Source organism: Hippoglossus hippoglossus, chromosome 9 (assembly GCF_009819705.1).
Source record: "Hippoglossus hippoglossus isolate fHipHip1 chromosome 9, fHipHip1.pri, whole genome shotgun sequence".
NCBI classification, from domain to species: domain Eukaryota; kingdom Metazoa; phylum Chordata; class Actinopteri; order Pleuronectiformes; family Pleuronectidae; genus Hippoglossus; species Hippoglossus hippoglossus.
In genome coordinates this window covers 16,230,052-16,294,040 of record NC_047159.1, presented here as the reverse complement: position 1 = coordinate 16,294,040, position 63,989 = coordinate 16,230,052, and the positions used below count along the sequence as shown (strand labels likewise).

The 63,989-nt window shown below is 43.2% G+C and overlaps 2 protein-coding genes across 6 annotated transcripts; both read right to left on the bottom strand.

Moving 5' to 3' along the window:
• Positions 1–3,272: 3,272 nt before the first annotated feature.
• On the bottom strand, positions 3,273–46,815 carry rhobtb4 (Rho related BTB domain containing 4). Of its 5 annotated transcripts, none has more exons than XM_034595055.1 (12): positions 46,679–46,815; positions 45,701–45,862; positions 22,936–23,137; positions 22,499–22,602; positions 17,863–18,048; positions 16,749–17,568; positions 16,388–16,607; positions 14,763–14,881; positions 9,695–9,845; positions 9,383–9,471; positions 9,137–9,242; positions 8,504–8,682 (listed from the first exon to the last, which is right to left on the bottom strand). In XM_034595055.1, the coding sequence occupies exons 3-12, from the start codon at positions 23,125–23,127 to the stop codon at positions 8,504–8,506; spliced, it is 2,166 nt and encodes a 721-aa protein (XP_034450946.1). In that variant the 5' UTR covers positions 23,128–23,137; positions 45,701–45,862; positions 46,679–46,815. The 5 variants fall into 5 exon arrangements, with proteins under 5 accessions (XP_034450944.1, XP_034450946.1, XP_034450945.1 ...); XM_034595054.1 differs by having other exon boundaries at positions 46,570–46,704; XM_034595053.1 differs by lacking the exons at positions 45,701–45,862; positions 46,679–46,815 and adding an exon at positions 29,356–29,799 and having other exon boundaries at positions 3,273–8,682.
• A 13,456-nt stretch (positions 46,816–60,271) lies between these two features.
• On the bottom strand, positions 60,272–63,874 carry wdr54 (WD repeat domain 54). Its single transcript, XM_034595326.1, has 9 exons — positions 63,619–63,874; positions 62,585–62,647; positions 62,362–62,428; positions 61,967–62,023; positions 61,745–61,872; positions 61,494–61,594; positions 61,008–61,170; positions 60,758–60,832; positions 60,272–60,663 (listed from the first exon to the last, which is right to left on the bottom strand). The coding sequence occupies exons 1-9, from the start codon at positions 63,841–63,843 to the stop codon at positions 60,532–60,534; spliced, it is 1,011 nt and encodes a 336-aa protein (XP_034451217.1). The 5' UTR covers positions 63,844–63,874; the 3' UTR covers positions 60,272–60,531.
• Between the last annotated feature and the right edge of the window lie 115 nt (positions 63,875–63,989).

Below are 63,989 nucleotides of genomic sequence, written 5' to 3'. Positions count from 1 at the left end.
GCAGTTTTTGTGTCATTATGCTGACTATCAGACGAACAAACACAGATTAAAACATAACCCTGTTGTCTGAGGTAAATCTGTTTTGCGGCAGATTGTATGTGTTAAGCTTGAAACAGAAGACAAAACTCCATGTTTGCAATGTCGCATTTTATCTAAGATGATATTCTCTTCTCTGACAACTAAAAGTGTGTCTTCAGTGTCTTATAAGTTCACGTGGGCTGAACAAGCACACCTAAGTAAATCTCTTTCAATCCTGTGTACTGGATGGCAGCTTGACGACACCACTGCCTCCTCCTCCTGTCATTGTAATACTTAGTGTGGCTCGTGGAGGAGTGATGTTATTACTGGAGGTAGAAAATGAGGCAGATGCTGGGGAGGCTCTCTCGTGACGATGATACGACTCATTGGAAGTTAGACTCAAGTGATACGCCAGCAGTGTACAAACATTCAACAGACAGAAGGACCCACAAACATACCAACAGCTGGAGCCAACCGAGAAACAAAACACAGAGAGGGCACATGTGCATGTCATGGTCAAACATACCATTAGTCTGAGTCTGTGATTGTTTGTGTGTGCATGTGTGTGTGCGTGCGTGTGTGTGTGTGTGTGTGTGTGTGTGTGTGTGTGTGTGTGTGTGTGTGTGTGTGTGGGTGTGAGAGACAAACAGAGAGAGTGAGAGGGGTCAACACACAGTAAATCTTTCTCACCAGGCTTCCAGGTGAGGTCACTGCTCAGATATGCAGCTTCACAACAACCCTGAGCTATTTCTTCTACTTCAGCCTCAGCATGTGTGAGTCTGTGTGCCTGCGTGTGCTGTGTGCGATTTTCACTTTTGTAAACACAAACAGAAGCAGAAAAAAACCGGATCTTTCCAAATCGACACAGCTTTTTCTCCTCACTTTGTTGGTATTGCTTGAAGCTGAGCGTTTGATCTCCTCGTGCTCCTCCTTGCTCCTGTGAATTATTGCTTGACATAAACAAATGGCAGAGTAATGCAGAAATAAAAAGAGGCCACAAATCTCTGTTTTGAAAAAAAAAAGGAGGTCCTCGTCTGCTTTCCTACACAAAGTAGCCCTTAAATTAGACCACGGTGTCAGGATAATAGAGTACTCATAAACTTTGCTTTGAGAGGCCCTGATTTAGAGTTGTGTGTGTGTGTGTGTGTGTGTGTGTGTGTGTATTGGGGGGGCAGACAGTTTTGTTTATGCAACAGGCCTTGGGGAGGTCTGGACCGACAACATGTAGATGAGACAAGCTCGGAGGAGGGTGAAGTGCCCAAAGGAATGTGCTGTCACTCCTCAACCCGTGGACCTTTCTTTGTATTTCTAGTTGGTCCACTTCATTATAAAATAACCATGGCATGTGCCGTCCTGCCTGTGTGTGTGTGTGTGTGTGAGTGTGTTGTTGTTTAAGGCGGTGAAAATACTATCAGCTCATCCCGCGAGCAATAAAAAGTGCTGTCCCAGGTTTGATGAAGTTATAAAACCATTTCAAATCTTCCTCCCACTCCTCATTCGTTTACCTCAAGGCCTCAGCAAGAGGCAGGATTCATAAGCAGCGTCTCCATGGTCCATAAAGAGCCCCGACACATTCACATTGTACCAACTGTTGGACAGTGTTTAGGCGTTGGGTCTCATATTCAGACCCTCTTATCTGCTCCTGAGGGAGCCCTGGGAAATGAGAGCCAGATGTGGTGATGTCAGCACGTGACTCATGTGCGTGTTCTACGAGGCTGCGGTGCGAGAGCAGGGGCAAGGTCGGTGGGAAATCCGAAACACAGCCCACGGATCAAACAGCTGAAGCAGCGTAAAGGTCTGTAATCAGTGTTCCAACCCAAAGCTTGTGACCATGGAAGATGCTGTAGGTCACTGCTACGAACGCACACTAGTGAATTTACTAGAGAATGAAAGAAAAACTGGTGAACTCAGAGTTTGATGGAAGGCAACTTTAATTGTATACTAGTTGAGACACACACACGTCAATAAGGCATATGGATGTAAATATCCCACTGCCCGCAACCGCCACCTTCCCTCGTCACTTTCCAAAAGTTACCGATCAGCCGCCACATCACTAACCATCACCATGGCAACACTTCCCATTCATCTGTGGCTTTCTGTGATCCCTCACCAGATTCACTCTATTTACAGTCTCAGCTCACAGTGTGTTGATCTCTATGATGCATGTGTTCAGGGATCTTACTCCATTCATCTCAACCAAAGTTATGAGGAAGCATAAAAAGACATATACAAGGATATATGTTTGTAAAAGGGCAAACACAGGGGATAGATTTTATTGTTATGTTTGAGCTTTGAGTTTCATTGGAATTTTAATCACGAACAGTTAAGGATGAAGAGAAAAAAACATGGTGTTGCTTTGTGGCTTTGATCCCTGTTTTGCATGATATATGTTTTGTTCAGTTTAATTTTCATCATGGGAACAAAGAAAATAAATGATTCGTGGGTAGATATTTGGAAGACACTGAAAGTGGTACCACAACAGCTTTAATTCAAACTAGAAAAGACCCACATGGCACATCTAAGGCATAAAGCGTTGTCCCCATTAGACTTCAATAACAAGTTTCATTTATGTTTCACACAGTAAAGTTGTGCATATTTTATTTTGTCCACTAGGTGGCACAATTGCATCAAATGAACAAAGTGCGAGAGTTGCATTCAGCCTGTGGGACAAAAATTGATGTTGTGCAAGAGAGAGTATTTATGCATAGTATAGATTTTCAATGTTTTTTCCATGCAGAACTATCAGTGAATATTTTATCTTTCATTTTATAAACTGAGTTACGTGTCATCGTTTCAGCTGTCAACCCAAAACCAAACCTCTTGAATAATAATACAATCAGATTATATGTTGTTGTTGAGTATAGTGTGAGGTAAGTCTAATACAATGCCTGAATAAAATAAATTAATAGAAAATCAATTGAATAAAACTGTAATTTGAATCTAGATGTTAAAGGCAATTTCACCAGGCAGCTAAAATCATGGTGTCATATTTTTCCAGGTCTATTTCAGTATCACTATCTATTGTTAACTAGCATTTTGTCTATTTAAAGTGTTTTAAATAGACAAAACTACTTTTAGTAAACTATCTATTCTTGCTTTTTACAAACTTAGAGGAGGCTGGAGACAGAAGCTGCATCCTTCTTCCTATTTTAGAAACCTATTGTCTGACAGTGTATTTTTAAACTGAGTAACGGTAAATGGAACAAATAACACACTCACACATAACACACAATAACAGATGTGAGACAAGTTCAAAAGATTAACAGTTTTAATAAAATCCATGTCAAACATCAAAATACTGAAATGGCAAAAAAAGAAAAAAAGTTTTCTTTTTGAAAGTTTGTACAAATCACAGTGGTTCAAAAATATTACAAATTTTTTAGTTTCAAAACTTTTTTTTGCGACAGCGGAGCAGCAAAACATTCTGATTGTTGTATATTTTCTTGAAAGCCCTTAATAGTTGTGTGAGTGTGGTGCGCTCTCTCTCTCTCTCTTGCCTTTTATTGTAATTAACACACAATAATTAACGTGAGCAGTAAATATTAATATTAAACTCATATGAGCCAATGGAAACAGAAGTGCATAACAATACTAAACAGTATGAACAACCCACTTCAACATTACAGTATAGACCAGGGGCTAATGTCACCGCGTCTGTCTATAGAAACACTCTCCCTGTCCTGGGCCTCTCCGTGCATAAGATCCTATGTATACACCAGCTCAGTAAATACATACAGTGTGGTGGTGAGCAGTTATAAGGTGAGAGGTTCAATCCAGCCGGGACTCGTTTAACATTTACAACACTGTACTGTACAACCATCTTCATTAAAGCATTATATACGTAGTTGTCACAGCTAATATCTGCCTTTAATCCAACTGGTACTTCACAGATGCTGTTCCCCAAATAGAAATACACTGACTTTATGCATGAACTCAACATATTAGAATGCAGCTAAATAGTGGAAGCAATCGGGTACACTGGTGAATTTGGCTTAAGAGAGAAAGAGAACATGAGAGAGTGGAAAAGATATTTTTAACTTTTGATCAAGAAAAGTGCTAAATATAAAGAATTGGCATACTTATCAAAAGAGTAGTATTAGGCTACATAATAGAAAGTGCAGGCACCAGAAAAGAGTGCGAATACATTGTTTTAAAATTGCTGGTTCACCGGGTTTCTTGGTCATATGTAATTTAAGTTGGGTAGCTTTAGAACAGGCGATATATTACAGACTGAACTTGTAAAGCTCCAAACCTCGGATGGATGTTATCACTATGACCCTAATTGCCAGTAACTGCTTTCTGCATCAAAACTATTAAAGAAATCTAATCTACACAAGCTTTAAGATACTGTACATTAAAGAAAGCTGCCCGCTTTTAGTTCTGTGCTCAGGAGGCTGCAGGTGAAAGTGCCATCAGCCTGCACGCAGCCCGAAAGAGTGAGATTTCACTGAAGGCACAGCAGAAAAGACCAAAAGACTAAAGAAAGGTGTTCTCTCAGTCACTAGGCCTCACATTTTAGATAAAGAAAAGGAAGATCAGGCCTGGAAGGAGGGAAGAAGAGCGCCACCTGAAGTAGTGGCGGAAAAAGAATGTGATGAGAATATCAATGTGGAGCAAATATTGTGGAATAAAGCTTATACAGTTTTGAATTCTGCGTTTCTTTTCCTCTCTGTGAGTCAGGGTTTCTTAACCTTTTTTAATCACTATTTTATTTCCCCATGACCCCATGACCATACCAAGTGACCCCAAATATGGTCAGAATCCCAAGGTCGAGAAGCTCTGCTGTATATACAGAAACCCAGCTAACACCAGAAACATGCATCATGCTTTTCCTAATACCTCTGTCATTTCATGCAGGCTAAGAACCCATAAACATTATACCCGGCTTTCAGCCATTCAGCATATTCTTAAAATACATGTGTTGTAATACTTGATTTCGTTTGAGAGTTTGCTCTTAATGTTTTTTCAGGTGTTCACCCTGTGCCCAGTATCACTAAAATCACAAGTGTGATTGATTGTATTAACTATAGTAAACAGGACAGCTATAACACTGCAAAACAGCTTGTCTGCACTTGTTTCTTTTAAGCGTCTGTGGTCGTCCCAGCAGTTTATTTTAAAGTGGTGTATTAAGTGATGCTACCTTAAGCTGAGCTGAAACTGACTTGTGCATAAAGCCACATAGCGAGAAGGAAGCTACCGTGGGGTTCAAGGTGGGAATATTTGAAAGACTCAAGTGGAAACATTGTGCTACAATCATCAGGTATTGAAACGATCGTACATAAGGAACAAGTCATGCTAAGCACAGAAAAGGTACAGTACAAAAAAAAGGGAAAGAAAAAGAAAGTGCATTCCAGCACAAAGTGTCATTATAATAACAACGTTAGGCCACCATGCAAATGAACCACATTCCAAGAAGTGGCTGCACCCTCCCCGCACACAGGCCAGCTATAGTGCTCATTTAAAAAAAGCTTTACTTTCCCAGAATCATCAGCGGTTGAGAAGTTACACCCGATTCATTGTAATCACTGCCTCTCCATCACCTGGTCAGTGGAGAATCCCAAACACTGTGAGTCCTTCCTCATGCAGACACCAAACTGGAAGGAGCAGACTAATCTAAGGCCATATGATTACACCCATCTACTGGACTACTTCCTTTTAAGAGATTGATTCAAGGCCATGTTCTCTGCAGTTTGACTTGTCACGGTAGAGAAGGAGCAGGTGCAACATTAAAGATGGCTCTGTCTTATTCAACAGTCCCAGTAATTCATGCACCTGTGTTTTTCCTACTGTCTCCCGGCAACATGTCTCCTGTGAGAAAAAGTGTATGGCTCTCGTTGGGTCTAAAATCAAGATGGATCATGGCTGAGAATGCATAGAGCCGAATGGCCTAATCCTTTTTACAGTTATAGCCGTTGTCTGCTGCATCCATCAAGTCAGCAGCTGCAGAACCTGTCTGCAGGTTTGAAATAAGATGTTCAATCCCAAGCTAGTTTTTTAAATTAAAATAAAAACAAATTTTAACTAAAAGGCACATGGACCGAGAGAAAAGTCTTCATGGATCAACCCAAATAAGACTAATCTTATTGCCCTCCTTTCTATCGGCGACAAAAAAGGAGGCCATGCAAGTCCATCACAAAACTGTCCCCCAACCTGCTCCTCTTTAGGTTATCATTTCTAAATTCCCATAATCCTGCCCTGGGATGAGATTAAATCCATGGAATAAATCAAAAATGTAGGTTCCATGTTATTCTTGCTGAGACTTGTGCACTAATACTCCACTTTCACTCTTTTCACAGCGGAATCACCTCAATTCTCACTCGGGTCTCATGAGATTCCATCTCGCACCTTTTTCAGGAGCCGACAATGACTTTAACACATGAACGGCATAACACGTCTTGCACATTCTATCTATCAGCCTTAGTTACCTGCGTAAAGCTGAGGGGCGCCGAACCCACAAATAGAACAAACGTGCTAATAGAAACTCATCAACACAAAGCCTGGTTTTTACATTCAGTCCTAAAGCCCAAAGAAATTAACACCCTTAGCAAGAAAATCTGATTTGCTCTCAAACGCAGTTGTAAATCAATCCATTTGTCGTCCGAGCCAACACTCACGATTGCAAGTCAAGCTAAAGTAACATTATTTTCCTGGTTAAGGTTGGGGAAGCAAAACAGATCATATTTTTTACAAGATAAAAGAAAGAACAAGTTTGTAACCACTGTGTGTGAAAGCAGAGATCTACACATTCTACATGATCTATTTTGATCTCTGAAGAAAAAAAACTGAAGGTTTAAAAATCCTCATGTGTCAAATTTGAATACCATTATTAACTCTGTGCACATTCATCACAGGTAAACACTAAACAACGAAGCAGACTGTTAAACTGTGAACATAAAAAAAAATCATGTGTGTGTCTGTGTGTTCTTGTGGACTTATTGTGTCTTAAGCACCATTTTCAAGAGGAATGGAAGGCAATGTCCAGCAAACGTTTCCACGAGGAGGGATTCTATCATCACGCTGCCCCCCTTCACCTTCGAGCCACGCCCTCGTCTCTCCTCCACCCCCTCTCCGCCAACAAAGGAAGCAGAAATGAATAAACGAGGAAGAGAGAGATTAAAAGAGCTTTGGCATTCGGAATTAGGTGAAAACCAAAAGTTAAGTATAGTTTTCAAATGCACCAATAACACTGTGAATGTGCTTTCACTTTCCTCTAACACTTTACGACTGAAGTTATACTTATGATCCTAATGATGGAAAGTAGGCTTTAACACACTGTTAGTGCCTGGGGGGGGGGGCCCTGAGCAGTGCTGCCCCTAGTGTTGTAGGGGTGTAAAGGCAGGCTGGCTGAGGTGCTCAAATGCAACCTAGTGGCCATGGACGTTACAAGCGCATTTGTTTATTACTGTATCCATCACTCCTCCGTGGTAGAGGTATCCAGTAAGGCTAGGCCCTCTTTACTCCCCCCTTCATTGCTATAGAGCGGTCACTTTGAATGTCTCTGAAGTGCAGTTTTGGTGAATCCGACTCGTCGAGGAGAGCTGACGTTTTGTTTTGTTGCAGGTGTGGTGTGCAAGAGGAGGAGGCGGAACGTGCACGGGGTGGATGATGAACGCCAGGGACCACAACATGACCAGACTGGAGGTTAATGGCTATGATTTGGACTCCTGATCGGAGCATCCTAACTTGCTCCCAGTTTTAAAGTTACCCTTACACCCATATCTGGGCTCTGGATTAACAGTCTCATCTTTGCGGGGCGCAATGGCAATCATCAAAGTCCTCAGCACTTCCTGGGAGTGGTGTGCACCCTTTCCCCTGATTGGAGTATCCTAGAAGGTGCAAGAATATATAGAAAAAGGTCAAATTATATCAAAACAATTGTCAGCATCCGTTCCTGGGAATCCAGTGCTGGTTTTAGAGGGGAGGAGCTTGGGCACGGGTATCTATGTGCAAGCTAACAGTCTGTGTAAAAGTGAAGGCAGAGGGACGCTCCCTGAGAGGAGCCGCCGCGGTTAGTGTGTAATAAGTCATTAAGGTCAATGTGAAGGGTGGAGACTGAGAGAGATAAGAGAGCCCTTTGCTCCCAGTCCAGTCACTCAGAGGCTGAGACCCAGTGAGTGCTGGTGGAGGGAAGGAGCTCTGGTGGAGGGGACAGGGGGCTGCACTGCAACGCCACAGGCCCTCATAGATCAGGAGGGCGTCTGGGAAGCACTCAACTCGGAAGCATCACTCAAACACACACACTCGCACACGTGCTAACCCTTCAGGTGAGTCCACACTGGTCACACAAGCATACCAAAATGCACTCATGAAGTCACCCACAGTTATAAAGAGGCACGTACATTCCCCCCAAAACACGCTGACATTCAGGCAGAGTAGCACTGAGAGTCAGTTCTCCACTGATAGAGGGTTCAGAGCCAAACTCCTCTGTAAGCTTTTGGGGGGGTTTGGTTTTCCTGGGTGTGATGAAAAAGTCAGTGGAGGACGTTTAGGAGACATGCGGAGAGGAGGACGGGTGTCTCCAGAAACACCAGCCGCGTTTGGTGTGTTGCTTGCGCAGGATCTCCTCCTCGCGCTCGCGCTCTTTCTGAGAGCGCAGGTAGCGGTCCTCCTCCTTCAGGAACCACACCGGAGGCCAGCGCTGCTTCTCAAAGTACCTCTGGTTTTCTACAGAGAAGGAAAAGACATGTTTGGATGTTTCAGGTGTAATTTCAGACATGCATGTTGCATTACAAAATGACACAAGGAAAAGAGGAAAAAGAGTCATGAAATATTATTTTACACATAAAACCCATGAGGAATGACAAGATTTTAAAATGATTAGCAGTGGTTTAGTTTCCCCTTTATAAAATGTGTGTATTAAGATGCACTTTCATTAAATGTGAGGATGGATTATAACCTTTGATGTACCTGGTTAAAGACCAAAATGTTTTTCTTTATTAACACAGCCCATGAGGGGCGTATGTGTGCTTTCTGTGAACAAGGCATGCTGCAATTCCTTGGTGATGGGCTTAAGAAAATTGGTTTTTGTTCACTCCAAAGAAAAAATCATCCAAGTTCTTGTGAGGGGAAAACTGCATTTATAAAAACGGCAGCTCAAGGTAAATAGAGGCGTCTGTACCTGGAAGCATGGCCTTCATGTCTTTGGGAAACTTGCGGCAGATGCTGTTATAGTTAGTGCAGATGTGATGGAGACACCAAGCTGAGAGCTGCTTGGCATTGTGGAACTGCAAAAGGCAAAACAGAGGAGTCATGAGGAGATAAAAGTAAAAAGGTTAAACACTAAACAGAATAACAGACTGAATCGTTTTTTAATTTATGAATCAATTGCTATTTAAAGAACAGTGATAGTGTAACAGGAACAGACCTGTGCAAGCTCGAGGTAAGACAACACCTGTCCATCTACGTCAACTCCTTTCCCCCCCAACTGGAGGAGCTCATCCACAGCGTGCTGCTCTGAAGACCCACAGAATGCACACGATTACATCAATATGTGCTGTTTACAGGCAACACGGATATGGGCCTACAAGTAATACTTTTTTTTAAGTTTTCTAGCAGTGTGAATTACTACATTTACTACAGCCATGGATAAAAAGTCATTTGTGCACAGATAAAACATGTAATGGCAGTATATAGGTAGTAAAATCGTTTTAAAATGTCAAAGAGAAAGAGCATTTACCTGTGAGGGCGACAAGGCGCGGCAAACAGAGGCGGTTGGCCAGCACTATCAGTTCCATGGGCTCTAGACCAGCACAGGGCGTCAGATGACCACAGTACAGAAACTCCAGCACCCCACGCATACAGGCTGTACCGGTGTTTGGAATGGATACCTGGGAAATTAAGATAAGAGGGGGATTAAGGACAGAAGGTCAACTAAGAAAATTGATTTATTCAAGCTTTATTTTTATCATTAAAATACATGAGTTTATACTGAGTCCACAAGCATCTTATGTCTCCTTTCCTGCATTTGCACTTTTGTGTGAAGATACAAAATGACATGTTGGTAAAGTCATAAACGGTGAATCAAGAGTAATTGCTGTAAATGAGTGGAGCCAGATGAAAACAGTGGTATCAAAGTAAGCGGACCTGTGGGTATTTGGAGGTAAAAGGGCAGAGGACATCCTGTTCTCGCCACATTCACTTTGATCTTGGCTCAGATGAAAAGCTCTGTGTGGGGGCTGGTGATGTGAGCAACATGGCTAAAGCTAAACATCCCAAAGCACAAACAGGAAACACTGAGCAGAGAGAGGAGCGAGCTCGGCCTTATCGTGCCTCAAAACTACATCCAGATTCAGACCCTTTCCACTCAGACACAGGTTATATCAATACTCTCCGAAGATATAGACAGTGTGGGGTATCATTCACATTTGTGATAAACAGGACATACCTACAGATGCACTCTACTGGTTTCAGTGATCATTGGTGGTGATTGAACCATTCCAGACATGCACATTTAAACGTGTTTAGCATTAGGGTAAAACAACATGCGAAGTGCATACTAATGAGCAGGACCTTTTAGTTGGCCTAATTACTGTAAGTCAGACCAACAGCAATCCATCAACAGTTTAAGCCCAGGAAGGGCAGAAGAAAGGTAAATGATGATGAGGGGGATGAAGTGACCCCTCCAGGAGCTCTCTGTGTGTAGCCGCTCTTTAACCTTTACTCCCTTAGCTAATTAGGAGAATGTCATCGTGGTGTGACCTCTCATTATGACGAAAAGAAATCAGAACGCCGAAGGCATATGTGGTCTGCAGAGCTTAAAGCCCCCGGCTGGGGCCAGGAAGCATTATTGAGTGGTCACAGTGACAAGAAACAACATGAGTTTATTGCTTTATGTACAGTCTATGGTTTATTGTCTTTTGCTCCCCCTAGTGGTCAATTATGAGTTGAGCATAAGTTAAGTTCATTTGCATAGACATGAAGCTTGGAGCGAAGAAAATTATGATGAAATTGAATATAAGAAGACAAACTGGGTGAGGAAAGAAAAGGAGAGGGAGGAAAAGAAAGATCAGGTAAGGAAAGGAAAAGTAAGCTAAGGTAAGGTAAGGGAAGGGAAAGGAAAGGTATGGTATGGTAAGGTAAGGTAAGGAAAGGAAAGGTAAGGTAAGGGAAGGTAAAGAAGGGAAGGGAAGGTGAGGTAAGGAAAGGAAAGGTAAGGAAGGGAAAAATAGCAAATTTATGCAAATGTGATGTCAGTCCCAAAGAGGCTTGAAAAATTCGCACATAAAACTGAAATTTAAACTTAAGTGTGCATTAAAATTAAATGTGCAGCGAGTCAAATAGCCACAACCACAGATAAGGAACAAAGTTTAGGAGAAGGAGTAAGACAATTCAGGTCACTCTTTCTCCACAGGGGAAAAAGTTGATCTTCTACTGATAACAACTTCCTGTTGACTTTCCTGTTTCCGTCCCCTCTTCTCGGGGGGGAGAGGAGAGGGGGGTGATGCACGCTCACGTTGTGAACATAAAACCACAATGGTACACCTAGAACATAATCCAAGGGTGTACCATGACACATGCAGGGGTCAGTTTTTAAATGCCTGACACAGAGAGCAAACCTCAAGAGAGTTTGCACTCAGGTTTTCTCATCACTACACCAAAGCTAAAACCTACTCAACTAGGTGTGTGTGTGCAAAAAGTGAATAATACCACGAATTATGATGATCATATTAAATCTGTGTCTGTATCATCATTTTGTTCTGCACACAGTTAGATTAGCCATGTTGTCTCAGAACAGCATGAACAGGGAAATGTGTGAGTCTAAAAATATTGAGGAGGAAGTGTGACTTGAGCATGAAAATAGAACGGCGCTGACTGATCACATGCTACTCTCGCTCCCTCTAACAGGGTTTCAGGTTCTATGAATGTTCATGTATGTAGTGGATTTATATAACACTCTTACCTCACAGAAAACAGCTGTAATATTAAAACATGATTGCGTTTTCTGTTGATTTCCATAACCCATTAACCATGTTTTTTCTATTGTTCATGTTGTTGTGTCCAAATTCCACTGTTTCAATATTTCAATGAATATTCCCATGTTTAAAATCTGAGTGACTGAGAGCTGCAGAAGTTGATAGTCTCTTAAATATGTGCATTGTATTTGATTTGATCTAGAAAAGGACAGAGTGAGACTTTCTTTCGGTTGCAACCATAGACTATATATAAAGATGGACGACGGGTCTCCACTTCCTCCTTCTATCTAAAATGAAGCCAAAATATTGCTGATACGAGCACCGCCATCTTGTGCATTTGGAGCCAGATTTGACCCCTGTCCCATCCACTAACATGGAGGAAGTGAGACTTATGACCTATACACTGCAGCCACTTACCAGGGGGTGATAGAGATACTTTGGCTTCACTTAGAGGAGCTGTTATGGCGGCCATTTTTATATACAGTCTATTGCTGTAACTCGATCACTCTGTGTTGTAAATATAATGTATAACCTTCACATAAGTGATGAACCTCTATGTCACTATAGATCATACTCCAATAGAAACTGATGAACAATAATATTAAACATCTTTAAATACAGTACTGATTCTTTTTATATAACTGAACAGAATGAGACAATCTGCTGTGGTAAGGTTGCGCAATTGTTACTGAATCCTACTATACAAACTCTGCTTCTGTTAAAGTACAAGATTAAACTGTTCTAGTAAGTATTTCTGCCCAGTTTGACATACACTATATATTTATTTGTACGTGTCTCCAAGTCAAAAGGATAAATAAGCAGCCAATGGCAATTCTGAAATTAGAGTCTGCACACAAGCAACACTTAGCAAGCATCTTTTCCTGTCAACTGAGGAAGGAAGCAACTTTCATAGCCTGTGTGCAGTCCAGTAACTGCAGCTTCCTGTTGATATATGTCAAATCCAATTCATTAATTTAGTATTGTTAAGATTTTCAGCTGCATAAAATACAGCTTCACTTATGTGCAAACACAAATACACTCTTTGACATACAGCATAAACACTGGGAGCTTCGCTGTCTCTGAGTCTTTGTCTCTTGTCTGGGCACCTGCCGTCTGTGCGCTGCCAGCTCCGTGGACTGTGTAGAGTAACCATAGACACCGGCAGCCCACCAGCTCCAAACACTGAGCCCCCTCACTGATGCTGATGTCCTGTTTTTACCCCTGGCCACAATAGGTGCAATGGCCTTTTCACACCCACTCACATGTTGTGTTCTGGAATAAAATCTAGGTTTATCCACATGGAAACACAAAAAGGTTCAGTTTCTTTCCAACTTCTAAATTTGCTTTCTTCTAACATGCCTTATAACTTGGAGCTTTGCCTCTAAAGGGAATATACAACATTTGCACTCCTTGTCTCACTCTCTCTACCTTATTTCTTCCCTACTTCTAATCCTTCTACGGGGCTGGATCTCTGTAAACTTACGCTGCTGACCTTGACAGTAACCATACCCCAGGGGATCTGGTTCTGCAGCACAGTCCAGGGAGCATCGACGTTAAGTGACGTGAACTTCCTCTCTGTGGTTATGGCCGGGTCCGGTGCACAGGCCCTAACAACCGGAGGAGTACTGAGCTGAGAAATCTGAAGTAACCAGACCCGGCACACCAGTAAGGCTGACCTCAAAAGAGCTCCTCTTCCGGGCTCATTCAAGGTACTGAGACGGGTTAGTGCACAACATCCTCATTCTGCCGTCACTAACCTAAACCCTCACACTAATGTTGAAATGCTTCTAACTATAGGCTGTTTTCCAACTGCTGGCTTGTCTTTAATGTAATAATATAATCTGTGAATTATATTCAATGAAAACAAGTGCTACCCGAAAAGCTACATAGGGATGGTAACTACTGATTAAATAATTAGAGCGCCCCGGTGTCTCTGTGGTGTTGCAACAAACTGAAAACTGTGGTTTGCATGGTGCAAAAAACATGGCCTTAAACAGCATCTGAAGGGTGTGTGTGTGTGTGTGTGTGTGTGTGTGTGTGTGTGTGTGTGTGTGTGTGTGTGTGTGTGTGTGTGTGTGTGTGTGTGTGTGTGTGTGTGTGTGTGTGTGTGTGCATGCATGCATGCCTGTGAGAAAGAGAGAACCACATTGGTAGGTGAATGAAAAAACAGTCTGAGGTCAATCTGATAACAGGGCACAAGGATCTTGAGCTGTAAATCATTTTCTATGCACTGTCCTGAAGATAATAAACCTTATCCGATAAATGATTTATCTTTACCTTATTTATCTATTGATTATTGATTATTATTGGGTGATTAGATTTCCCTTTTGTTGACCTGAGTTTACTGTTCGATCACAAGCAGACAGCTCTAAGTTCGAGTTTCCACATCTGGTACTTAAATGTCTCTCTGACCCTGCTCTATATGCAAATAACCACACGTATCATTCGAGTTCCTGAAGACCAAATTGTGTCATTGTAAGTTGACAGATGTGTCCGATGAGAATGTTTGTGTGTGTATGTGTGTCGTTGTGAGCAAGGGATAGAGGGCGAGCAGAGTCAGGAGGGGCTGAGTGAAAGAATGTGTGCATTCATGTTTGATGTGGTGATCAGTGTTGATATTGTTGCAGTGGCTCCAATCAAATTGATGTACGGACACTGAGAAGCATGAAAATACCTTAGAGTGAAAATACGTCAGCTCTGGTTTGATTGATCACATCTCAGGAAGCATTCACGACTAATTTGGGTACCTGTCCTTAACACTGACCACTTGTGATCGCATCAATCTGAAATCCAATTCCAGCCTCAACCTCTTCCTGGTATGTACGAGCTCACCTCCTCGACGTAGCTTTCCATGAAAGAGCCTCGGAACATGGCCGCCATCCAGTCGCAGCTGGAGATGAGCAGGGGCTTGTGGGCCGGGAGGTAGCCATCGTCCAGGCGGAACACCACATCTAAAACCGGGGTGGGAAAAGAGCATTCATCTCGTGGAGTGCCACAGAAGCCCAAGCTACAGAGAGGGGGGAGAGACAGACAAGGCAGACGTCCAGACGCACGCACAGGCAGACAGAAGGCCAGACAGAGACACACAAAGACATAGACACAGGTAGACAGACAGAGAGATAAATTGACAGAAGGACAGAACAGCTTTGGACAAAGAGTAAGGGAAAGAGAGCGGACGCAGGGTAAAAGGTGAAGGATAAATCCTGTGTGGATGTTGGTCATGTCAAACCAAAAAATAAATGATGTTCAAGTAATAATGCTGAAAAGTAAGTCTTAATGTATTTTAATTCAGTCCTGGAGGAACATATGGTATAAAACAGATTATGTAGTTGTTAAGATAGTATAATTTTTAAAAGAAGTAGAGAAAGTATAGAAAGAAGTGAATGTGAGACAGGCCTTGTTCAGAGACAGCAGACTGGTTGTCAATGCAGTGATAACATGCAAACACAACAGTTTAGGGGGACACACAACACACACATACAAGACAACCAAGCTGACTGACACAAAAGTCATCAAGTGACTTTAGGGGTATTTCACACAAGAGATTAACCACAACCGATGAAATGCATATTTTATGACATAGGTTCAGTGGGAAACAAACAGTACAAGCAAATATACACAAGGTTTAGGTTTCCACAGACAGAAAGAGAATGGTGCTGGAAATCAGCAAAATCTTTTCTGTCTTTTTCTTTCACTTTTTCATCCTCAACTTGTCATATTACTCAACTACGCCATCTCTCTCTCTCTCTCGCTACCACACACACACACACACACACACACACACACACACACACACACACACACACACACACACACACACACACACACACACACACACACACACACACACACACACACACAGTTCTACAGACATAGACTGTATATAAAGATGGTCGTCGCAACTCGACACTTCCTCCCACTTCTAGAAATAAAGCCAAAATATCTCAGATACGAACGCTGCCATTTTGTATATGGAGCCAGAGTCAGGAGCGATCATGCGATGGAGTCGCAGTAGCGAGGTCCAGACGATACACATGCTCCACCAATCGTGACTCAGTCTTAGATTTCATGACGCTCAACACATATGTTACAGCCTCAAACTAAATAAACCCAAACTTAAATAAAATAAACACTGGAACAAACTGGTGTGTTAAGAGCTACCTAACATGACGGAAACCATCTTTGACAAAAAATTATTTGATGTGTACTTTGACTTCTTATGTCCATATCCTATCCACTAACATGGAGTAGGTAGGATTTATGACCTATACAGCAGCCAGCATCCAGCTGGTGATCTGAGACGCTTTTGGCTTCACTTTTTCTCAGCAGTTACGTCATCCATCTTCATATACAGTTTATGTTACAAACACCTACTGATGCGCACATGGACAACATCTACAATGACATGAATGCTAGTGAAAGCATGGAGGCACTGAGTGATTTGCACAGTGGTTTACCAGCAAAGGTCCCTTTATTGAGACTCTCCTTGATGCGGTTGGCTCTGCGGACGTGGAAGGCCTTGGTGATCTCCTGGTTCATGAAGCTCTCTCTGTTCAGAACATTGGCCACCATCATCCGCAGGTCAAACACCTCGAGCAGCTCAGCTATGGTGGCCACCTGCATCAGGTCCCCTCGGCCCTCGTCCAGACTGCCTGTGTACAGGTACTGAAGCACCGCCTGGAAGTAGAGCAGGTCGAGAGGTCAAATGAAGAGCTAGTCTGCAGGAATGATGAAGAACTTTTCTACGACACACAACAGAATATTGCCCTTTTGTATGAATATATTTTTTAGTAATCTTGTTGCTCTTAAGTCCATCACCTTGAATGGCTCTTCTTGTATAAGAGCATCCATGGCTACCACAGTCACAAGTCGTGGTTGTCCAGTCATTGGATCCTCGACATGCTCCAGACACACGCTCAGGAACCCTCTCCCCCAACCTGAAAGTGCTCGGCCAGTCCCCAGAGCTCCGAGGGAGTACTGGGCTCGGGACGGGAGTGCATTATCGCTCTGGGAAGTCCTCAAAGAGCCCTGCTGGAGCAGCTGGGGTCGATTCAGGCCTCGCACTCCTCCATCAACCCCGTCTTTATCAATGTCCAGGCTCTTAGTGCGCCCGGCGAGCTCCTTGGCTCCTCTCCTGCTCTGCTCATCCTCCTCCCCGCCCTCCAAGTTTTCCTTGCTCTCCTGCTCCTCTCCCCACGGTGCCACGCACGATCCACCGAGATCCAGGGTGAAAAGGTCGTAAAACTTGGAGCAGGAAGTTGCCAGATAGACTTTGTGTGCAAAGACGCGAGTGGTGCCAGCCTGCAGGAGGAAAAGGACATCTGTGCACAGTGGCTGGCAGAAAAGAGAATCAGGGCCCTCGCCGTCTGTGGGAGGGGGGTCTGGGATGCCCACGATTGGGCGTGGAGGGCGAGGAGGCAGGAAGGGTGCCTGGAGGAGGGGCCTCTGGACCTTTTTCAGGTGGGACTTCCAGAACTGCAGGTGACGACGGGAGATCAGGGCGGCTCGGATGGCATTGTCGAAAACATCTTTCACTCCAAACTGGGCAACAATGCTGGTCTCGTAGTAGGGTATCCCAAGCTCCTTTGCAACCTCGTGGCCTCTCTCAGGAGGAAGGATATCTGTAGGTTTGATTGGTCTGCAAGTAAGGAGAGATGACGTTATTAATGATGACAGTTTTCCGATTAACAAGTCAAATACACGCAAGGTGGTAGGAAAAAGTGGTATTGTCTGCAACTGACTGGTCATTTTATCAACTTTTACCTTTAGTTAACCAATAAACCAACATCAATCAAAAATGTGTCAATGTCTCATCTGTGGTGATTCAATTACTGCTCTGCTGTTGTTATTGATCACTGATTAACAGAACAAACCCCACAGGTAAACAATCCACCATGCGGCGGATTCTATGCAAATGAATCTGGTGTCTCACTTGGCAAGGGGCCGTCGTGCACGGTTAACTGCTTCCAGGTCGGCGTAGCGCAGATCCAGCTGGCAGCCGACCAGGATGATGGGAGTCCGGGGACAGAAGTGCTTGATTTCCGGGAACCACATGGTGCGGACATGGCGCAGGGAGTTGGGATTGGCCAGAGAGAAGCAAAGCACCACCACATCGGACCTACAGGAAACGAAAGGAGACGAAAGAGTCCTCATTTCATGTAGTTTCAGCTAATCACAAATGAGATGGAAAAAAGATGTCAGATTGATTTCTTTTGTCATGAGCAGCAGAAAGATGACATGTGATATTTGATAGAGTGAAGGTGATAGAGGAGTCACGTCAGTTTATGTTTGAACATGAATGATGTGCGTATGGAAGAAACTTGTATTGTCGGATTCTGGATGGGGCCATTGAAAAATCTATGAGGTGGGTCACAGGACGCATGTGTGGGTGAGGGTGTTCAGTGTGCATCTATGTATGAGTCTGGGCCTCTGGGCTGCTGATCTGTGTTGCCCATCTCTCTCTGTCTCTTATGTAAATCTCCCTAAGCCCTCCAAGGCCACGCTGACCACAAAGAGGAGGCTAAGAATAGATCGGGATACACACACACAAATTAATTTCCTCAACCGATGTGTTTGAGCAAGCAGATGACAGCTGGGGTTGATATTTCAGTGGCATGTTGGGACATGTGTGTTTCTGGGTAATGTTTGATAGAGCTCTGTGTCAGTAACACAAATCATCTGGTGTTATAACAATAATGACAGGGCAAAAATCTACAATCTCTAAGTTATCTACTTCTTACACACAACATTTGACCCCAGTTACATCAATGCAATATTAACCATCACTGATATCCTGCAGGTACTCTAATATATATTTATTTATAAGATGTGAGATACTAAAAGGAACCTTGAACTTAAGAGCAGCATTAGACATAACTTTAACACTGCTCTTATTCCCTTTGAGCAAAATACCTGTGCTACAGCTAACATGGCCTATTTACTGAGCAGACAAAGCAGCAGAGCAGACTGCACTGTAATATATTTATATTTGTTTTAGCTTGTATTTAACCTAACTTTAAGTTTGATGTATCTTTGCACAAATCAAACAAATAGACCAACAGAGTAAGTAAGCATTTTTATAGGGGTTATGTAAAACAAAAAGGACCTAAGAAAATGTAGCTGAATTACTTACAGCTCTACAACGGACTTGCTACAAAGGATATTTCTACAGTGCCGATATGGGCAGCATAGTCGATCTTTACTTTCACTAATGTAATCTCTCAAAAGCTCAAATGCCCCAGGGCCATAATATACACCAGCAAAGCATTACATCCCACACACACACACACACACACACACACACACACACACACACACACACACACACACACACACACACACACACACACACACACACACACACACACACACACACACACAAACACAGGAATTTCCATTAGCACTTTGTCAAAGGATCATTACCATGACTTAGTCTATTTGAGGTCATGTTATGTGTACGTGCCTTTGCTCTCGTGGTTAAACTTAAGCTTCGCTGCCATAATGGCCGGTGCAGCTTTTTGTAGCAGAGCATTGTACGTACTTGCCACCAATGTTGTTGAGACTGGAGGAGATGCATTTTATCAAAGGCTTCCAGCACAGCAAAGGAAATGAGAGACCTTGAATGCGTTTGAACGTTTCCGACCACGCTGTCAGAAGCAGCTGTTTGGAAAGTTTGAGTGTGCAGGTAAACATTACAACATTTGAACCTAAGGAATCGCTGCTGCTGCTTTACGCTGCAGAGCTGCCTCCAGGTTCAACCTGCAGGTCGACCCAGATGAACAAGATATTGTATAATGTGTACGTTGTTCTGTTTGCAATGGAAACCCACAAAGAAGGCAAATGTAGACAATAGAGAGAGCTGGGACACAATGTGACCAGTGAAGACACAATGGGTTGTTTGATATCATGAGCATTTGCATTAATAAACAAGTGACACTATGTAACAGTATGATTCAAAGCAGTCTCATTTCACTTGTTGAGTTCGGCATGAGTGGGGTGTGAAAGACAAGTTAACCTGTTTGAACATGCAACTTTAAAACATTATATAAATTGTTAAACAAATATAATGAATAGGAACTTTGCTTTAGGTTTGAAAGGAAGAATATACACTGATACTGATAGTTCCACCACTGTGAGTGGTAGATTAGAGATTTGTGTGTGTGTGTGTGTGTGTGTGTGTGTGTGTATATATATATATATATATATATGTGTGTGTGTGTGTGTGTGTGTGTGTGTGTGTGTGTGTACTGGTACAGACAGGATATTTTGGCCATGATTCAGACTTGATTTTAGGTTTAGAATCAAGCTTAGCTCAGGTTAGGGTTAGGATAAGGGTTAGGTTGGTATTTAGTTGTGATGGTTAAGGTTGTGGTGGGGGGCTAGGGAATGCATCAAGTCAATGAGGTTCCTCCATATGATAGTAGTAAAGGTTGTGGATGTATTATGTAATAAATAACAAACACAACATTAATGACCCAAATAATCAGCTGTCTGTCTTCTGTTGTAATAAATCATTGAATAGGTGTCATGCAGGGACCTGTGTGACTCACACAGCCTCTCATCAGTCATTAACTTTACCACAGCACTATAACAGTTGATAATGTACCACTAAAGGTGCAACACCTTCACCTTTATAAGACTGTTTTGCTTCTCAAAGAAAAAAATACGTTTTTTTTTTATATTTCTGCTGACGGTTAAAAAAGGAACTTGAGGTTGGCTCAGGTGAAGTTTGCCTTGTGTTCCTCTCTTAACAAAGCATGTGACATTCTGGGTATTGTCTGACAATGTGATGTTTTGAGTTTTGATATCAACAAAAGGGCTACAAAGTGAAGGAAGGTGCGGAGAGGGTGAAGGAGCAGCAAGGTGTCAAGGGCACAGAAGCGGAAGCACAATCATGGCAGTCAAGCAACCGGGTAATGAGGGGAATGGCGGAGAGGGGAGGTCAGGTGAGGTAGAGAGGAATCTGAGGTCAAGCTGGAGGAGAGAGACGGGCTCGCAAGAACAAGTCGATGAACAGAGTCTCACGAGGAGGAAGAGAATGAAGGGAGGTCGATGCCTGGACTTGCAGATGCCAGAGAGGTGGGCAGGCAGAAAACAGCTGAGCTGGCACAGTGTCTTTATCAGCTGACTGCAGGCTGACAGAGCATACAGGACATGCACGCACACACATGCTAAAAACACACACAAACAGTACAGACACTGAGAGAATGAAAGAACACAAACAAAACCACACGCAACCGACCAAATCACAAACGCACAGTCTGTCACGTAGATACACTTGCAATAAGATGACGTGGCAACATGTGTGCATCCACCCGCCCTCACGAAAACTCATGCAGGGTCATGTGTGTGACGTAGTGGTGCAGAGTTATGGCACATGACACATTCAATGATGAAAGATTTGAGTACGATGGATAGAATGACAAGGAAAAATCTCAGCTTTTGTTAAATGGAAAAATAAAACAATGCATTCACATAATTATGTAGATTAATAATCAACTCTCTGTTTACAGTAATTATTTAATGATGTAATGTATCATTACGTTTCTGTGCTACTGTCACATGACCATGTTTGGTCACTGCCGTTTGAAAAGGCATTTCCTGATTTTGCTATGTAAGTGCTTTTGCATTCCGGCCAATAAATCAGCTTTGATAGAGGGATGGGGGGGTAAGAGGATAGAGCGATGATCCAATCATGTTTGGTGGAGGAAGTGTGTAACAGCCTGAGGGCAGAGGTCGACTGAAAAGCTTGGCAGCTGCACTGCACGAAAAAAAAAGAAAAGAAATCTGGGTAGGTAAACGTTCTGTGGGTGTGTTTATGTGGGTGTGGTGGATTAGTTACATTATCATTGTAAATTAAGCTGCTTTCAGACATGCACTGAACTCCGGACATTTTCCTCGGGCTCTGTGTCAAATTGCAAAGGTCTGATTTAATTGTTACGGGTATTTTACAAAACTTTTCCTGCCAGCGACCTGGTAAAATGCCTGGAAAATGTCAGAGTAAGCTCGTGTGAGAATACAGCTGGAAAATATTCTGAAATTCACAGTGACCAGCGTGTTAATGACGTTTCTAACACGCGACGCACCAGAAACTGAAAAAACACAAAGAAATATCTCAGTTTGAAAAAGACATGCAGATGATGCCGATGATGTCAACTTGGAGAGACAACGCGATTTGAGTGCTTTTGGCAATAAGGACCAGCACCAGTGTTGATTTGCTGTAAGGAAAAATGCAGCAGAATTTATATGTTATATTCTTGATATGAAAAAGGCAAACTCCAGAAAATGTCAGGACCCAGTTTTCCTTTCGCTTTAGATTCTTTTGAATTGGACGACAACGTGTTGTTTGACATATCAGCCCAAGGAAGTTGTGTCAGTGCTTTACAAGTTAAACAGCCAAGACAAAAAAACGTCTTGGCTGAACCAGTTCTGAAAACAATGTGTGTTGCAAGGTAGTTAAACAGGCAGCCGATCAGCAACTGTGTTACTGGGTCAGTAACTAGGTTCTGGCAGTTGGACAGTGTGTGTGTGTGTGTGTGTGTGTGTGTGTGTGTGTGTGCGTCTCTCACCTGCCATAGGCGAATCGTCTGTCTTTGTGATGATCCCCGAATGTGTCCCACAGCCTCAGGGACACACTGACCTCATCCACTATATCACGAGATCTCTCTAACACCTGCAACACACACACACACACATACCAATGTCATCAAGTCATCAAAAGTCCCATCTTTCATTATGGTGTTTGTTTTTTTGGTGGAATTGAAGGACTATGCAGTCACGGAGCTTAATGAAACAAAACACAATTGAAATTCTAACTTCATGGTCAACAAGGAATAAAGTACATTTTCTTTCATGGGCCTGAAAAGAGGTGATTTTACCGATGTTACAAATGCACAATAAACAAATTATCCTCAGTACCACTTCTAACAGTGTACCCAAGTTTGTCTATATGTGGCTCTTTCCACCCTCTGTTTGCCTGCGTGTGCATGTGCATGCGTGTGCCCACCTCCTGGCATACACGGTACTGGTCGATGGCCCAGACGGTTGGCACGTGGGTGGCAAGCAGCTGATACTGTGTGAGGGTGGCATTGCAGGCCCGGGCACAGATTAGCCTGGTCTTGCCTACTGCGTTATCCCCGACCACCACACATTTAATGGTTTCCACATTGGGCCGCTCATAATCTGTGTCTATATCCATGGAGAGGGCCCTGGAGAATTCAGGAGACACAGAAAGAAAGGAGAGAGGTTAATTCAATAGGCATTGGAAATGAAAATCACATTGATTAGGTGGCCCGGGAGGAATGAGACTGCAACAGCGAAAGTAACAGGCATCAGGCACAGTAGGTTTTTAACGGTTGCCCCGTCCAGGTTTGGGAAGCTTGGTTAAGTCTATAAGCTTTAGCTGTAGCCATAATGACCCGTGTTCAGGGGCTTCTGCCAAACTCTTCAATAGAACACATGGTTCGCAGGCTGAGGAATAGAGGGACCGCAGCGCTATTTCTGTAACAACACACACACAGAGTGAGAGAGAGAGAGAGAGAGACAAAGAGAGACTCCCCTTGAGCTCACTGTCAAGTCTGTTCCCCTTTTTGACGTGATGATAGCATCTTAGCTTCAGAGAAAACAGATATTAAAATGTATTCATTCATCCATTCATTAAACCTTCATTTTATCTTGGGAATATATTGAGACCTCATTTACAATTTAGCAGAGAACAGAAAATAAACAAAACATGCCAAGACACCAAGAAATAAAAAATAAGAAACAGTACAATTTGCTAAATAAAAACTTAAATTGCCCTAAGGATTAACATGAGAAGAGCTTTAGATTGTTCTCCATGTTATTGCATGGTGCAGGTGCATGATGAGAAAAAGAGGATTTATCCAGCTCAGTAAAAACAGTTGGCACCTCCAGTGTAATCCAGTCATTTGATATCCCTGATATCATGAAGCCATTTGTATTAAACCTTTTAGGTCAAGTGCACTGGGGATAAATATATTTACTATAGATTTGCACCACGAAACAAATGCACGGTTGCGTGTTTGATCACCTGTCAGCTACAGGCTTAATCCCGGCACAGGACGGAGGTGGTTATGGACGCAGCTCAACTGACTTCCTCTTTTAAAACCACACATCACTGTAAAAGGCTTATCAGAATCCCTTTCCATAAACTGCTTACAAGCATTTCTGACATGTCAAAACACATGTTGCAACCCTTTTTTTTTTTTAGAACATTACAGGACGATGCTGCTCTGTTGCATAACCAGCCCACACATGCACACAGTTAGACCTGTAGTCAGTTAATCAGTCCATCCGTCCTTGCTCAAAGAGCCACCCCAAGGTTCCATAAATAGAGCGTCTGAAACATTCATAAAGGCCCTTCACTTGTTATTCCATTGACGTGGATGCCGGTGCAGCGCTCCCGTCCGCCGCTGACAGACCCACAACAGCGGCTAAAAATGGCCTCTATTCATCAGACACATGAGCCATGTGTGTACCCGATCTCCGCAATCCTCGCTCACCTCCAACCTGTTCATAACTCTACTGCTGCAGCACAGAACCATCCCAAGAGGCCCGGTTGATTCCTCTTGACAGCAACAACAAAAACACACCTTAATGTTTCCTGGTTTCCTGTCAAAGGACTTTGTCGGCCAGGAAGCGCAGCTCAGGGATCCTACCTGAGTTCAGTCTGTAAAAGAGGTTTCCTGAATGAATGGCCCATATGGACCAGTTGGAGTCAGAGTTATAAATATACTCTGCCACCTGTCTGGCTGCAACACCTCTTGAGACACGTACTGCAGATAGAGAGGAGATAGAAGAAGCAATAAAACACAGCCTGATGGTCGTTGCAGCTGCCAAAGCAGAAGTCCTCTTAAGAAAAGAGGAAAGAAGGGCCAAGGTTGAAAGCTGCACAGGTGTAATATGTGGGAAAGGACATGTGAAATGGACATAAGCTGTGAGAGGACATGTAATATTTTTTAATTCCCATCGTTTCCAAAGCAACAGCAGATAAGTAAAAAGGATTGCACGAGGGACAAGGCAGGGAGGGGGTTATTAGAGTCTTAGAGAGAAAGAGGGCGACTGTCAGCCCGGCATTAGAACCAGTTATGCCATGGGGATCAAAAGGGCACGACCAACAATAACCAAAGCTGCTCAGGGGAACAGGTATTCCTGCTGACGCTCCTCTCCATCGTCAAATGTGTGGTTCTCCAAGATGGACAGTTAAACAGAGCAGAGACCAGAGTGAAGTTTAAGATCCTGTGCAACTGACTTATGGGACTGTGTGATGTGTGCACGTGAGCGTGCACGTGCGTGTGCATGTGGTAATAAGCTTAGGGCCAGGCTGTGAGGCATGGGGTGATGCAAGCAGTGATGTAATCATGAGTTGGCCTTGGCGGTGGTGGTGGCGTGGACAGTTTCTCAGGGGGATCAAGAATAACCAGCCCCCCAGATATCATCCTCCATCTCACGCACCGCACTGGGCTCCAAGTGCAGATTCTGTTCATGCGTCGGTCAACACACGTAACACAATTATGTGCTCGCACACCACTGCACTTCACAGATATGCACCTGCTCTTGGGATTATATTTAAACTTCACAAGCTTTCACAAACTCTGGTGATTATTTTTAATTGCAAGACTGAGGGGGATGAACAGAGGCCGGGGACCGTGAGAGTGGAGCAGAGTGGCTCAGACGAGCGGAAAGAGAAGCTGCACAGCTCAGGTTTCATTTTTAGACAACGACCTACAGTGAACTTTACTCAGACGTCTAGACTTCATCTGCTGGCCAGTGTCATCTTCCCAACAAAGCAGCAGAGGAGGCTGCAAGGACAAAGAAGCGTTGGAATGTAACAGTGAAAATGTGCACGTATTCCTGTCTATAGTGACACATTGATGTGTGCAGAGAGGACGACGGTGATATGAACACTGTGACAGAAACTCAAACGCCCACTAAACACACAAACAGCGACCTTCTGCTTTACCCTGGAAAGTCATGGACTGAGTTAGCGTGTGTGCGCGCGCGTGCATGTTCGTTGCAGGAGGAGCAGCCAGACAAAGAAACTCATGCATAATTTGAACTGTGCGTGAGTCTCGCTGTGGCTTTGCTTCAAGGCCGGGGGGGGGTTCATCAGGAGATGGCTTCAAGCTTTTTTTCCCTCACTGCACAGATCCTGGCATCTTTACCACTTGGTTTTGACACACGCTCTTTGCTACCTTTTCAAATCCTTTCATTTGTCCCTCCGTCTGTCAGATTTGTTCCTGACGGTGCCCACTCAACCACACCTTTTGACCCACTGACAAACTCCCTTGTTTTTCCCCCCATTCGTTCTCCAAATACTAGTTATCCCATCCTTCACTTGAGCCTTTCTCCACGACTTTGTCTTCACCCAGTGTTTCTCCTGCAGTCATTATCATGCAGCATCCGCCCGCCCTGTCATCCATCCATCCATCCATCCATCTCTGACCTTACACTTTTCTCAATAACAATCAAGGTGCAGAATTCACCAGACATCCCTCCCACACCCAGTTTCCTCCCCCCTGCTGTCTCCCCCTCTCTGTTATGTAAAACCTTCAGCGATCCACTGGCAGCTTCCCAAAAACCCTCCATAGCCCTCATCCACCTCTTTTTATTTTTTTGCCCTCTTCATCAGCGCTAGAGTTCAACCTAATGTCACGATGAAGCCGCCTGCCTCTCAGCTCCCTCCACCCCGCCCGGCAAAAAATGAATAAAATGACCCCAATAACCACCCACGTGGACCATGTCGCATGGCCCGACACTTGCACACTCACGCATTGGCTACAGGGTTTACACTATCGCAGGCCTGGCTGCATGTAGCCAAAGTGTCCATGTGCAATTGTTGGAAGAGAACTGTGGGTGCGTGTGCGATCATGTATGCAGCAATTTTTTTTGTCCAAAGTGTTTTTTTGAAACATTGACTGCCACAGGCGCAGCTGGCACAGACTGGTTACATAACCTGGTCTGTAGCCTCTGCTTGGCTCCCTGGATGGCTGACAGCAGCACACACTGACGCTGACATGCATACACACACATGCACGCCTGCACATACTTGCCTCACCCACTGCAGATGGCACTGGTGTTAATGCGCGGCCCATGGCAGACGGTGATATGAACACATCTATCTCAAACAAATGGGGGGGGTCTTTGTGAGCGGTGTGTCAGCCGGCTTGAGACAACGCTCCTCTTCTCCTCTCCTTCGCTGCAGTAATGCTTTGTAAACACAGACGGGCTCATACTGATGCCCTCATTTCCTTTATCCCTCCCCATCTTCCTCCTCCGCCTCCTGTGTCCATATTTTCCACTTGCTATTTCTCTCATGCTGTCTTAACTCAATTCTCTCACTTCATGCCCTTATACTTTTCACTATCCCCTCCAGCACAGAATATTTTGCTTTAAAATATCTCCCCCCGTCCGTCATTCACTTTTCTTCCATTTCTCATCCATTGTTACTATTTTCTTTTCCTGACTATTCTTTGATATTTGTCATTGACCATTACAACACTTTGTGATAACACTCTGTTGGAGTTTACGAACAGAGTTCACACAGCTTTAAATCAGCATAGATCCTTTTAAATACCATTGCATCATTTAATACTGATTTGCTGAAAAAATTCCAGGATTTAATTTCTATGAAATTTGGGGAAATTTCAAGTTTTGTGTTTCTTATTTGAAATTTATCCAAGACAATTGTGAATAGTGAGGGCTAAGTGATCAGATGTCAGGGGGCCTACAGGACACATCCGGGTGAGTTCAGACCTTTTCTTAGCGCTGAACACTTGTGATTGGATCACTCAGGATGGACGTTAATAGGCTACCAGGTCAGAACTGGGTCTGTGACACTGAGCCAAAGGATTCAGAGGTGCTTTGATTTAGTCTGGAGGATGATATTCCAGGCCACATATCTCCATTGTGAATGTAACAGACCATTTTTCCTCACCCAATCTCTACGGTCCATATTGTAACATAAGGCTCAAGAAGACACAAACATAACTGTGAGCTCCATTCCCCTCATGTACCTCCCTATACAGCCTGGTACAGGGGTCAGAACTATCAAGCCAGCTGCCCAATGCTCCATGTGGGTCAGTGCAGCACCGTGTTATCTCAAAGCTGTTGACACAGTCAGAGTGTTGGGCAAGGCTCCTATAACCAGGACAATGAGCACCTCTGTTCTGGATCCAACTGAAGGTGTATGTAATGACAGCACTGATTCATTAACAGTGGTGGGGGTCTCAACACCCCACGCTAAAGCCCTACTGGTCAAAGAGGTATTTAGACGATGATGTAGACAACTAAATGCTTGTTCAAATAATCAATACAATTTAGAACTTCCACAAAAAGAATGAGTCACAAACACAGTGTTGCCATTAATAGACATTGTTTCAGGAGAAAAATGTACTGGCACAAAGCACAAAGATTGCACAATGTGGAAGAAGAGGAGAGCCAAATTGTTTACACAACTACATCTCGCAGATATGACTAATTGCAGAGGGCTAAAAATGACAATTTAGTCAAATAAAAATCTCTTCAGTTTAAAGTATTCTGTCTTTACTCGTTTGCAGGTGAAGGCTTCTGCACAAAACCATGCAGCTACACACACACATAAACACAATCCTCATGACGTCATAGCCAAAGATGAGCACTGCTGTGTGTCTGTGTTTGTAGGAGAAAGAGAGAGAGGAGTGCATGCGTGTGTGTGTGTGTGTGTGTGTGTGTGTGTGTGTGTGTGTGTGTGTGGTCTGAGATCGTGCACGTTATCTATTGTCACAGTTCTGATGCGCGTGCCGTTCCACTTAATGCTCTGGTTCAGCATCACTACGCTCATCAATGAAAAGCACCTCGCGCGCACTCCCTCCCTCCCTGCAGTCATTCATAACCACCTGGCCCATTCACAGATTTTTTTTTTTTTTTGGGAGAAACCGATTCAACAAACCAGTGACTCTATTGAATTGTCAATAAAAGGCAGGACTCATTCAGCACCATGGTGAGATCAGAAGTATGTCACGTGTCGCTGTAGTGAAATAAAGGTGGACCATCCTCCCACATCCCAAATGGTGCGCTTATAAAGTCTTGCGTAATGTGCCAAGCCCATCCATCCGCTGCGCTGCAACAATGAGTCCAAACAAACATCTGTCTGTCTGTCTGTCTGTGCGGCACGTGTGGGTTTAACAAGCAGCGCTCTTCCACTGTACAAAAATAGCTATTTAATACACGTGGCATGTGAATGAGAGCCTTCGGGGACTATTACGCGCATGAGAGCAGATTAAAAAGCCATTAGGAACAATAAGGTCACCATGGTATGATGATGATGTCAGGATCTGTGGAGGAAAAGGCTATGTGGTGGAGAAACAGTGGCTTTTGTGCACGGCTGAGTGGGAGCATGTGACTCCTGCAGGAGGCTGTTCCCTACCTTCCGACGGTTCCGGAGTTGACCCACATGCCACTCTGCTGGGCGCTGCAGCCGGTCACTCCAACCGGACAAAAGACGCACGGAGAATGGTGCTGATGGTGCTGATGGGGAGGTGGTGGTCGCTGCGTGTGCGTGTGCGTGTGCGTGTATGCGCGCGCGTGTGTGTATTTGTATGTGTGTGTGCAGTTCTTTGCCAGCTACAAACATACACAACCGTCGCACACAGGACCTCTGCCCCTGTCACATCCTCCTCCTCTGCTCCCTCCACTCGCTGTCTCCTCCTGCTGTTTTCTAAATCTTGCTCCCCGGGACTCAGCTCGTCTCCCCTGGCTGCTGCAGACCTGACGTGAAGCTGCGGTGAGGTGGAACCAGCGTCTTCTCCAAGTGAAACCAGAACATAACTGGAGCCCCAGATCTGGTTTCTGCTCTGAGCCGACTCCTTTTGTGTTGTTGTTTCTCCCAGCTGATTTCACCAGGGCCACGCCCCCACGGCTGCAACGTCACGACACGAGTCACCCAACTCCCTCTGTGCCGCATTCAGGTGCTGTCAGGAAACATTACCCTTACACAGCCTGTAGCCTGTTTCCACTGTAATATCTCCCCCCATCTGCATGGCTGTGACATATTTAGGACTTTGGAACATTAAAGATATAAATGGTGCTTAAAATCCAATTATAAGGCCATTTCTGTGTGTTAAAAATACATTTAAACCGCTCATGCATACATTTTTTCTTATATCTTTCACTTTTGGCCTCTACATTTAATATCAGCCATCAAATAATATATCTAAAACTAAATCATCAGACACCTAAAGCTGCTTAACACCCCAGACAGGTGTTATTTAAGAGAGATCGCAATGTGCAGCTGAAGAGGAGCATTTAAGGTCTCATCAGACCTTAGGACGCAACAGCCAATCAAGTCCAGCCGAGACGATAGTAGCCCCGCCCCCGTCCCTGTGCCCCTGCCATCCTGTTAACTCCACACATCCCGCAGAGCATGCTGCCTTGTGTTGTTGTATAGACAACACCACTGCACTGTCTGTCTGTCCCAATACACAAGGAGTGTGATACAGCCTAAAAAAATAATAACAATTATTTATCAAAACAGAATAAAAGTAATTCATTAAATGGGCAAAATTATTAATATAAGTCTGATTTAAGCTAAATTTCTGATTTCATCCTTCCTCATACAATCCATTCCCTATAAAAACTAAAATATCCTCATGAATAATGCAACACTTTAGTTTTTATTCATGGGCAATGGAGAGGATTTTTCTTCTATGGTTATTCTGGGTGTTCAGGCATAGCAACTGGCCACCACATAGCAACACTTGTGTGTTGCTACAAAAGGCAAAACAGAAGCCAAGCGAAAGAGAAGAAAGACACATCATGAATTTCTGTCGAAAATAACCCAGCCACTTTTTTTTCTCTTAAATTTTTCCAAGATCTCAGTGTCTGGGAATTCATCTCTGGAATGTCAAGCTGCAGAAGAGAAGAAACGTGCAGCCATGTTCTGCCAAGAGGCCAAAAGATAAAAAAGAATATACTTCGCTATTCTGCCAGCAAAACTATTTTTAACTTAAATGTAAATTGCTTTTGAAATTTGATGTGAAACTGAAGACTTGAAGAGCCAGACGTGTGAATGAGGTGAACCTGCCTTTCATTACAGTCATGTCTGCAATTTCAGATAAAAGGGGAATTTGTATTAGATTATATCTGAGTGTTTCACTCGGGTCAACTTGGTTGTGTTTGTTCATGTGGGTCTACCAAGTCTGGTCTACCAACTTTCTATCAGGACGGTGGAAGACTGAAGACAGACATCTACTGGTAGAACCTGGTACTGATCTCTCTGGAACAAAGGAGGTGCAAACTCTCACTGCTACATCATGTCACTGCACCAAGAGCGAGCATGTTTGCGGTAGATCCTAGTGCAGATCAATGGATCAGTCAGATTATGTGATGAGAGGTAAATGATGCAGGTTCATGTTGGAGCAAACACACTAGTATCTCCACCCTTGTCCGAGCAGACTCACGATGAAAACAATATTCACAAGCAAACACCAACACCGCTAAATAAATGAACAGGAGTCTACTGTGCAACTAGTGGTGATTTCACATCTGTCTGTCTCTTGTTGTCCATGAGAAAACACTGCCCCCCCTGACCTGGCTGGCATGGCCAGAATTAAACGGCGTGAAAGATGGGGTTGGAATGGTTCTGGAGAAAACAGGGGTTCAACAGCACTGGCACTGAGGGGGCTTAGAGAAGTGGAGAGTTTGAGCTTTTTTGTTAGAGGGGTGCACTTGTGAGAGAACTCTCAAGAAGCTCAGGCACCAATGAAATGTCTGGCCTTTTCAGCTACAGTAGAAAAAAAAAAAAAGGGCATTGGGGTTTTTCTTTACAGGCTTTATCGCTCCTTTTATTAACTGTGAGGGAAGTTTACTCCCATAGCTTTTACACTAAAGGTGGGAGAATGAGCTGAGAGTGTTCTTTGGCACGACTGCTTGAATAAGGAGCATCCAGCTGGGTGGATAAATACAAGGTTTAGTCTGCTGTGTATTCAGTGCCATCCAATGCTCATAATCACAATTTCAATCCAGTATGGCTCAAATATTCATTTCTTGGTTTGATTTATTTGCAGTTGTAACCGTTGGAGTCATGTGATCTCTGCGTTGTGATTTGGTTGCTGGAAACCATGAACGTCTTTGGAGGAGATATCTGTTTATGCTCAACTCAATTTGTACATATGTGGAGCCCCCTAACAAATGAAATATCAGCAGTTAGTTAGCATATGATACTATAACCTTCAACTAACAAGCAATCTTCAAAACACAATGACAGAAAAGCAAACATACGAAAACCTGACTGACCAAAATGTCACATATACCCCTCCCATGGAGCGCAACAATAGAAAGGGCACAGGCTGCGTCCCAATTGAGGGGCTGCATCCTTCAGAGGACGCATGGTCTACTCGGCCCATGACGTCTGCCTCCTTTGTAGACCACAAAGGTTGAACCGAAATGAGACACACTGGTCTACAGGGTCTTTCCGTGATCAGCTTTACCAGATTGTCCCATCCTTATTACTGTTACCTAGCAACAGAGCTGAAGTTGGACATGACAAGAAAGTTTCAATGCCCCTCGTTTTGATCAACATGTGGACCCTTAGCTGTTTGATTAAGTTGAAGTGTGACACTCAAGCATCGGAAGTCTTGTCACTTGCCGGCACCATTTCCTTTTTAAAAAACATTAACAGTCAATGAAGAGCTATGAATCCTATGAATCCTGGGATAGCCTTCGTCTCTCGTGGATGGAGTGACGCATTTATCGGCGTCCTGGGACAGCCTGATCGCACCACTGTTCAAATGTAGCTTTCGAAAGGATGCAGCCATACCCTTATTATTTGGGTATATTTATCAAAATGCACAATGGATTCCATAACATTCTCTGCTGTATAATCGGCATTGTTACACATGTAAGAACACATTTCAGAATATGTAGAAGATTTTTCCTCAGATGCAAAAATCTTCATCTCATTTTTCAAGTAAAGGATTCATTTTGCAATCAATAATCCATTTTGTAAATATGTGACCTGTTCTTACAAAACAACTGCTGGTGAGACTCTACTTGTTTACATTATGTTGCAAGTGAATGTGGCCTCACACGGATTGATTTCAAATGACATCATGGGTTTATTCAATATGAAGCAATGGATATCGAGTATCGGTTTTATGGCTGTGGAGCATTTTGGAATGAAACTCTTCCCCCCTTCATCTCATCCTCTCCTGCCCGCTGACCCTGTTCTCACCCCGCGGCTCACCCGAACATCCAGCAGGCCCACACACACCCCCTGCCCCTACACTGTACTGGAACTGTTCTAAAGCTGTCAAAACAGCCAGCTTCTCACACTCCCCACGTCCACAGAGAGTACGCCTCACACACACACACACACACACACACACACACACACACACACACACACACACACACACACACACACACACACACACACACACAGATATGCAACACACACTCAATGAAAAACAGTCTACATACAACCCTGCACGCTCACACAAGTAGGTCAGAGCTGCAGTGGGTCTTCCAAATAGTCCTGCAGCACCATGGAACTGATAACAGTATCAGAGATTAAATTCTACCTTCAGACCTGACACACACACACACACACAGCATTATATATCGCATATATATATGTAGATTTAACGTAAGAAATCTTTAGCCTGTTTGTTTGTCAGGATGCCTTTGATACACACCTTAGTTTTTCAGGGTAGCAAGAAGAAAACAACACTATTCACAGGAATTTCAGTTTGTTTCACTCAGAACGAAATTCAGAGGTCAAAGGTCAATAATGAGAATGAAGGCTTAAGTGATATGAGCTCGGTGGAAACTGTCATTCCTGTATTCCTCATGTTGTATTAAAAATATGAAAATCAATAAAATGCACATCTATTGAATCGATTTTTCATTCCCTCTCTAATCTCTCCCCCCCTCTTTTTCTCTTTCACACACACATGCACACACACACTTTTTGACATGGACAAGTGACAGAGATCCGTTGCCAGAACTGGCACCCTGGCATGAAACAGTATGTGTTTTGTAACAGCGGACCTATTTGGCACCGGGTGACGGGCATGTCAGCCGAGTGTGAGTTTAGGTGAAAAACATTCAACACCAGATAAGGCCTGGAAGAAAGTAGAGCGAGAGGCAGACAGAGTACAGCAGGAGGAGACGCTGAGGATGTTGTTTACTCACGGTAGAACCGTCTTATCTACAGTCAGTCAAAACTCTGTGTGTGTGTGACCAGCTGTTATCGCCTCATTATATCCTAATGAAGACATATCAGTCCACTGCTCAAAACAGAAAAAGAAAAACACTACAATGTAGTACTCAGAAGTGGTTTAATGTAACATTTCTTAAATGCTTTTGTGTTTGGGAGATCTTATGGTTTATATTTCTTCTAAATATTGATCCTGTTTTGAAAACATTTGTATGTCAAAACTTGAAACTTCTACAGTTTCAAAAAGAAACATTTCATTATATATGCTGCACAAGTCACTAGTGTATTGCAGGCTCACATTCACACTTATGGACAATTTAGAGTCTCCAATTAACTTAACTCCAACATGCAAGGCTTTGGTCTGTGGGAGGAAGCCGGAGCACCTGGAGAAATCCCACAAAGACATGGATGGAACATGCGAGCTCCACACAGAAAGACCCCACCTGAACCAGGAACCTTCTCTCTGACATTGCTAACCACAGTCCTCAGCTACTTTTTAGTTTAAAAATTCAAATTTTGTATGCCTCTGTTTAGAAAATAAATAAATAAATTCCTGTTTCCTCAATCAAATCTGTTTTATTAGGTTTAATTGAGACAAATATGCATATTATTGTATCTATTCATGATTCTTCATATATATGTAATTTATTGTCTAATCTTAAAACATCAGTCATCTCATACATGATCCTATTCATAAACTGCTGTCATAGAATCTGTGAAAGTCATAAAGCTGAATCAGATATTGAGATTTATGAGCTAATAAACGTTGTCTGGTATCTGCTGACATACCTGTCAGTAGCTGTTACTCCCTCATTGCCACAGCATGTGGGATGACATAAGATTGTAATTCAGACTCCCCTGTTGCAGATAAGTGTTCACTGACGATAATACTGATGTATGATCGGGTCAAGTCTGTGCTGCTTGGGTGATGACAGACCATGATGGTGGAATATGTTGGGAATGTAAAGTGGCTCGAGGTCCCGGAGCAAAAGGCTGGATATAGGTGGCAATAGCTAAACAACAGGGAAGGATGGAGGGAAAGAAGAGGGGAAGGGGAGGGTGTGTGGTTAACTCCCTGTTTTATCCCTGAGAATAAACAGACCTGTGATTATGGATATTAATGCCAACTTAAATGTTCAACACAGAGAAGCCTGGCTTTTGCAAAGCAGAGCCTGGTAAGAACACAAACAGCGCTGCATATTCTTCACTGTCACTAGCACCAGCTCATCTGTTGGTATAGTACTTCACGTGGATCTTGTGAATGTAGATTAACCATTTCAAAGTGCAAAGTAGGTCAAAACTGACGGAGAAATTCCAGTTATTCGATGTGCATTCTGTTTGATTAATTGGTTTCTTGTTTTGCTCAAATCCTTGCCAGTTTCAAACAACCCGAGACAGGAAAGTGCCTTGGGGCTAGAAAAGGTGGAAGTGATGATTGAGTGGATGTTCAAAATTCCTGAGTGGCAGATGTCCTCTGTGATAAAGACAAACTGTGTATAGCAGAGGTAATCTGGAACCCTGGATGCATTCTGACTTGAGGGGATTGAGGTTGCACAGGCATGTCTCGCTCTGCCCATGTTCATGTACAGACACATGGAGCCATACATGCACTTAAAAAACTCAATCTTAAAATCACACACATGCATACAAACAAACACATCTGCACACACTCTGCTGGGTAGGTCAGCAGAGGGGCCTCTTAAGCTGTGGCTGTCAAGTGCCAGGGCTAATCTTATTAAGGCTCTCTTCAGCTGCTGCTAAAAACTCTTAAAGTTATAGGTCACCGCTGAAATGTTTGCACTTTTTGAACCTGAGCCTAGAACCTTGAGCACAGTTCTGATTGTGATACAGAAATTAAGTGGGTACAATATAGTGGGTTCTGTAACATTAGAGGTGGGTATTTTAAATGCAAAATATCAACCCAGTGATCTAGTGACATCACGGTGGCTGGTTGAATCATAAGGAGGCACTATACCCCAGAAAGTGTAGTAAGGAAGATTACTTTTAACTAGGGCTGCGAGCACTTGCGAACTCGGGACCTGATGCCTGATGTCTTAGACTGTTGCAAAGGTGAAAGATTTCTACGATCTGAAGAGAAACAAGAGTCTAAAATCTCTGATGCTGAGGACCTAGACTTTGTTCTTAGTCCATGAAGGATTTAGGTTTAGCAAAGGAATCAACCTCAGCAGGTCTTAGCCTATTAGGACACGGACTGCAGGAGCAGCTCAAGACAAGAACCACAGCAAATAAAGACAACCTCAAAGACCTTGATGTAGTCTTATGGGCATCCTAAAATCCATCCATCTATCATCTACACCACTTATCCTTTTAAAGGTCGTGGGGAGAGCTAGAGCCAATTCCATCCAATCACACTAAGCTAGGGGCGGGGAAAACCTGAGGTTGCCAGCGTGTTGCATGGTGAACATACAGAGACAAACAACCATTCACGCTCAAATTCACAACAGACAATTAAGCTAACCCTTATCTGCATCTGTCTTTGCACTATGGATGGAAGCTGGAAGAGCCGGAGAAAACACATGCTACACAGAGAACAATGCTCAAGCCAAACGCCAAAGTCCCTGGCTTAAGCTGAATTTAAACTAAGAACTTAATTGTTGTGAGTCAACAGTACTAACCACTGCACCACACATATAACTCGATGAGGGATATGAAAGCTGTCTGGCTTTGCATTCAGCATTGATCAGTAATCATGTTGTTACCTATGGTGAACATCTAAATGCAAAATTTCATAGTTAAAATATTAAATAAAAAGTGTCTGAGAGACAAAAAATACACTGTAAAATGACACAAATATTCTGACACTAAAGCTGAGGCTAACAAATACACTGAAGAACAGAGAATAGACCAAAGATCTGTACATGACGGTGCGATTCTTACTGACCGATGTCAGACATTTCTGCTGTATCATGCTTTGAGAAATCTAACCAGTGTAATCCGCTGAGCCTTTTCACTGTGCCACCTCTGATTGGATTAAAAAGAAAACACTTACACCATCGATACTACTCCAATAGGTTCTATGTCAGTTCGAAAGTACTTTAATGCTCCAGTTATATTCTCTGGTAACTTCCTAATATGTTTAGAAGTATTGTTTATATTTAGTAAGTCCATCAGCTGGGATAAGGATGATCTTATCACATTGGTGTTCACCAATAAACCGGACAAAGAAGAAGAAGAAGAAGTGGAAGAAGAAGAACTTCACCATTTGGCCACCCGCCGGTGGATGGAGCAAAGACGAAGAAGAAATATAGTAGGTGGTGGTAGTGCACCTTGACATTGGTTGCCACCCGCCAATGAGTTATAAACAAGTTATAAACTGTTTGCTTTGATACCATCTAATACTCCTTACTTCTCTCTTTCATTCTCAACAGACCCAGCAGAAAGCAGACTTGATTCTGTTTCAGAGCAAATGGTTTATCATTATGGCTAACATGCTGTGCAGCACTATACTATAAGGTACACTAAGGAGCATTATTGACAGGGCCAACGATGGCAGATCAATGGCCTGTTAGCAACAAAGAATTGTAATTTATAGTCGGCCAGAAGGTCTTTCCAATAATCGGTGCCATCTATCACTGCACACTGACACACCACTGACACACCTGTGGTGATGTCAGGAATGTTAGCGACCTCTGTGAACTGGGTGCAGGTCCACAGCCACTCTCACAGTCTGGTGAGGATGTATCAGAGTAAACTTTGGACTGGGGTTGAGATCCGACAACAAACAAGGAAAAGGTGAGTGAGGGCAAATGGAGTCCTCATTCCTCCTTAGTGGTGCATGTGGGGAAATGTTAAATGTATTGTCTCATACATGCAGGAAAGGGACACATCACTATGTTAAGGAACTACAAAATGCATATTAATCGGAGGAAATTGAATTGTTCAAATGTCTGAACAATGTAAGGAGCGAAGGGAAAGCGCTGAAGCCGAGAGGAGAAAGATGCACTTGGTCTCACAGGTCAGTCAGTATTCCAGGAACAGCCTGATCAAACAGAGAGTGAAGCCAAGCCAAACACTTCTGGACTTCAGTCTGGCACAGAGAAGCATAGCTGCAGCCCCGCTGAGATCACACTGCACACAGTCAGTACATCAACCCACCGCTCTCTGTAAAGTGTAGAGCAGCAGTTCCCAGCCTTTTGGGCTTATCTACCTGGGACCAGAGTGATTGATTTACATGGTTTGATCTGGAGGCTTGATGGGAAAACAGTCTCCAGTGATCCATAAGAAATATAGACAGCGACAATTGTGTTTTGCAAAAATATAATTTCCCTGTTTAGTTTTGTATGCAATCCTCTTTGGGTGGTCCTGCCCCCCAGGTTAGAAGCCACTGCTCTATTTGCTTTGAAATCTACAGCCTCATATACAGTATGTTGGTATTACTCTATACGTTTCCAGATATAGAAATGAAACTGTGGTATGTAAATATCATATTCAATACTGTGTTTATTTCATTGTAAAATACCTTCCTTCAATCTCCTTGATCCTTGACAAATGTGTATGTGTATTAATAAAAAACTTGAAAATCAGATATGTTGTTTTCAACTTCACTTTCAGTCCAAAATATCTATATTTGTATCAGACTAATCCTGTATCCATCTGCCTCTTTTTAAATCATGCTGTTGCTCACAGAAACAGAAATAGAGAGGAGCACACAGAAGGGAGGAAAAGAGCGGGAGTGAAAAAAAACAGACAGACAAATAAACAACATTACAGAAAGCGGAGGCATAACAGGAAGGTCCTTTTGTTATGTTGACTTCAAATAGTCTGCATGTTGTTTATCCCTTTGTGCGGCTCTGTTAGAATAGAGTTCCTCATATTGTCTTGCACTTAGACAAACAAAAACAAACTTGTTGTGAGGAGGGAAACCATGCGCTGCACAGACAGAGTAAAGACCAAAGACCACGATGGGCCGACCTGACAAACACCACATGCAGAAACACAAAGTTCACCTGACAGCAGTGGAGTCCTGTTCCCTGTATATGGCATAAATCTGTCAGGATGGAGTCGAACATGTATCTCCAATTGTGGGAAACCAAGACAGCACATGCAACTAGACACACACACACACACACACACTCTCACATAGATGATACACTATAAACAGTAGGCATCCGAAAATAGTGTGATGGAAAAATCTATACTGGTGTCCGGTTATTTCCGCATTGCTTAGCAGTGGTCTGGTGATACAATAGTCACCGCACACTGTGACCACATGTCATTCAGCCAAGCCAAGCTGCAGCACAGCCACACCGGCTGTAATCATTTGAATCAGGGCGAGGGGTGAGGGCGAGAGGAGTGGACGCTCCTTGGGTTGGTGCAGTCCGGATAATTACAGCTGATCCTATGACCACTTGTGAACATTCAAACCAGAGTATTGTTAAGATGACAACACACTGAGATACTCCAGCAATTTGTATGTCAAATCGCCCTCTGCAATCCGATACGGCTTTTGAGAGTTTAGTTTAGATTTACAGTGCGGCCCCGCTGTGTTACCGATCAGTGCGTCGAAGGGGAAGTTAAAGGCAATTTAACAGTAAACCATAACAGCTGTAATGGACTCAGGAATCAATATTTCTGCGTGGCACGACCTCTGTTTAGAAATGCATCAGGACTAGGTGGCACGTGATATTAAATAGGAATGATACTGATAATATTGATTGAATATTTATGTTGAAATTGGAGTGATGTAGCCTATTCTGGGCAGAGAGGGAGGAGAGAGAAGCAATTTCTGTCTGTATAACAATATAAACATTATCCACCCATTATCAACTCATCATGTTTTATGTTGTTGATTTGGCAGATGTGCAAAGAAAGTGGAGAACCAACCTGACTTTTAAGTGTTATTAAGTTTTTCCTCTATTAAGGGAAAAAAATCCTTGAAGTGTGCCACGACTAAACATAGATCTGAGCTGAAAATGGCCAACCGAACCACATAACATGTGGTGAGTTAATTTCAGATTTCCATATGGGAGCAAACCACAGACACTGGAGTCAGGCAAACAACGACTGGGATGATGACAGAGTTCTCATTTGCAACTCGCAACCCTCAGTAATCGTTTCTGATTCATCCACTCTGGTGTGAGCATGTGCATCCCAGTGTGCGTGTGTTTGTGTGTGAGAGAGAGAGAGACGAGAGCGAGAGAGAGAGAGAGAGAGAGAGAGAGAGAGAGAGAGTGTCAGTAAGGTTGCATCAGCCTCCTGAAACTGCAAAAAACGATGCAGCCCTCGATCAAATGGCATCTGGGCATTTGAAACACACACACACACACACACACTTACAACAATGTGTATGTATGAAAAAGAAATGTGAGACACAGTTTGACCTCTGGACACGTACAACTCGATGAGCGCAAAACAAATTCACAGATTAAAATCCTGTGGTTTTATGAGTGGCTGGGCCAACGCTGAAACTGGTCTGACCCTGATTAGCAAGAATGGCACCCTTGGGTGTTTCTCTCACTACAGATTAGTTAAAAGCCTCCAGCTCTTATTAGAAGAGAGAGAGACACACACACACACACACACACACACACACACACACACACACACACACACACACACACACACACACACACACACACACACACACACACACACACACACACACTCACAGACAGGCAGGGAGTGTATGCATCTGTCAATGTGTTTGTCTATTAAAAGCAAAACATAGGTCTCTGTGAGTCATCGCTCCTGAATGTGTGTGTGTCTGCTAATGAGTTTTGGAAGATTTTATCTTGAATGTGATGCAGTCAAGGTGTGAGGAAGAGGAGCAGCGTAAGAGGGAGGCCATGGGGGCATTCGGGGACGTTTGACGCTTTCATGGGAACAACGAAAGGTCACAAATCAACCAGCGTCTCATTAACACCAGCAATCAACTACTGGCTGTGCTAAAGAACATGAGGGCAAATGTCTATGTGACAGGAAACAAACGGTGGAACCTCCCAGATCTTTTCCTTTCTCCCACCGAAACTGTGAACAAACCCTTCCTCCCTCGCTCTGTCTCACCCCTTTTCTCACCCAGACACAGCCAATCACTGATGTTGCTGTAGGTGCTAATTGGAGTTTCTTAATTCTCACTAAATGAAAGCCAAAGCCACTGAGTTGTAGCGGATGTGTGTGTGTGTTTGTGTGTGTGTTGGGATGTGAGTTATTGCTATTACAGGAAGCCAGGTGGATAAACAGGCAGGCAGGCGAGATGTGAGAACAAACAGGAAGATGGAGAGACAGACAGCCGAGGCTCGCAGGCACAATGAGAGACGCTGGAGATTATAACTGCATGTGAACAGCACACAAGCCAGACATATGGGGCTGCTTGGACCCATACGGATATGGGAAGTGCTTGGCTGCTGCGTGGGTCGGCCTCCTGACTCCTGTAGGGGATGCAAGGAGACAACCACACCCGTCCAACCATGTTAGTACCCCAGAATACACACACAGATACCAGTAACTTCCACTGTAAAACCCCTACATGACCCCCTATGGCGTGAAATGCAATCTGTGATTGCGGCGCATTCACTTGAATATCTAGAGTAGTTGGCAGTTCCTCAGTCATATGACTTTGGAGCCAATTCACCCGTAGGGGATCGGCTTTCCGCCACAAACGAGAGGAGCAGATGCTAAAGAAAGAGACACCCGGGGATCAAATTGCAGGCACACATACAAAAATGCATAATCACGCAGATGCACAGATATAGATATATCTGTTGCAGTATAGATATATAAGAGCGCGCACACGTACACACGGACACAAACAATAACATAAATAGAGAACGACTACAGCCAAGCAACCCATCTGTGCGAGGGAAGAAATAACATTCAAGGCAAAATACAAACAGTAAATTTTCAACTTTTCAAATCAACTTTTTTTCTTAAGCAACTGTGATTTAGTTGATTAACTGCAATCCAAAAAGCCCTGAACCGTTCAAATATTCGACGATTCTTGCTGCGTAAAACCTTTGACCGAGAACTCTGTCCCGTTATTCTATCTGGCATTGTGGTTGTGTAATACACCTCCCTATCAGCGCCCTGGAACTCTGGACACAACCATCGTGTCTGACCCCTGAACCCAGAGCAGTCTGAGCGGCCGCAGCTCGACGAGGAATCCCTTCCTCAAATTAACTGGCTCCTTTATCTCCTCTCACCCTTTTGGTCCGACCCTGCCCTGTCCTGTCCTCACTGGCAACACATCACCTTCCTATCAAAGCCTCGCCCACCACACGCACAAACACACTCACACATTCTTGTACTTCTATCTTAGTGAGGACACTCATTGGCATAATGCATTCCCTAGCCCCTTACCCTAACCTAATTCTAGCCCTAACCCTAAAACCAAGTCTTAACCCCTTAAAAGTCCATTAAAAAAGTGAGGACCGGTCAAAATGTCCTCACTCTCTAGGGTCTATGCTTAAAATAATCCGCACAAAGGTATAAGTATGGTACAAGTACACACAGAAACACATGTGTACACACACAAACACACATACTGTCTCATTGACTTGTTCTATCTCACACACACACACACAAACAACTCATGTCATCAAATATGGTGGTCTAGATAAGGGGTGTTGGACTTCCTGCACTCGTTTACATGTGCCACAGACATGCCGGATATTATGAGGATGTAAAAATGCTGTTAAAAGCATTTGTGTTTGATTTTACATTATTATTATTACGGTATTCGCGTGTTTTTGTTTACAACACATCGACACTGGCGTTGGCCATTATTGGCAACAGCACTCGTATGTCATTGTCTTTCTAAGTTGACTAACTTTGTCAGTGTCTGCTATGTGTATGACACCTCTTCTTCATCCTGAGATATTTGTATTCTTTTGGGGGGTTTTCAGTTTTGCATTTATTGCGTGTTAGACATTTCCTGAAAAGGTCTGTGGCAACTGACTAGGACTTTTTTCTTGAATCCTTTCTTTACCATTAGTTCAGCTCAAACTAAAAAGGTGAGCTAGACAAAGATTCAAACTGAAAGAGGATTTAAACAACTGTTTTTTCTCTGATTTGTCATGTTTACAGTCATATGCAATCCAGCGACTGACCCCCTTGCTCTCTTTCCCAATCTCTCTCTCTCTCTCTCTCTCTCTCTCTCTCTCTCTCTCTCTCTCTCTCTCTCTCTCTCTCTCTCTCTCTCTTTCCCTCTCACTCCCTTGGCCTGCTCTGCTCTAATTTCCCTTTTAGCCAAAAAAAACCTTTGTGTCCCTCTTCCTCAGGATCTGCGCTCCTTTTCCCTCCCTTCTTTCTGCTCTCCACTGAGTTTCTGTCTTGTTCACTTTCAAACTTCTCTCTTCTCCTTTCCTCTCCTCCTCTTCTCTTCACGCGAGGCCGATCTTCCTTAACGTTCCCCTCGCCGCTGCCTCGCTCTGCGTTCTGCTCTTGAATGCACATTCTTTGCTTCTGACGGCCTGTGTAAAAAAACAACCAAAGAGGCAGCCAGCAAGAGAGAAGCAAACTGTCTGCTTGCCATCACCAGCACAATCACTTGCTTCTCTCCTTCTCTCTCTCTCTCTCTTACTCTCTCTCCTTTTCCCTCTCTCCAATACTTACTTAAGAGGACAAACATCATGTGGTGCTGGTAAGAGAAGAAGACACTGTTGTACAACGACTCAGATTCTCTGTTGGTTTTCTTTTTTCCCTCTTTTTGTGCATGAATGCCTGTGTTGGCTTCCAAGGATGTGTGTATTTGAGTGTTCCTTGAAAGGATCGCTTTAATAATTACAACTCTCTACCCTTGAATATATTCATATACTGTGTGTGCATTTGTACACAAACAAACAATACAGTCACACAGCCCCTGGTCATTCTGGATCCAGTTTGATGGGAGGTGTGGCCTGGGAGCAGACTGTTATGTGTGTGTTTCTGTGTGTCAGCATGTGTGTGTGTATGTGTGTGTGTGTGTGTGTGTTCGGTGTGTGTGTCTTTTTGTGTGATATTGCTCAACTCACACAAAGACACAGCTTCTTATATGACTCCCAGCTGTGTGGACTTGGCCCACTAGTCAACCATCCAGCAGCCAGGAATGTTTTGTGTGCAACAGTACTGGAAAGCCCCGGTTACCCACACACACACACACACACACACACACACACACACACACACACACACACACACACACACACACACACACACACACACACACACACACACTCTCAGCTACGTACCCCTGGAGACAACCTACTCCTCCAAGCAGGGGCAGACAGAAAGATTGGGCCTCACCCTAAAAAGGAAGAATGATTCAAATTCCACAGCTGATAGAAAATCATAAAGGAATGGGAACGAGCGGAGAAACTGATGTCAACTGTAACAGACCACTACCCCCCCTTCACACACACACACACACACACACACACACACACACACACACACACACACACACACACACACACACACACACACACAGAGAGTTGGAAAAATAAAGAAAAGGGAACAAAAAAAAGGCTGTCCAGGCTTTGTGGGCTCAAGCACATATACAGTAACTGCAGCAGCGGCCACACTGTTTGGCTGCGTCGACACTATGTGACTCCACTCTCTCTTCGAGCAGGACTCACTTATCTACGCAGCAGGTGGTGGAGCATACCTGCTTCTGCAAGGAAAACTTTTTTTGCAAAGCACAAGACTGAAGTTTTTCAATGAATGCGACACCAAAGACAACCTGACGGAAGTAGTGTAGTGCAGACGAAAGAGAAGGAAGTAATCTCACTTAGCATCCTTTGAATTATTTCCACGCAGAAATACTCTCAGGTAGATGAGATGATATTGACATTGTCACAATTCAAATATTTTGCCATCGCTTTTCTGCAAAACGCTGAAGTATTAACTGCAACTGTAAAGAATATTGATTTAAATTTTTTTGTTATTATTATTTTGCCATTTTTCTAACATTGTGTTATTATAATTCTGTATTGTAGCGTTGTGTGGTGTTTTTTAATATCTTTAGCCTATGTGCATATACAGGTTTTTAACTCTAATGTCTCAATACTAATAATATCCATTACTTGTATTTTTTGTGCTTGGTTTTTATTGTATCTCCTTTTTTCTTATGTTATCTTAAAAGTGCGTTCATTTTCTTAGTAATAGCTGTACTGATAACTCAATAAAAACGAAAGGGAAACCAAAGACAAACAAAGGCACATAAAAGGTGATTTACTAAATATATAACTGCTCCTCTGGTTGAGAAGCCACATGACTTTAGTCAAAGTGCTGCAGATTTGGTTGGGTTGAGTTAAAGTGACACACCCGCATTAAATTCATACTTTAACTTGGAGTTTTTACACTTCATGCAAACTTTTGCAAATATAATCTTCAGGCAAGCGACCGTGCAATGTGATGTCCGGGTTGATATTTGTTCCCAAAGAGCTGAACAAATCTGTCCGGAGCAGAAGTTACAAAACTGTTCAAGTTCAGCCTCAGCATTGTCGATAACTTCACAACTGAACCAGCCAAAGTTACTGAACCGTTATGTAACCCCACACACTCCGGTTTATCCACATCATCACAAGTTAACAGTGTGCGTAATGATCGTGGCTCCTACCTTTCACCAGACGTGCACCTCGGGAATCAGTCCGACTCTCTTTCCACCTCGACGTCCACTTTTTCCCAGCTCACACCTCTCCACCACCGCTCCTCTCTCTCTCTCTCTCTCCCACTTCAGTTTATTCTGGGCTGCGCTCGTCTCCCGCTTCTCCCCATGCAACTGCAACAAGGCACAAACACATGCGATCACCCCAGAGCAGATATCCCCGCTGGATGACAACAAACTCACGATGCCTCGACACTTTCAGCCCTGGACCCCGAGCGTCCCTAAAGAAAGATCGAAATGCGCGTGTTTGGAGAGGATCTGTCCAGAAGTGACAGAGGAGTGAGAGAGGAGGAGAGACGCGCTCCCGACTGACTGCTGGAGCCCGGAGACGCCAGCAGGAATGTAATTACATGAAGACTGCTGCATGTTGCAAAAAAACCTGCAGACGTGCTCTTGTTTACAGGCGCCCACTGCCGCTATTATTCGACGGGATGTGGTCTGCATGCGCGGGGCTGATGTCTGGGGCTGATGTGGTCCTGATGCGAGTTTTCTTTTTTGTTCTCCATGCACGTCCCTTTGTTGTTTCTGTCACACCTACAACAGAGGAAGGAGAGAGAGGGGGGGAGCGGGAACCTTGCCTTGACTTTCTTTTGTCTTTTGTCTATTTTTATTGTTTTAACACAGCACCTCTGGATGAGGGATTTTTATTCCGGCAATTTGGATCAACTCGCGTGCGTAATCTCATCTCTGATCATGTCTGTTTTATTTGTTTTCTCTACTCCCCATAATGACAAAAATAATGATGAGGATGAGAACACATGATTTAATATAAGTCTGGTTGCCTTTTGTTCTACCGCACCCGCTTTTCCATCCAATCTCACCTAATTCTGTCTCCTGAAGTTTAGTCCTCGCTGGGGAGTGTGCCGTCTCTCTCTCTCCTCCCTTTCTCTCTATGTCTCTCTCCCTCTGTCTCTGTCTCTTTCTCCTCACCTCTCCCTCCCTGCGGTTGTCTCCTCTCCCAGGCGCTGGCAGAAGAGTTATGTTTCGCTCCAGACAGACCCAGCCTTCAGCCGCCACGGCACGCACGCACAGCCGCCTATCAACGAGCGCGGTGACGACAGCCTCCCTGCGAGTCACCAGGGCCACACCCATCCATTCATAAAGTGGACAGAGAAAGAGAGAGAGGGAGAGAGACCAGTGTCCAGACCGGCCAGTGCGCGAGGAGCATCCATCATAAAGGCACACATAAAATGTCTATGGTATCCTTTTAGTGTCTCATATTTCCATGTCTGTTCCAAATTGGGACTTGATAATAGCTTCTAGGTTTTAATACAGACCCCTGTATGACATGTTTACTGTAGCCTGATGTGGACATGATGAAAACCTATTTGCTTTTTTGTTCAGATACTTGTGCAAACATGTGTTATAAATAGAAAAGCATGGCCATGATCCTCCATCATCCATCCATCCATCCATACATCCATGCATCCATACCGCTTATCCTTTGAGGGTTGAGGGGGGAGCTGGATGTGAGATTAATCATTGGGCCTAAATAAAATAATAGTTATGAACCTTATCCGCAATGCAAATACTGTAATAACAATATGTATTTGTGAATAGTCTAGTATGATGTGAACATTTACCAGAGGATGTTCAGTCTTGGTGAAGAGCTCAGCTGGTGTTTACTGCCTCTATAGCTTGGATACCGGTCTTCCTCGCTCAGTCGGTCTCACGGCTGACTTCATCGTCCACCTGCTGAACCTGCCTGTTTGTGCATGGTTGTGTAACATTGCACAATTGACAGTTTTTAATTAGTTGAAGGCATTTGGCAGCTTTGTTTTTATCCAGAGAACACCCAGTTCATTAAAACACTTTGGGTGGATGCTCAAGTCTGATAAAGCACTATTGTGTGGTACAAGTATGTCACCACCCAAAGGAAGGATGCTGCACAGCCATAGTTCAGTACAGATACTGTAGAGTGCAGTCTAAGAATAAACTATGAATTAATCATCTGGTATGTGTGTGTCCTATCTGTGTTATTCAGAGAAAAAAACACAGCATCTCGTCAGGAACAATTGACTCTTGGGTGTCATGTCCTTGGTAATGGGACCTGAGGTTTTGCTGTCATTTCTCTCTGCATCAGTCCACATCTCTGAACCCACATTATTCCAGTCCCAGTCCTGATCTTAACGGGCTTGGACCATCTCCACCAAGATGATGACGTGCCTACTGTGTGATGAAGATTAGAAGCTTTTTGTATCCTCAAGATTTTGGAGTTAAAATTGAAAATCCACTTAGAAACAGGTGGGGACAAACCCAGAAAAAGAAAACAGTCTAATTCAGTGTCGACTTGTTTATTTGAGCTGTGGGCATTTCAGTATTTCAGCATAAGCCTTCTTCAGCATTTCTTTTAAAAACCTCCATTGTCTATATTCCAAACTTGGCAAAAGCATAAATGTCAGGACACTGAGAGGCCGTGAGAGGCCCCCTGTCTCTCACAGATTCTCTCAGACCCCTGCTCAGCCAAGCATCTGAAACAGCCATTGTCCTGTGAAGGGAACGGAGCAACCTGCCCAGGCTTGCTCCTGTCTCAGCATGCATGCAAGTCCTAGGCAACCATCCTCAGTCTGTGGCCAGCAGCTAGCATGACACACACACGCACATACACGTACACACACACACACACAAACAAACAAACACACACCAGCACAGAAGAGTGATAGAACATCGTGCTGCAGACATGACATTGAAAGCATTGAGATGAACTTACTGCTGTGAAAGCTGAAGCATGTGCCACCGTTCTATTCTACATCAAGTGTTTCTGCTGACATACAGTATGATAGAATAACGGTCATATGATTGTGTGTGTGTGTGTGTGTGTGTGTGTGTGTGTGTGTGTGTGTGTGTGTGTGTGTGTGTGTGTGTGTGTGTGTGTGTGTGTGTTTGTGTGTGTGGTCTTTTCACCTCTCTGCTTTTGTTAGCCTTGTTGTCATCACTCTTCTTCATGACTGATGTGCTGAACCTTTATCTCAAAGTGTCTTGTGCAGCACTTTTCCATTACCATCGGCCTATAGCACCATTGATGCAGCCATATGGGCACAATAGGGGCACAGCAGGGGCGTCTGCATGGTTTGACCCCCCGTCTCTCTGTCAGTCTTTCTCCTGAGGGGGCAAACTGCTGATCCCAGGGCTGTGAAAGGCCCACATCAGCTAAATTTCAACAAACAAACACAGTTTGGCCTGCGCATTGCACCCACAACACAGACTGACCCACAAATACACAATCGCACACAGAAACAAACAATACACAACTCGGCGCACAAACAAAGAAAAAGATGATCTTTGTTCCTCTCAGATCGATTTCACTCAGCAACTCTGTATCTCCGATGTGGCATTTCAGAAGCCACAATGGCCTGTGACACCAGCCATCGCACGACCACAATGAAATCCAACTTCGGACACTGAGTGGCCACAATGGGCCTCTCTTTGCCGCAGAGCCTCTGCCATTCTTCTGCCTGATCTCTTGGACAAAGCGGCGTTACAGAAGTACCAATTGAGCTTGAACAATCGCTTACAAAGGAGTCACTGACTTGATGTTTCCAGCCCTCTTGCCAACTGTACCACATTCTGTGCAGCGTAGTGTGAACGTTAACTGGCAATCTGTGCACAGAAAGATTATCACAACTTGACTCCGTGGCACAGTTATTGACTTGTAAACAACTGTTTCGTGAATTTCCCAATTGATTCGAGATCAGACTCAGGATCCAGCAGTTAGAAGATATTATTTATCATAACAAATACCACAGAGAGGTTTTAAAGTGAGTGACTATATCATGCATGCTTTTTTTGCCATCTTGTCAGTAGTTCTAATTGTATTTGCACATAGATAATCTGCTTAGACAGGAGGAGGAACATTAAATCTAACGTGCATTGCATATTTTTAATACTTATTTTTACACAGAGAAAATGAAACAGAACATTTAATTAAGTTAAAAAAAAATTGATTTCTGTCAACAAAAGACAGGAGGACATATAAGCTGTGTCTGAATTCAGGGGCTGCATCCTTCTGAGGCTGCATTTGAGGATAGATTGCGAACCAGAGGTTTCGACTAGGATGTCCCTATCGAAGGATCCTTCAAATGCGGCCGACAAATGTGTTCTTCCATCCCCAAGGAACAAAGGCTCCAATGGGTGGGCCCTTTCCAGCCCAACCTATCACAGGATTCTTGCGCTGCAGTAATAAACCGTTATGCGAGCGACAAGACATCCAATGCTTGAGTATCACACTTCAAGTCGATCAAACGGCTAATGGTACACAAAAGTTTAATTATTTGTTTTTGTTGATTTTTAGAACTTCAGTTCTGTTGCTAGGCGACAGCAAAAAAAAAATGACACAAGCTGTTGACGCCAATCACAAAAATCCTCTGTAGACCAGGCCGTCTCATTTTCGGTTCAGCCCTCACAGCCTACGCAGCCCAGGAAGACTTCATCCTTTGGGGGACGTGATCTACACGGTCCTGAATCAGATCACACACATTATCATTTTAATGGTTTTCAACTAAACATCCCAGAAACATTAGGATATGTGACTTACATAAAGAAACAATGACTGTGGACCAGACAGACGGAGAGAGCTCAACCATATCTCACCCCAGGATTCTGCTGAGTAAGGATGTGGTGGGTAACATCCTCTCACCACAATTTTCTGACCACAGGTTCCCAAATCTGATCCTCCACGAATTGGGAGTTTGGATAAAACCTCCCTGAGAACATACTCGCTGAAGTACCTCCTATTGGTGCCAAGCATTTTTGGGGTTGAATTTCTGTCATATGTTGTGATGCCATATGCTATATCTGTTGCAGCAAAGGAAAGCTGAACTTGAACCCTGAGCCAATGTGCTTCAAACACTATTTGACCTGTCATGACTCCATTAGTATGGGTATGTTTTCCACGCACATTTGTTCATGTGCATATATGTTGAAAGACCTCTGTAATTCTTGGTGATGACTGAGGCACCAGGTGTCAGTGTGGACAGAGATCTGAGAGGATGACAGAAACCCTGCCAGGAGTTAATCCCTCAGTCTGTCCATGAATCCACCCACCCCCATTAAGACCCCTCGAGGGGAGGGCCATCCTCTCCTGGACCAGCACCCTCCCAGTTCTGGCCACCTCACCTCCTTGGCCCACACTCCAGGCTGCTTGTGTCCCTTCTGGGCGTCACTCAGGTGCTATGAATAGTCACTGACGTACGCTTAGTGGTGTCAGCTGGGCATTGGCACGTGTGGCTCATGTCAGCACGGCCGCAGCGCAATGCTCCCGACTGGCGTCACTGCACCGACAGCACATTTGGGTCGCCATGGAAACAGGGACGAGCACAGCTACCTCTGCCCTTACATCTATTGGTTGTGCTTTCCAGACAAACTCACTTTCTCGCTCTCTATTTCCTCCTGTCTGTCTTTCCCGTCTGTTCCTTAATATTTTGTTTCTCTCCTTGTTTACGTGACCTGTGTTGCCCAATTAGGAACTGGGTTTTCTGGAGGATTTTATATTCATGAATTCTTAAAGTCTTTGTCGTTTTGTTCTCATTGCGTTAATGAAAAACACACTGTCTGGGCCTTCAAGTCTCCTTTGGGTAAATGTGTGTGTTTAAATGGCCAAAGCAGGAGCTTCTCAATGTTTTCCAATTTCATGAGTCCTGCCTGGTCTCTCTCCTCCTCTGACTTTCTCTCAGAGCAAAACTTCTCTCTTCTTTTCTCCCTCTATTCACACAGGCATGCAGTGGAGGAGTGACCGGCCATAAAAGAAGGATGTGTGGGACACTTTGGCCTTTTTTTCTACAGTGGTCTGACAGCTTTCTTAGGACAAATGACCAGGTTGCAGTGTTTGTACTTCTGCTCTATTAACCACTTAGTGTTTATCCAAATATCATTTACTTTGTCCTGGTGAACAGGCAGGATGCCCGTCGGGGACAGGAACTGAGGCCGTGTTCATATAGCTGACGTGTTGAGAGATCCAATCCCAAGCAGACAGCTCTTAGTTTGTGAGTTCACAAGATCTCACTTCCCTGCTCTATATACAAATACACAATGGTGCGTATATTGTAAAGTTAAGTATATTGAAATAAAAGTTACTTTTACTCAAGAAAAGTAACTTTTGTGGTACATTTGTGTCTTATTTATTAGTACTTTCACATCAGGAAAATGTTAAGTTCCACCACTGCAAATAAACACATAGATCATTTCAGTTTACAAAGACCAAATGTGATGTTTTTAAACAGCAGGACACAAGATGTTAAAATAAGAAGTAGAAAACAAAACAATAAGTCTATTTCTTAAGAGTCCCAGCCAAACCCAATCATCATACATCACGCATTCATGTCCACACTACTAAAACCTCCAGATGTAGTCTGAGCAACTGGATCTCAGCCTGTGCTCAATGTGTCTTGTCCCCATTTACACATGTCCCGTCATAAAGAATGCATGTTAAGTGGCAATCGTATAGTGTTTCCCCATACATGACTCTATATATAAAAACATACTGTCAATGGGCATTCAAATTAATGAACAATTCAGGCTAGAACCCCCCCTGCCCCCGTAAAAACCTTCTAAATATAGATATGAATACAACAGGAGATTCTGGTGCATGTAATTACCACTGAAACTGATATTTATGGTTCAGTGTGTCAGAAAAAGAAACAACTTTTGAGAAAACAGCCTTTTAATGATCTGTAAATGGAATCTACAGGAGCAAAAAGACAAAGCGCAGTGAAATAAACACCTGAATGTGTGTTTTACACATTTCCCTTAGTTATGTTGTGGAGGCGAAACAGCTCGAAATCTCCCATTTAAGTGCTTAAAAAAGTCTTGTCCTCATGCCAGATATGAACAGGGTCAAGTTGACAAAATGAAAAAGTCAAGTGATACTCGTCAGCTGCATCCTCTGCTACAGTATTATGATTTTTTAAGGTTCTTAATCTCTTGCGTGTGTATGACACAGGCTCCTGCTTTCAGAGTTAGGCTGTTTTATGTGAAAACATTGATAATCCCTCTCCTCTTCCTCCATACGTCCTATTCCAAAGCACTGTCATCATGAGTGAAGTAAAAACTTGAGCAAAAGCCTTATGAAATCTCCTACCCAACCTATTCTGAGTGATTTAGCTTTTACATTTACAAGCATTATGAGTGGAGTCAAGTTCATCTCCTGAAACAATAGGGTTATTTACTGTAATTGTCCGAACCAGTGAGAACCAGAGGCAAGCCTCGCTCTCTGTGTGAGACACGATACTAAAAGGAGTCATTTATATCTCCTCATGGAAAGGTCAAGATTATGTCAAAAGTGTTCAATAAGAAAAAGTAACTAACTGACAATAATTGAGTCAGACCCAGTGATTTAATTATAAACCATTCAAACAGACTGTCTTTGTATTAGACTGTGACACCTGTGAGTGTGTATATGTGGGCACATGTGTATTTGTGGTGCACGTTGAGTGACAGAACAGCTGGGGAATGTGCGGGGTATAAAAGGGTCAGTAGGGCGCCGCTTCAGCTCAGCTTTTCTGATGTGAAACATGCGAGTCTAAGCTCATGAGGGCTATATGTTATCTTACCTAATGTACGCTACGTTTATTATTGGATTAAATATTCGAGATCCACTTTATTCTTTCTCACCACACAAAAAACAAGTGCACTGTAGAGCAAAATTACATGGCATCCAGCTAATTATCATTGCTATGGTTTCCTGAATGGGTATAATAGTTAAAGTTTAAAAAAATATATTATCAATATAAGTTAAAAGACTGAAAAGATAAATATTGTACAAACAGACATCGGGATATTACATGCAATGAACTTGTATGAATATGTTAAATATGTAACTCTAAACAACAGTGACAGATGAAAAGCCAACATGTTTGGGTTGAGCTCAACAGAACTGTACTTAATAGTAACTTAATAATCATTACTAATCCTAGATATTAGAATAGATACTGAAATGAAACTATGGAGCATGAGTAAATACTCAGTCCCATGATGCCAAATACTAAAAACCCACACCATACACATACTGTTATGTGTGAACGTGTTGAATTACCATATCCCTGACAGTGAAAGGTTACTCAAACAATGATGAATGATGAAAAACGTCACACTGTCTCTGAAGCATCAATCTTTTTAAGCAAATAGATTTTGTTTCACTAAAAAGTCTCGACCTTGTGCCGCACAGACTGAGCTTTGCTTTACTTGACAGAACAAACACGGCCTTGATTAAACTTGATTAAACTCAATTGAACTGATTCAACTACACCTCCCATCATCCCCCACACACACACACACACACACACACACACACACACACACACACACACACACACACACACACACACACACACAATACACATACACACACACAGACACACACAGACACACGCGTGCAGCAAACACTCAACAGAGATGAACTGAGCACCCGCTAGTTAACACAGCAGGTGCTTTACGAAGCTTTCCTCTCTGTGGAGGTACTTTTAGGGTTACATCAATAATCAATCAGTTTAATTTTAGTTTTACCAATATCCAAAATAATAAAAATAACAACACATAAAAAGAAAAACTCTTATAAAGTCACAATAAACAACTTCTTGTTTCCTTTTTAAAAAATGCAGAAAGCACTCCTCTGTTTCTTGGCTGCTGAACGTGTTTTAATAATGAGATGTTTTGATTGTCAATTTGTTTCATATCTATTTCCTCCATTGATGCCGTGGATAAATTCTGTGTGCGTCTCTGCAGCCTTAGTTTGCATGGGCTCTCTCCATAGCTGCCACATAGGAATGGTGTGTGTGCACTGAGGTGAATGTCAAGTTTGTCCACTTATAAAGCCAGCATTTCTCTGTCTCTCTCTCTCTCTCTCTCTCTCTCTCTCTCTCTCTCTCTCTCTCTCTCTCTCTCTCTCTCTCTCTCTCTCTCTCTCTCTCTCTCTCTCTCTCTCTCGTTCTCCTCACACACACAGACACACATGCCCTGTGTGCACACGCAAGAACACACAGAACCCAGTGTGCGATGGGAATGTTTATGTATTCTGATTTCAGGTTGTGCCCTGAAGACGCTCGTTCATCTCCTTCATATTAACCCTATTAGCAGTCTCAGTGCCGGAGCACAATGATAAGGGTTTGCAGGATATTGCTGTTATTATTGCTGAGGCTCTATTTTGAGACTCAATAACTCTCTCGCCCAAACACCAGAGGTAATGAGAAGAGTGATTATGTGCGAGAGGGGGAGAGTGGCTGTGAATAAAAAGCCACCAAATCTTCATCAGGTTCATGATGGAGATGATAGAATCAACCATCTTTGAGCATGTGCTGTTATCTTCTACCTTCCTGTGATGAATATACAATACAAAACATGACACTTCAATTTTTCATTTTTTATGATAAAATCTTTGTCCAATCTAACCCTAACCCCAAAAAAAGGTTTGAGATGGTAAAAACAACTTATCCCGCATCTTTTTAGTTATTGTCATTGATCATGTTATTATAATAAATATCGTAAAAGTATGCACAAACACACGGATTCAAATCTAAGGCAGGGCTGACTTTATTTTGGAGGCATTCTCAAAATGAATCCATCATTATTCAAATGGTGCCATCTGCACATATGGCCATATACACACACAGGCATTAGCACGCATGCACACTAGCACACACCAGCGTCAGCTCATCAACGTCAGACAATCAAAACAGTGCACAGTGCTAGGCAACCGTGCTATCCCCGTGCAGATGGCAGGGTCTGATCATGTTTATTTTACTCTAATCTAATGCACTTAAGTCCCGTCTCCTACCCATGCCTTCTAAATGATGGTACATGTACATTGTGTGTGTGTGTGTGTGTGTGTGTGTGTGTGCGTGTGTGTTACCGTTGCATAATGGGCTAAAATAGTCAGTGTCCACTTAACCCTGTGTTGACTCACTTCCTGTTTTCCCACAACTCAAATACCAAATTATCCAATAAAACAATCACAGCTAGAGTCAGGCTCGACCCAATTTGATTCAAAGCTGCCCCTCTCAACCTAAACCTGACTGCAGCAATTCATTCCCACCTCCAATATCCACCTGTGAGCAGATTACGTCTCCTCTGGCCTCCAGTACAACGGTGATATGCTTTCTCACTTGACTTGACTCATAACACTCCCCACTTTGTAGGGTTGAGCTGTGTGACCCGGATTGAGAAACTATATACTCACACAGAATGTGACAGAGTGAACAACACAGTGTTTGTTACATTTCATTTAGCTGTTTGTCATCTTTAACACAACTAAAGAAAATATTTAGCCTTTTCTCTACAAAACAATTCCCCAAATAGGTTTGGTAGTTTAACGTGCTGGTAGAAAAAAACTAACAGCAATGAAAACATTTGGTGGTGAAGGTAATTATTTCAGCCTGACAACATGGTAGTAGCCTTAAATCTCTTTTATTCACTTGTCTTCTCATGGTTTGTGGAGATTTCAGATACAGTGGCTCAGTCATGTTGAGACTTCCCCCCCCCATATCAGAGGCCCACACAGGCAACATGGTGTCCTGGCATGACACGAGGGACGTGGCTCTCCGTCTCACAGTCTGATGATGCACAGAGCTGTAGCTGCGGAGGTGGGTCACTCGGCTTGGCTCAGCTATAATCTAGTTTGTTGCAACAAACAGATCCACCCTGTTTCCAAACTGTTTGTCTACACCACCGACCATTCTCCACCCTAATACACCGAACAATTTGTATCACTGTTGTGTGTTTGCAGACTGGATGAGCTGTCCCAGTCGTTAGGCCACTTCGGTCCCTCCACATTCCAGTTATCATAGTCACCTTGATGACTTCACACACCTCTACACACCCTCTCTCATAGCTGCTTTGCCTATTAAATTTGCCATCATACCTGGAGTAGTTCTGCATCATGTGCTTTAAACCATTTGACCACAGTCAAATCAGTCAGTCAACTCCATATGAAATAAATAACTTTAATATAGCCCAGTAGATTTTCATGGCGTAATATTCAGTACATTAATAAACACGTCATTGACAAAACTTTCCCCCGTACTTTATTTTGATGGATATAAACAGAATCCTTTTTATTTAACAAATTAATCCAGATTTGCATGGCGTTGTAACGATCCCCAGCTCCTTATGTCCACGTGCCGAAGTTTCCTAAGGCAAGATACTGAACCCTAAATGACACCTGGCCGTGTGGGATAGAAAAAGTGCTTTGAGTGAATGTGTATGTGACTGTGAAGCACTTTGAGTGGTTGAAAAGAATGGAAAAACACTAAATACAGCCAATTTACTAAATGACTGTGTGAAAACAATGTGAAATAAGTGGCTTTCAGCAACTGTTTGCTAACACGTTTACCATATCATTAAAAAGTGATGAAATGTCAGTGTCACAACTCGTTGGACCAAATAATACGTTCTTGCAGATTTAAATCAGAAAACGAAATGAGTCAGTAGTTTCACCGAGCATTTAGTGCCGGCTCTTGGTGCTTTAACGATACAATGCCAGCTTCTCAGTAATACTTCAATACCCGGCTCTGCAGGCACGTAAAAATACTGTAGCTATGCAAAAATTATGCACATGCAATTTGTGATTTTTTCCAAATGTTTGTTGACCTCGTTCCTGTGTTTGTCTGCCCTAATGCTATATTTGCACGTCTGTGCCGCTTCTCAGCAGAGGGAGATCGTCAAGTCTGTCAGTCAGTAGCCTTCTCCGTCTCATTTCAGTGTGTTTAAAATGGCAGATCTATTTACTAAGCGCGTCTGGGTTGCTGGTTTTCTTCGTCAGAGAGCTTGGTCTGTCTGTGGCAGCAGGCATGGCTGGAGGGGCTTTAGGCTCTCCATCCCCCGTGGTGAGGCTCAATCCCGGCAGGCTTAGAGAGACAGGCCCATAGGCGGGCGGCTGCCCCAAGGCTGGATGGGCTGGGGATAAATTGCTCCCCGAATAATGAAGAAACACGCAAACAAACAGGCTCACAGATATTCACGGTGTGGCACTCACATAAACACGCGCACAGATACTCACCACACCCGGTTTTAATGGATGAACTATGTATTGTGGCACAGTATCGTACAATCCAGGCATTTGCAGTTTGGGTTGTGCACTGATCAAACTTGTTTAACTTGATATTTTCTTTTATCTAATAGAATTAGAGACTTTTTATAGCAGCTGAATAACATATTACTTTCAATGCACTATTTATTTTTTCCACTTTACTTTTTCTCCATTTTACTAATACAGCTATTCTCTTTGTTGTGATTTTCATGTTTTCTCCTATATATTACATGCTATTAATTTCTATTCTCTTCACTTTTGTTTTCCTTTTTGTATTTGAGTCTTGTTTAAATCCTGCCTCTACTGTTAGGGTCATTAGTTTCTTAGGAAGCCTCGTGGGGGCGTTTTGCCTTTTGCCCGAGGGGCTTCTTTGGTTCTAACTGACTAGTGGGTAGTTACATAGGTAAAGACCCACAGAGGTTTTATCCCTGGGACCCCCTGCTGGTTAAGGAGGCCTCTTGGATGGGAGGTGGGATGTTTTTGTGAGGCACTGGTGGGTCCACTTGCCTATGGTCTTGAAGATTTGTAAGATTGTGTTTCCTCAGGTCCATGGAGTTTTTTTTTCTTGGTGTTCTACTAAGTCACTCCTTTGTATGTGTGTGTGTGTGTGTGTGTGTGTGTGTGTGTGTGTGTGTGTGTGTGTGTGTGTGTGTGTGTGTGTGTGTGTGTGTGTGTGTGTGTGTGTGTGCTGTTTGTCAGGATGTCACCTCTGGGGTTTAAGTCTTCTTAATTTTAATGTGATCAGAGGTTCTTCTGTGATTTTATTTGGGTGACACATCAGACATCTGGGAGGGGGGGGGTTGCTAAAGGTCTTGCAGAATCTATTTTTGCCTTGTCACTCTCATTAATAAGAGATTTTCAAAGTGAGTACTGGAGAAGATGAGGGGGACATGTTGCTCTAATACCGTTATTTCCGACCGTATCTGAGAGCAGCTCGTGTTGAGGCCTGTTCTCCCCGACATTGTGTGCTCAGCTGTGTGCGGCACCTAAGAGCCGACTATTGACGAGGACTGCAGCAGTACACAGCGTGAGTGGCCCCGGGGCTGTGTATGGGGACCAGTGTGTCGAAAAGCACTATTGGTTTAGTTAACAAGGAATAAATGACGGCTGTTGTTTGTCCCTGCGTGTTTTTCAGAGAAAACTGAGGCCATATTCCTCTTTTCAACCACCAGCTCTGTTCTCCCACAAACTCTGTTACTCAGCTCTGCTTATTTCGTGTGCGACTTCTGACCGACCTTTCCGACCCCCCCTCCATACTGATCCACATAGTTATGTAATGTCAGTGCCATCCTGGACCTCATATTGACAGCTTAGTCCTGCACTGTCCCTCTCCAGCCAGCGCCAGCCGCTCCACCCCAGGCAACGGGGGACTCATGACACAACATGACAGCCTGAGGAGAATTATTGATCCCATTACTGCCTGTGTACTGCATGTTTTGTGCTTCAGCATGAACATGTCTGTCAAGTTGGTGGCGATCAAATATAAGTTACATAACCTGCCATGTGTGTGGGTTCAAAACAGTCCTGTCAGCTGATGTTATGTGACCAGTGTTGACTGCAAACCAGGAAAGGGTAGAACTCAGGGATTTGAAGCACGCTTAGCCCCAGACTGAGAGAGCGCGCAACTCCGGGCTGACCTGATTCTTCTTATCTTGTCATGACAAGGCGAGATTACAATGATACCTGCTGCCTGACGTGAACTAACTGAATAAACAACACAACATTTTCCAAAGTACAGCTGAGTTGGCAGGATTTGTTTCCAGCAAAGGCATTTTCAGCTTGTGTCAACAAACCCAACAAAACAGTATCTCTGTTTTATTTGTGATGCTTTGACTCGCATCATAAATTGTTCAACAATAGTAATTAGGTTGCAGTTGTTTTCAGCAAAGGTCATTCTTCGTGTTATTTTTGGAAGAAACTTACTGTTTCCACTGTTTCTAGACTAAAACGTTCCATTTACCAAATTTAAACGTCTGTTCAAGGGTAACAAATCCATCATGGACATGACAGTTAGGGTTAAACACCACAGTTGAAAAAAAACATTTCCCACCAACATACAGGACATAGTGGACTGCATAAAAGACTACAATTAAAGGTTAATTGAGGCAAACATTTAATTATAGAATGACATCGGTCATATCTAGACTGGTGGCATGGCAGGAAAGAGATGATGCATTGGAGGCCAATCCTTGAAACTAGCCACCAAACTGAAAACAAGTTGTTTCAGACCTCCCTGTGCGATGTGGCCTTGTTTACTGGCGGATATAAGAGCCTTTCGTCCTGTGGTCTGCACAGTGTCCAATCACAATGTGAAGTTTCTCTTTTCGGTCTTCAGTCCAACATAACCTTTAATGCAACTCCACCCTGCCCTCTAGTGAACTCTCATTGCACTACACCGTCACTGCCCTGCTAAAAAAAAAAAAATTAACCCACACCTCCATCTGCTGGACCATTTGTGAAGTGCAAAATTATAAACGGCGTTCTTTTTAAAAGTAATGAAAATGTCAGAAAGAACAACAGAATATTTTATTTGTTTTCAAAGATACATCCACATACATGTAAAGATTTATACTTAAAATATTTATAGAAACTTTATAACATAATTAGTTTTATGCTATTGTCCTTCTAGCCTTTTGTAGATGTAGAGATGTTGAGACAGGACCCCAAGAAACAACAGCTCTCCCAAAAGGGATTATTATAAATACACTCTTGCGGAGTCGCAACCCAAATTCACATTCATCCAATTAACCTCGGTGAAGGCAACGTCCTACGTCTGTGTGTAGCGGATAATCTCACTCAGGTCATAGCCTGTCACTGCAAAAGCATAGCCATCGCTGTCGCAGAACTTGGCGCCACAGATTTGTGTGTCTGTCACACACTCATTGTGCAAATGGGCAATCTAAAAGGAAACGAAAAAACACAAAGCCAAAGTTTCAGTGAGAGTAAGAGACAAAAGTTAAAAATTCCTAAATGCCTTGATCCTGGATCCTTACCTCCACGCTGTTTGTCTCCGGGGTCATATTCAGGTGCCACACTCTGACTAGAGAGTCCTCAGCAGCAGACAGAAGCTGAAGCACACAATATGCGCCATTTTAAAAACGCATTAGTATGATCCAACCACAAAAATCACTGAACAAAGTTAATAATTGCACACTTTAAATGATAAATACCAACAAATGACTGTAAAGACAATTCAAACAAATGTCATTTTTCTTTCTTATCTATTTGGTTTACACAACTCACCAGTCCAGAAAAAGGAGCGATGTCTAGTGAGTTTATCCATCGAGCATGGGCGTTGACCTCAGCGTGCAGGATCCCCGTCACTGCCTCGTAGAGACGTATCTGGCCTGTGCCGTAACCTGCCACCACTGTGCCTTTCCACAGCTTGACAGATGAGCAGCTCATGCTACGAGCAGGGAGGAAGATGGAGGATCATTGGCATCAGGGAACAAACGGAAAAGATAATGGACATTTGATTAGAGCCAGGAAGGCGAAATGAGAAGGAAACAGGAGGCAGTGGAAAGGAACACACATCAGAGTACCTTAATGTATGTTGACAGATGGGAGAGAGAGTGAGGGGAAAGTATGAGTCGAGGAGGAGTTTAAGGTTGGATGATGGGGTTCCCCATAGCTCAGTGTTAGTTGGTTGTCACTGCACCCCTTAATTGTTGCTCAACTTTACAGTGTGCACCAAAAATCACAAATACTATGCTGGAATTAACTTCTTACTCAAAGCCATGGATCTTGTGTAGCAGCTGAAATTCCTCCCCAGACTTCCATACACACAGGTTGCCCCCATCATCTGCACTGACCAGATCGGCGATGCACTCCTGAGGAGAGGTGGACAGAAACAAACAGGGATCCTGTATTTAATAAGACTGCGCTTTAATTTATTTATTTATGTGGTCTGCAAAGTTAGAGGTACCTTCGATCAACAAAGGTTTCGATAAAAAGGCGATGACAGCACACACACACTGTACCTGGCTGCCAGAGCACTCGGAGGCCATGTCAGTGATCGACTCCTTGTGCTCGTCCAGCACCTCAGACAAGGAGATATTAGTGCCTTTACTGGGAATGTCAAACACAAGAATTGATCCAGATGAAATGCCTACATAGAAAGAAAGAGACAGGTAGTAAGTTTTGCCCTGTATTTTCAGTGCATATGTTGAGTAAATGAAAGATATATTTCACCTCATACTTACCCACACATATATAATTCTCCGGCACTGCTGATATCCCTCGAGCAAACACAGCTTGACCTGGGACACAAATAAATTCTGTGAGTGCACTAGATTTGAAAACTTTAGATTAATACATTTCTCTTGCACAAAAAACTCAGCAACTAAACCCATGTGTACAATGTCTTCACAGCCACGTGTGATTCTGTAGATAAATTTAATAACGTAGGTGTAGATGCCTGGAAAGTTTAATTTCATTTAAATAACCAGGTCCTCCCACTGATGTTTTTAATCCTGTTTGTGTCATGAAGAAGGATCAACCACAGCAACATATTTCCAGTAACTGCTAAATATGTTACATTTATATCATATGCAAATAATAGAGACAGGTCAGTCACAGCGTATATATGTCAGTTTACCTGTAGTTGTTTCTGGAGTATCCAGCGCATGCCAGTACACCATGATGGAGCCATCAGATTCATACATCTAAAAGAGACAGGTTCACATTTGAAATATTCTCAATGACTCACATCACACACACACACACATATATATATATAAAGACACAACTAACAGTGCCTGTTTTAAATGTAACAATAATCATTGACTGCAGAGAAAAGCAGACAAAAACAAAACCTCTACCTGGATGCCTTTCTGGGAAGTCACCACCAGCAGCTCCCGAGATTGCAGGGAACAAAATGCAGCCTGTTACAAGAAGAAAACACAAAATGTCTTTATTTTCATGACACAGTCAATGTTAAAATTCACCCTTTAATATTTGCCACTAACCTATTAGATTACATATTTCGCAAATTGTTCTAAATTTTATTTTATCCCTGTTTTTCAATGACCTAACAATGACCTTATTTTCGACCTTAAAAGCATCTAAGGGTGTTTGCATCCTTACTGTAGTGTGTGTCCCTTTATACACAGCCCCCCCCATTTCCAGAAATTGTCGTGATCTAAAACAGAACACTGACAGCAGCCAATAAGATTTTATGGCCAGTCTTCCCCTCTCAAAGCATCACCAAGGAAGAAGAGCATCTGTAGATGTGTATGGGTCACAAGCTTTAGCCCCTGACTGACTGAATTATTATTTTATCGAAATTTAAGTTTATGTTACTTTCTGTCAGATAAAATTGAACTGTGTGTAAATGGTGATTCCATTCCTTCCCTGTCTGTATTATGATTTGCATGCATTCAGTGTAACTTCAAATTGTCGAATTTGAATGCAGACACTTGGATGACACCACAGGAGCAGTATGGAGGCATGTTGTGTTTTCTTTCTGTGGTTTTTTAAAACATTTGAAGAATCTCTCACCAGTTACTTTAATTGTATTGGATTTGGCTGCAACACTCTTTACCCCTGAAACTCCAGAAGTGTTTTGTGGACTCAAACACGTCACCCATATATCCATAGTGGTGAGTAGATAATGACTGAATTTTCCATTTTTGGTTGAAATATCCCTTTAACATCAGACATGGCTGTCCCATTTTTTTAGTTTTGTAAACATAGCCAACAAAACAAAAATGACCCACTGTCCAGATGTACAGTCTGCAGGTGCATTTATAGAAAATAGAGATGGAGCATTTCTGATCTAGCTGAAGGCACATCCTGTTTCCCCTGCTCTCACATAGGCAGCAGGACACCTCCATGACACAGTGACTGCACCGACCTGCATGATGAGCGACGCGCTGGTGGCCACATTGGGCTCCTTGGACTGCAGCTGGCGGTGCGAGTAGTTGAGTCCGTCCCAGGACGCGCTCACCATGTTGACCACGTTGGCATGGACCACCGTGAAGTAGGTGAGGCGCCGCGGGGCGATGCGCAGGACGCCCAGGTTGTTGTACAGAGCCGAGGCGCTGTTTTTGATCGGGATGCTCTTCTCCTTGTGATACATGGAGACGGCGGGTGGGGGGACGTCAGTCTGAGAGAAGAGGAGAGGGTCCCTGTGAAAAGGGTCTGGATCGGGAGAATTCACCATTTCGTTAAAAAACACACGCTGAATACTTCACATTAGCATCAGGCTAACGTAACGAGAGCCAA

Excerpts from the sequence above, each read along its gene's own strand:
- rhobtb4 (XM_034595053.1), bottom strand. The coding sequence starts at position 29,384 with ATGTGGGTCAACTCCGGAACCGTCGGAAG. Across the intron at positions 23,138-29,355 it reads AACTCCGGAACCGTCGGAAG|GGCCCTCTCCATGGATATAG; the intron begins GTAGGGAACAGC and ends TGAATTCTCCAG. Across the intron at positions 9,846-14,762 it reads TGGAAAGCTACGTCGAGGAG|GTATCCATTCCAAACACCGG; the intron begins GTGAGCTCGTAC and ends TTAATTTCCCAG.
- wdr54 (XM_034595326.1), bottom strand. The coding sequence starts at position 63,843 with ATGTATCACAAGGAGAAGAGCATCCCGATCAAAAACAGCGCCTCGGCT. Across the intron at positions 61,595-61,744 it reads CCGAGTGCTCTGGCAGCCAG|GAGTGCATCGCCGATCTGGT; the intron begins GTACAGTGTGTG and ends ACCTCTCCTCAG. Across the intron at positions 61,171-61,493 it reads CACAAGATCCATGGCTTTGA|CATGAGCTGCTCATCTGTCA; the intron begins GTAAGAAGTTAA and ends CCCTGCTCGTAG.